We start from the raw sequence: 57531 nt of genomic DNA, 5'->3' as shown, positions 1-57531 counted from the left end.
TCAATCAGTTTAGGATTCGGGCTAGCGCAGGGGCAGTATTATGGACTTTGAGATTCGTGCAAAGTTTAAAAGAACGGTACAGATCTATTAATTGTAAAAGATTCCCTTTTCAGGTACCTGGGAGGATGTATTCTACCCAGTACACTCACGGGAGGTAACCGGATACCAATTCGCCAGAGTAACTCAAAGTTTGTGTTTAGAAGGTTACCGTCCGATCAGAATCTTAGTTAGTCCGGATTCCGATCGTACGGTCCATATCCAAACTCAAAATTTGAGTTGAGGGATCCAGACCGCCCACGTTGATGGCCCCGTTGGATGATTGAATGGAAGAAAACAGCTCGTGTCTCATGTTGGAAAACCACAAATTCTCTCTTTCTTAATTAGTTCTTGCACGCATAGAGAGCAATAGATCCCTCATGGCTACTACATGCATCTCTCGACCAAGTTCGATTCTTTACAGGAGAGAATCAAAGAAAGTTGCAGCCTTTGTTCTTAGGAACACCCACATTTGCAATTACGCCCCTGCGAATTCTCTATATTTCCTTGCACTGACAACGGTCAATCCACGGAGACAGAGCAGTAAGCTTTGTTTAGGAAATGGTAGTTCGAATCAATGGAGAAGAAGAAAGCGTACGAGATACACCTCTCCTGTCATGGAATGGCAAGATTGTAGGTACAATTTTTACTCTTAAGCATCATGTTTTGTTCTTTTGGTAAGTTGTATTGTCTGAGACTCGAGTTGGCCGATATAATTAGCTACATTTTAACCAAGTTCATTTGTTTAGATTCGAGTAAACATCACGAATTTTTGCAAGGGAAGAGCTCTCGTTCTAAATTGAAGGCGCTTCTATGATTCTATCAACTTCATGTTCTAAGCTGTGATCATTTTAATACGTCAAAATCTGATTGAATGGTTCCAAAAACACCTTTTAATTCAAAACTGGGTTACTTTATACTTCCTCAAAATCTGAGTTAGTTGATCCACTGCATACCTTTTGGATTATATTCTACTTCTGCATTTGGGCCAGGACAACAATATCTTGGTTTAGTACTAGTTACTTATAGGGAAATTTGTAATTTAGTGAATGTCTATGCATGAACTTGATGGTTTCCTTGGTAACGGATTGGGGGGGGGGGGTTCAAGCACCACTAAGTTTCGAAAAAGAAAAATGTACCAGTTGGTTGATGTTTTCTTTCCTGTAGCTGGGGACATGAATTTTTTAGGTTACATACCTTTTTATATAATTATAATTTCCCACTGAAGATGACATTTTTTTATTAAATTTCACGAAACCAATATATCCAATTTGTTTAAGGGATTTACAACACTTGTCTTTTGGAAAGGGTACTTCTAATAAGTAAAGAAAATTTTGGCAACTAGGATTCTTGTTGAAACTAAAAAGAAATCAGGGTAAATTTTGTATATTTTCGGAACTAATAAAACATGAAAATTGTGATGCAGGTCAGAGCTAGAGGTGGATGTACCATGCTCAGTGGCATACCAGTGTTATTCAGATAAAGAGCTCATCCCACAATGGATGCCTTTCATTTCCTCTGTTACCGTACCATGCTCTTATCTCACCTGTTATATTTTGCGTTTCATCCTATAATTAATTCAGGGTAGTAACGGTAGCATCCTTAACACCAGATGAAGTTGAACTTCTTAGTTTATTGCTTTCCTGGCTGGTTACATAGATTAGCAGTCAGTTGTTGGTACAGTACTATGTTGATACAAGCCTCCCAAAATATGGTTGAGCCAAGATGCAAGCTTACAATAACATAGCATGTCACTTTTTGGGTCCAAAATTACAAAAACACTCGTTAGAATTTAGCCTGCTCTGGATCTAATGCCGCTGCATTTCATAAGTTCCTTGTTATATTTGAATTGCAATTATGGTTCTTTCAGGAATTGTTAAACTTGATACATATGCAGTAATGCATATGTGACGTAAGTATGCACTAATACATATTTAGATAACATGCTAAAAATGTACTATAAATGCCAAATACAATTTGTGTAATGCTTTATTTGAATCTGGCTATTAGGTACTTAAAGATAAACCTGATTTGTCAAGATGGTCGTTAAAATATACCGTGTTTGACCGAGATTTGAAATTTTCATGGCTTGCTAGAAACTTACAGGTAGGAAAAAGTCATTTTATTTATTTTTTATTTGTTTACTTATTTATAATATCTTTTTTTCGGTGCTTTTGTTTTAAGTTTTGGACTTCTAATTACAGCCTATCCCAAATCAAAAGATTCACTGGCGGTCACTAGAAGGCCTACCAAATAGGTACTTCCATTTTATGATGTTACCATGCAAATTTAGTGTAAATACCATACTGTACCATGCAATTCAGTTGCATTGTGGGGTTAACAGCCTTGGCCACTCGTGTAAAACTGGTACTAAGGAAAACGAAATAATAGGGAAGTTAGAGAAGACCTCTTGAAAGATTTGGCCATTACCATTTTGGGTAGGTTCTTGTGTTGTATCTTTTTTTGTATAAGAAGGATGTCGGCACTGTAGCAAGAAATATTATTGGTATCCTCTTTACGAGATATGTTTGCTTCAAGTTTTCAATACACGATAAAGTTAACGCAAATGACCTCACTTTACTTTTTGTAGAGGTGCTGTTCGATTTTTCCCAAAAGGCCCTTCCTCTTGCAAAGTAGAAGTCAGTCCCTCTCTTCCCCTCCTCTCTCTCTCTCTCTTTCTCTCGCTCGCTCGCTATCTCTCTTCTTATTTTTTGGTTGCAACATGACCCTCAGTTATGCCAAATTGCACCAAAGCCCCCCACCTTTTCAAGTGTGCTAACATTGTGTGGTATAATTATGAAAAAGGTACTTTTGTAACCTGAAAAACACAGATTTGATGAAAAATCTAATAACTGGGTCTTTTGCAATTTGTGCATAGTATAGGTTAAACTGGCATTTCAATTGATTATTTGAATTCATACAAGTTCTAAGATACTTTTGTACTTAAATTGTGCTATTTTCTTGTTCTTTTAATCACTCAGCTGACGGTCTCTTATGAAGTCCCTCAAATTTTAGCTCCAGTGGCATCAGTAAGTTGAATTTTTTATTTGTAAATATAGAAAATATAACAGTTTGGTGCTTAATTGACAAAAGAGGTATAGATTAGGTGAACCTTTAGCAATGTTTAAGAGTTTAGGCATAAATAGATAAAAAGTTAGTTTATGGAAAAAAAACAGAACTTCGGGGTGTATTTCTAAATATCGGTTTTAAATTTGGAAACATGGTGCATTTTGTTTTTGCAGGCCTTGAAACCGTTTCTTGAGGGTTTGCTTTTGAATGGCTTGAAACAGTTTGCAGCTGTTGCTAAGGAGTACGAGGGAAAAAATTAAGCATTAAACTAATTTAAAATTATTTGGTTCTTGCTTCATTTTCTAATAAATGGACAATCCTTGTATAGCAAGCAAAATAAATTATTTTGAAAGTTTGATACTTCCAATTTTCAACTTTTATGCTTCGTGACAAGATTGTATTATTGGATATTTTGTTTTTGGACAAATAAAACAATATGGTCTTTTTATCTAATTCAAAATATGCACCCATGAACTCAAAAATTGATGTTGGATGATTTTGCTGCTCGATTTGATTAGACTTTTTTTTGCAGCTATAATAGCGTCTTTAGCCTTGATTGATTTATCCTTTTGTTTAATGAAAAATGAGCAATTGCCAGAACAATGTCGGGGATTCATGTCAATTGTATTACAAGAATTCAGAAGTTTTGGTGAGTGCTAAAAAAAGGAAAAAATATTCTATTAACATTGGTTACTACTAATAATAAATACCTAAAATGAAAAAAGACGAGGGTCTGACGTTCACTATATAAACAAATGAACAACAAATAAATATATATGAAAAGAGATTCTTTAAGAATAATTTGTTGACAATATTTTCTAAATTAATTTAAATAAGGTTTAATTTAAAAAGTAAATTTCATATGTATATTGATGGATCTATAGATAGTTTAAACATTGTGATACACACATAACACAATAACAGTTCTCTTCAAGGCTAGAGAACTTTTTTTTTTTTTTTGGCAAAACTGCCCGTAGGTTTTTATTCAAACAACAGTATAAAGTGCAGGTTCACATATGCAGAAAGACAAAAAGAAAAATACACACTGACAACATATGAGCTAACTAAAAGCCTTCTGACCTGCCCATATTAGCTGGTGGGCTACTTGATTATCAAGGCCAGAGAACTTTGAAACGAATCAAACTTAGCATATTTATGTTCCATTTCACCTTCCAGCTTATATTCAACCGTACTTTTCACGACTTCCATTATTTTGCTCGGGTATTTGATTCACAATTATAGTACAAATGACAAATGTAGCCAGCCCAATCTAAACAAAATAGAACTGGAAAACGAAATATTGGCATATACTTCATCTCTTATGTCAAAAGACGCTCAATCATAATGCCAAAGCAACAACATATGAGCTCAACATAAACAAAAGGTAAGAAAGAAATAATGCTCAGCCTATTGCTACAGTAATATTCAATATATTTGACAAAAAAAACATTCGAAAAATGTGACGGGAAACTATATATGTCTATGGTTGGGACTTGGGAGAGACTGGGAATTAAACGACGCTGAATGCTGTCCGAAGAGAGGAGGTAAATTGGTTTGCTAGGGTTTGTGTGGCAAATTGCTGAAACTGTTTCTTCGCATCTGTCACAAAATTCAAAAACAAAAAGTAGTACATTAACCAGGAAAGCTCTAAAAGCTTTTGATGTGCTTCTCCTAAATAAGAAATATCATTTATCTTCACAACTATTGCACATTTCCATTTTTGCAATTTTATCTTTTGGGAAAGATAACCAAACTGTTCCTACCTTATCATTTACTTTGACACAATAAAATTCCTTAAATATTTGGTAGGGAAGGATGTAGCATATTTCATGTTTTGCAACGGTATTTTATGGGCAACATTGCGTGCTTTACTGTTGCGTATCCTGGTAATGCACAAAAAATCACAAGTTGGTGATACCATCCAAATCTCATTTCTCCCCAATCACACTTTTGTTTCCTGTTGCCTTTATATTGGGTTTCGTTGGGGTTTCTAGCAGGAAACTACCACACTCAAAAGAAGTACCAAAAACTATTACTTCAAAATGATACCACTCGGGTCTAGCATAAATACTGGTGAAGTACCTTTACGGCATTTGGTGAAGCCTATGATATTAGCAACACAGAGTGTCAAACATACACCGATCACCAATACGTAATCTGCTTGGAACCTTATCAGAGAGAATATTCCCAATACTACCCATGCCCCTGCCTGAAAAAAACATACAGATTGTGTAATTATCAAAAACAAGGCACAAGTCATTATTTGAAGTTTGTTCATAGCCTACAGAAATATCATATAAAACCCTGCAACAAGTGCAAATTATTTAAATGTGAGCCTCCCCATCTCCATCCTACTCAAGTTGCTTTCCTCTGAATAAACAAGTGATGAGGGAGGAGTTACACAATTTGGTAATGAATTACTTAGGGTTTCTCATTTTGCAGAAGGAGATTTTCTAATCCCCTGTGGTGAGAATCTACCACTTAAATACCAGAACTAAGTATTCATACATATGCAACTTTAACATATCAACATTTCAATGATGAACATTTGTTTTGTCTTTGCCTCTTTTTTGTTTCTTTTTTCTTTTGCTAAACTAGCAAAATAGACATCCAACTATACCCCCCAGGCCCTCTCATTCCTAGTGTTATGGTTTATTTAATCATTAAGGAACTGACTCTAAGCTATAAACTTTAATTCAGACTCCACCATGCAACTTTCAAAATGTTCAATTATACCATACTTATCACCAACTGTGGTTAATTTCATGCGGGCAGACTTGTAAACTAAACAAGGATATACGATCCAAAATAGGTGAGAAAACAGGCAACACAACATGCAACTAGAATTGCATTGAAAGCACTTACTGTAAGATAGAGAGTCCACCAGAAAAGCCATGAGTCTTTCTTGTTCATCCGTGCGAGAGACTGCAGTTCCAAAGGGCGTGTCAAAAAAAAGCAAAACATGGCGGGGGTAACAACAATTTGCAGAACAAAGAGTGCATTTTTTAAAAGCAAAGAAATGTGTTAGTCTCTGTTGATTTACTCAAGCAATAAAAGATTGTTGGCTCACAGCTATGCATGAAACGTTTTTTTTTTCAGACTTAAGATTCAGCCGATTCATATCACCACAATTTACAAATACAACAGTAACTGCAACTGAGTTTGCAGTTCACAACTTCGAGACAAGTTTCAAAAGGGCATCTACTAATACATGTAACTGTCAGACTGAACCAATTATACTACACTGCAGACATACACACGAGCACGGAGAAATTTATGAACAAATATATACAGAAATGCAAAAATTCTCCCAGAAGACCAGAATGGTTTATAAACAAACATCAAAAACTTAAGAGGGGGTTAAAAAAAGAACATGCCTCTTGGTCAAGGGATTCAAATTTCCAGACACTCTCGCCGAGATCATTGATCTCATTCCACCAGCGCAAGCCAACCAGGATACGACCACTCACATTCTTTACGACCCAGAAATCAAGTGCTGAGAGAAATACCGTCACCACAAATATTATGACAAAGTTGTTCACAAACAGTGCCGACAGTATGTAAAATGCCACAGCAGCTCCCTATGTAATGAAAGAGTAATGTGAAGAATTCATTCAAAAAATGTTACAGCCTCCATTAAAGTCCTTGACAACCAATAAATGAACCAGACTTTTCTAAGTACCAATTAACATCATTAACACAGTAAGATGACTAATCGTCCCCAAAGCCCCCAATTCTTACAGTATATAGGATATATATCTCACGTTTAATTGAAAACACCAACAACAGAAGTGACCTATCTTTAGATCATGCCCACTTTTTCCCTTTTTTCTGTTGTCCTTTGTTTTGCTTTGTTAGTGGCAAGTCAAAATTTAAGCAAAGTGTTTCCCAGAAATAGATTAATGGTAGTCATATCATTTATAGCAGAAAATACATTTAGGGGAGTTTGTGTGAAAACTTAAAGAGTTTGCAGCTGATACATTTTGAAGAAGAATTGTTAAATATATAATTCCTATTTTCTAAGTCATGTAGAAAAAGCCAGATATGTTTGTGTACTTAAAAGTTTGTTTGCATGCATTTGTGATTGTGGTACAACACCAGTTCACTACCTAACGATCTGGTTCAGTACTGAGCAGTACTAAAGGTCATTTAGAAGAACAATATAAATAAATAAACTAATACCAGTAATAATACCAGTAAGGTCATTTACGCAGCCATCCTTGCAATAATACCAGTAAGGTGCTGATACTGATACCAGTGACACTCTTTCAATTATTTACAAACATCTATCTATTGATCTCTAGATTACATAGCAGACGATCAAGTAACACTTTCATGTTCATATATAGCCCAAAAATATTTAGCATCTATGTCAATGCTAGAACTATTGATAAATAAGCATTACCTTGAAGAGCACATGGAAGAAGCACGTCTTAGGGTTTGCATAATTTTCCTCAACAACCTAACAACAATTTCGTAGCAAAATGAGGGTTAATTTGGAATACTGTCATATAAATTAATTTGGATCTGAGGTGGAGACATCAATTCATCTCATCTCAGGGTAGTTGCTAATCTAAAAATATAAATAAGAACAAAGAAGGAGATCTAGATAAGTAAAAAATCAGGAAAAATGCAGTCAAATCCAAATCGAAACAACTATTGAGAGATCTGAAGGTTTTTGGATCTGCGCAAGCGACTGAGCGTGCAAAAGATATAAATGGAGAGAATGAGGAAAAAAGAGAGAACCTGAGTTCGATCCATGTCGAAGGAGGGAGATCTCTCTTTGCTCCAAGTTGGTTTTCGATTCAAGGAACGAGCAACAGAACCAAAATCGAAATCGAAACAAAAGAAATGTTGTTATTTGTTATTTGTTAGGCAACAATTTCATTTGTACCCTTAAGGAAACCATAATAGTAAATTTTACCCTTTCAGAACTGTTTCCGTTTCTGAAAGAGAATTGATACAATAATTTTTAGTACTTTTAATAGACATTTTTCGTTCAGATGCACCACAATAATATATACTTACTCCAAAAGGTCATGTTTGGTTGTGGACTAAAGCTAAGGAGGCCTAAGTTGGTTATTCCAACTTAGGCCACTTTAATTATTTTTATTTAAATACAAGGAGGCGTCTAATTGTCCACAGCCTTTTGTCCACTATTTGTCCACAGCTTTGACTTGCGCGAATACTGTAAAATTACTTCTACATGATGTATAATTATACAATATATCACATAAAATATATCACTTAATCACAAAACATCCAGCAACTATTTGAAGTGGTCCCATGATAGTTAGAAAAAGATTGCAACTTGCACAACAGGACAAAATAAATGTACTTTCAAACTGTACTTTCGGAAATTACAGTTATAGGAAGTTATTGGCAGTTAGAGTTAGTTATTAGCACTGGGTTGAATCTTGTATACTGTAAAATTGAATATTGTATACTGTAAAATTGAATATTGTATACTGTAAAATTGAATCTTGTATACTGTAAAATTGAATCTTGTATACTGTAAAATTGAATCTTCTAGACAGTAAAATTTACAATTGAATCTTGTATACTGTAAAATTGAATCAGCAGAACTGTAAAATTGAATCTTGTATACAGTAGAATTTTCAGTTGAATATTGTTCGGATGAGTAAGAAGCATTTCTATCATCTTTTTCTTCCAGATTTTCACAAGGTGAATACTGTAAAATTACAATATGAATACTGTAAAATTACAAGATAAATACTATAAAATTAACAAATCAATACTCCATATCGCCTTTCTATCATCTCTTTTCTCCAGATTTTCCCAAGATGAATACTATAAAATGATAAGATGAATACTGTAAAATTAACGGGGCAATACTATAAAATTAACAGATCAATACTCCATATCGCCTCTCTATCATCTCTTTCTTCCAGATTTCCACAAGATGAATACTGTAAAATTAACAAGAAAATACTGTAAAATACTGTAAAAAAAAATAGTACATGTTCTTGCATTTGGAAACAACCATTTCACTGCTTGATGCATGATTCAAATACAAAACCATATTCAATATGAGGAGGGTTAAAATGCACCCTCTTTTTGTGCTCCTAACATGCACCCTCCCCTCGTATCTTCATTTTTAAAGTTCAAATAGTTGATTCGAACATTCCAACGTGTTCTTCATATTAAAATGTGCTTGGAAACCAAATTTTACATTTTTTGAAATTTTTTTACTATTTTTTCAGAATTTTTTAAAATCATCACTTTGCTGAACTTTTTATTATTGTTTAGTTTAATCAAAAATTCTTCAAAAATAGTAAAAAATTTCTAAAAAATGTAAAATTTGGTCTCTAAGCACATTTTAATATGAAGAACACGTTGGAAGGATCGAATCAACTATTTGAACTTTGAAAATGAAGATACGAGGGGAGGGTGCACGTTAGGAGCACAAAAAGGAGGGTGCATTTTAACCCTCCTCATTCAATATATAGTAATCTAACATAAATTCAGCAAACTATATATATTTTTTCAATCTAAATGCATTATTTTTACTGTTGACCTGAAGAACAAATCTCCTCACGTTGTCACCAACTACTAGACTCCAAAATTTTTCTTTTATCAACAGGAGATACTGCAATTTTGCGCACCTTCCACAGGATTAGCGGATTAGCGGAGACCAGTCGCTCACCTTCCACAGGATTAGCGGATTAACGAGAACGCAAGTAATATCTCTCACCTTCCACAGGATTAGCGGAGACCAGTCGCTCCTGTTACATTTCGAAATTTTAAAACATGATTAAATTATTCAGATTTAAAAACAATATTGAGAAATAAATGTCCGAAATATACATACGAAATTAATTAAAAATTTACGAAACCCGATTCGGATTTTTATAACCAAAACAGATTAGGAAAACAATAAATGAAAGCCAAATTAGAATTTCAGAATTTGTTGAACCCTTGGATTTAACCCAGCACGAATCTCAAAGCAATCAATTTATTAAAACCCCTCCCTTCTCTTTCTCTCTTCTCCCTCCCTGTCCGTGAGCCCCAAACCCCCCCCCCAATTCCTTCCCTCTCTGTTACGCAAAGGCCAGAGGGGCTCCGCCCCCTCCCCGTTTCCGTCGCCGGCGAGCCCGCCAGTCCCGCCGCCCCATCTCTCTTCTCTTCTCGGTCCGACCCGCCAGACCCGTCCGCCCCCTCTCTCCCTTTTCTGCCTCCCCTCCTCTCTCATGAAACCCTAGAAATTAGGGTCGGCTCGGCGCTGCCTCGGTGTTCGATTGGTGCTGTCCCGGTGCTGTTCTGGTGATCTCTGACGGCCGTGTTGCTGTTCTCCTTCGTGCTAGCTCGATTCGGGTAATCTTTGAAGAGCTCGTTTAATTGATCGGATTTCTCTTCATTGGTCGGGTGGTTGATTTTCTAGACTCCATAGCAGCAATGGGCCAAGTGTGACTTATGTCGATCGATTTAGTTAGAGAACCGTAGAACTTGAATTGATTAATTGCCGAGTTCGGTTTGTTGATTTTTCCGACTCGGTCAAGATGGTATCACCTGATACCCCTCTGTGTAGTAGTATAGTTGTGCTTGATGACTTGTAATGTTGTTGTGATGCTTGGGTACTCCTCTGTTGAGAACTTGAGATACTGGTAATTGCAAAAACAGGGACCTTTGTGTAAAATTGATAAACTTGAGGGGTATATTGTGAAGAAATCTGGAATTTAGTAAATTAATTAAGTAGTGGTACCAAATCATAATGTTGTAGATCCTTAGTAATTTCCCTTACTATGGAGAGTGGGGTGTAAATTTTGGAGAATTTAAATTTGAGCGATCAGTTTGAGTATTGACATGAATGAAAGGAAATAAAAATGAAAATGTGTCTTCTCTGATTTGTGTTAAATTAAATAAGAATTTGAAATAGAATCTGATTTAACCTTCGGTTTAGGCCGAAAATAAAATATAAAATAATTAAAATGCCTTGTGTGATTGTTAGGAATAAATGGACCAAATTGCGTGATGTGATTTATTTTGAGATGTAGGCCGGCTATGCATATGTATAATTTTGTTATGGGCCTTTGAAATAAATTGTTGTGACATGGGCTTGAATTGAAGTATTTGTAGTAGGCCTTGAGTTGAATTGGATAAATGGGCCTATAAATTGATTTGCATATGACATGATGTGTATATGTAAATTTGGAATTGGACTTGAATTAAAATGATTATAAATGAGCCGAAAGGTATAAAAGAATTGACGAATTAAAAGACGGCTTTTGGAATTTAAGTTTTGATAATGTAACCGAACTAAACCAAGTAATCGTATAATATAGGTGTAGGCTCAGTCGAGCCAGATTTCGCGAGTCAATTCGAGACGTCTGATCTTTAAATTAAGCGGCACGCTCGTCATACTAAGGTGCGGGATTCTTGGACTTGTTTGATACTTTGTTTTCAGGAATTAAACTGTTTATTCGTTTGTCATGTTGAATGATTAATTGTTGCATATTTTGGGAATTCATGTTGTATATTGATTATTGCATAAATGAGAATGATTGAATTGTTTTAGTTAAGGTTGATTGGCATGTTGGTATGGTTATTAATTGTTTAGTTCTATGAATTGTGCTTGTTGTGAATGAATCTGCCAGGCCGACCTGTTTAGGTGGCTGGATAAGGTAACGGTGACCTATCCGTTGACCTGTGTTTACGAATTTGCCAGGCCGACCTGTTAAGGTGGCTGGATTCAGGTGACGCTGCTGACTTATGCGTCGATCTGTAGAATTTGCCAGACCGACCTGTTTAGGTGGCTGGATTCAGGTGACGCTGCTGACTTATGCGTCGATCTGTAGAATTTGCCAGACCGACCTGTTTAGGTGGCTGGATTCAGGTGACGCTGCTGACTTATGCGTCGATCTGTAGAATTTGCGAGACTGACCTATATGTGTGGCTTGAGATATATTTGCTTGAGATTTAGCAAAGTTGACCTGTATAGGTAACTTTGAGTCCGTGTGTTTGCATATGTGTCAAGTTGACCTGTATTGGTGACTTGTAACCGGACCTTAGGAAATGGTTAAGCCAAACAGCAATTGCAGATGGGTGTCCGATAAAGGGTCCAGCTTGGTTGGCCATCTGTAGGCGCTTGTAACCCTACAGATGTGGGTTTGATAACGGTTCAGCTCGAGAGAACATCTGTAATTGCTACAAGCCCTAATGAATTGAGTTAGGAATCGAGTTAAGCCAAAATATATGTTGTGTTTTGAAATCCATATTGAAATTCCGTAAACTGTGTTTCAGGTTGATTAACTGTTGTCGAGTAGTGGCATTATGTTATTTATGATTATATGTATATCTGTTTGCATTGTTATTGTTTGGGTTTCATTGTTGAATATAGAGTCTGATTGCAAGTCCAATAATCTAAACTGTGGCAAATTCGCACTGAGAATTTATTCTCACCCCCACCCTCCCGATTATTTTCAGGTTTATTTTACGGATGCAGCGAGTGAGGATATTGGCAATGCATATAAAAAGATCCACTGCCTTGCGTGTATATGTGACGCTTGATTTATACACGCGGCAGGCTGTCAGACCCGCGAGATTTGGGGTGTGACAGTTAAGATGGTATCAGAGCATGAATATGCAGTGCCAATAACTCATTTGCTGTGGAGAGAACGTCAGTGAGATCGAATCAAGTTATTAATATCGTTTAAGAAATTCTTGTGTGGTCTATTTATGATATATTGGTAATGGATTTGTATGAGTAAATTATTATTCTTATTTATTAAATGTAAAGACCAGTATGAAGATCACTGAGATTCGATCGAGTCATTATTATCGTTTACGAAATTCCCTTGTTTATTAACGACATATCTTAATGGAAGTTGAATAGGGTATTATATTTTTAATAGACTCATCTACATGTATAAAAGAAGAGTTTAGGATATAATGGTAAAACTTTGAAAATATAATCCGAACTTTGACATATAAATTTCCATGATTGTTATAGTAGCAAGACGTTATGATTGTGAATTATTTTAAGTAAACATCTATTAAGAATATCTAGTTAGATTATTTAGTGATATTTGGTACGAACATATATGGTAAACGTTGTTAGAAAAATATATGGTTTTCTAATATAGTTACGAAAAAAAATGTTTAGCGACAAAAGTAAATTGTTACATATATATTGAGGATGAATGTAAACAAAATTTAGTTTTGACGATTGCTTATAACTATCAATGACATAGGTATATTTCTATGAAAATATATTATAGGCTAGATAGCATTATGGTCTGCCGTATTAAATCTAAACAGAAGGGAAATCGATAGATTTGTATGTGCATAAGAAGTAATTGATTATCAAGGTATATTGAATATACGAGTGCACTATAATTATTAAAACTAAACATTGTATATATTGTGAATTATTTTTAAAGGTTAGACTGAATTTTCAAAGTAGCCACTGTGACACAGACTTCCGATTTTCAGAATTTATCAAAGATTTCTGTTTAGATTCCTTCCGAGAGTGTACTTGTCCTCGATTGTGTTATTCTATCTTGACATTTAGATCAGTTAATATTGGTATTGTTCTTGTTTTTCTGAAATGGATGGTAATATGAATATTATTAAATTGTGAAAAAAAAAAAAAAAAAAAAAATCAAAGTCTAGTTAGATATTATATATAGGGTTCTTTGATTAGATCTTATCGGAACAATTGTTGAAAATTTTAATAAAACAAAATTTGAGGTAGAGAAAGTTAATAAAAGTTAAGTGAACTTGGCATGTTTCAAGAAAAGAATCTTGATAATTTTGGGAATAAATAATGATAATTTTGTAGAATGAGAGTTCATCATTATTGCATGATAATATGAAAATAATTAATGTGTGCATAAGATAATGTGATTATTTAGTGATTCAAATAAATGAACGTACTTAAAACTGTAAAGATTTTTAATATTAGGAAGTTAATTGTTTCTAATTAAAATAGAAAAGCAAGGGAATGAGTAATATTAAGTTTTATATTACCTACACATCTAAAGTTTTAATTTTATTTTAGTGATACGAAATTGTATCGTGTGTATGCAATATATTCTAATTCTATAATTGAGATGAACTAGTAATAATAAAGTAACAAATAATTATTTTAGACTAATCTTAATGTTGTGGTACCAGGTAAATAAGTCTTGAATAAAATCATAATTCTTGTCGAATGACAATCAGTAGTAATTATTTTGAAAGTTCTTGATGAAATTTTCGTACAAAATATTACAATCAGAGTAGCGCAGTGGAAGCGTGGTGAATTTATATAATTAATTAAATTGGTTAAACTATGCATCTTAATTTTTGGTCTAACTATTTTAGAGCAAGAAAGATACTATTTTCTATTACGATTTTTAATTTCGAGGACGAAATCTATTTTAAGGGGGGAAGAATGTTACATTTCGAAATTTTAAAACATGATTAAATTATTCAGATTTAAAAACAATATTGAGAAATAAATGTCCGAAATATACATACGAAATTAATTAAAAATTTACGAAACCCGATTCGGATTTTTATAACCAAAACAGATTAGGAAAACAATAAATGAAAGCCAAATTAGAATTTCAGAATTTGTTGAACCCTTGGATTTAACCCAGCACGAATCTCAAAGCAATCAATTTATTAAAACCCCTCCCTTCTCTTTCTCTCTTCTCCCTCCCTGTCCGTGAGCCCCAAACCCCCCCCCAATTCCTTCCCTCTCTGTTACGCAAAGGCCAGAGGGGCTCCGCCCCCTCCCCGTTTCCGTCGCCGGCGAGCCCGCCAGTCCCGCCGCCCCATCTCTCTTCTCTTCTCGGTCCGACCCGCCAGACCCGTCCGCCCCCTCTCTCCCTTTTCTGCCTCCCCTCCTCTCTCATGAAACCCTAGAAATTAGGGTCGGCTCGGCGCTGCCTCGGTGTTCGATTGGTGCTGTCCCGGTGCTGTTCTGGTGATCTCTGACGGCCGTGTTGCTGTTCTCCTTCGTGCTAGCTCGATTCGGGTAATCTTTGAAGAGCTCGTTTAATTGATCGGATTTCTCTTCATTGGTCGGGTGGTTGATTTTCTAGACTCCATAGCAGCAATGGGCCAAGTGTGACTTATGTCGATCGATTTAGTTAGAGAACCGTAGAACTTGAATTGATTAATTGCCGAGTTCGGTTTGTTGATTTTTCCGACTCGGTCAAGATGGTATCACCTGATACCCCTCTGTGTAGTAGTATAGTTGTGCTTGATGACTTGTAATGTTGTTGTGATGCTTGGGTACTCCTCTGTTGAGAACTTGAGATACTGGTAATTGCAAAAACAGGGACCTTTGTGTAAAATTGATAAACTTGAGGGGTATATTGTGAAGAAATCTGGAATTTAGTAAATTAATTAAGTAGTGGTACCAAATCATAATGTTGTAGATCCTTAGTAATTTCCCTTACTATGGAGAGTGGGGTGTAAATTTTGGAGAATTTAAATTTGAGCGATCAGTTTGAGTATTGACATGAATGAAAGGAAATAAAAATGAAAATGTGTCTTCTCTGATTTGTGTTAAATTAAATAAGAATTTGAAATAGAATCTGATTTAACCTTCGGTTTAGGCCGAAAATAAAATATAAAATAATTAAAATGCCTTGTGTGATTGTTAGGAATAAATGGACCAAATTGCGTGATGTGATTTATTTTGAGATGTAGGCCGGCTATGCATATGTATAATTTTGTTATGGGCCTTTGAAATAAATTGTTGTGACATGGGCTTGAATTGAAGTATTTGTAGTAGGCCTTGAGTTGAATTGGATAAATGGGCCTATAAATTGATTTGCATATGACATGATGTGTATATGTAAATTTGGAATTGGACTTGAATTAAAATGATTATAAATGAGCCGAAAGGTATAAAAGAATTGACGAATTAAAAGACGGCTTTTGGAATTTAAGTTTTGATAATGTAACCGAACTAAACCAAGTAATCGTATAATATAGGTGTAGGCTCAGTCGAGCCAGATTTCGCGAGTCAATTCGAGACGCCTGATCTTTAAATTAAGCGGCACGCTCGTCATACTAAGGTGCGGGATTCTTGGACTTGTTTGATACTTTGTTTTCAGGAATTAAACTGTTTATTCGTTTGTCATGTTGAATGATTAATTGTTGCATATTTTGGGAATTCATGCTGTATATTGATTATTGCATAAATGAGAATGATTGAATTGTTTTAGTTAAGGTTGATTGGCATGTTGGTATGGTTATTAATTGTTTAGTTCTATGAATTGTGCTTGTTGTGAATGAATCTGCCAGGCCGACCTGTTTAGGTGGCTGGATAAGGTAACGGTGACCTATCCGTTGACCTGTGTTTACGAATTTGCCAGGCCGACCTGTTAAGGTGGCTGGATTCAGGTGACGCTGCTGACTTATGCGTCGATCTGTAGAATTTGCCAGACCGACCTGTTTAGGTGGCTGGATTCAGGTGACGCTGCTGACTTATGCGTCGATCTGTAGAATTTGCCAGACCGACCTGTTTAGGTGGCTGGATTCAGGTGACGCTGCTGACTTATGCGTCGATCTGTAGAATTTGCGAGACTGACCTATATGTGTGGCTTGAGATATATTTGCTTGAGATTTAGCAAAGTTGACCTGTATAGGTAACTTTGAGTCCGTGTGTTTGCATATGTGTCAAGTTGACCTGTATTGGTGACTTGTAACCGGACCTTAGGAAATGGTTAAGCCAAACAGCAATTGCAGATGGGTGTCCGATAAAGGGTCCAGCTTGGTTGGCCATCTGTAGGCGCTTGTAACCCTACAGATGTGGGTTTGATAACGGTTCAGCTCGAGAGAATATCTGTAATTTCTACAAGCCCTAATGAATTGAGTTAGGAATCGAGTTAAGCCAAAATATATGTTGTGTTTTGAAATCCATATTGAAATTCCGTAAACTGTGTTTCAGGTTGATTAACTGTTGTCGAGTAGTGGCATTATGTTATTTATGATTATATGTATATCTGTTTGCATTGTTATTGTTTGGGTTTCATTGTTGAATATAGAGTCTGATTGCAAGTCCAATAATCTAAACTGTGGCAAATTCGCACTGAGAATTTATTCTCACCCCCACCCTCCCGATTATTTTCAGGTTTATTTTACGGATGCAGCGAGTGAGGATATTGGCAATGCATATAAAAAGATCCACTGCCTTGCGTGTATATGTGACGCTTGATTTATACACGCGGCAGGCTGTCAGACCCGCGAGATTTGGGGTGTGACAGCTCCTTTTTCGCAGCGCGCCTGGAATCGATTCTCCATATTCGATTCGAGTTTTTAATAATTTTGTTACACGCAAAGGTAGGGGTGTAGATTAGAAGAGAACAAAACGAAAAGAGAGAGAGTTCATTGGATTTGATTTCTCTTATTATCAGATCAGAAGATAAATTTTGATGAACGAAAGAAAAGAGATGTAGATTTATCGGAGTAGAGAATTTGATGAAAGAGGAGATTGATCGGAAAAATTGAGAAGAGAAAAAAGAACGGAGAAAGAAAGAGATCGGAAAGTTATTAAATAAGGTAGTTTGAAAGCGTCGTTGGAAGTTTGTTGGTGGATAGTGCTGTGGACAAATGGTGGACAAAACCTAGTGGACAGAAACCTTTTCTCTAAATACAATTCAATTTTTTTTTGGGAAAATATTTATGCAGAAAATGTACTGTATTCCTTGATGGTACGTTGTATAATTAACTAGTACTTTGTCTGTGCTTTGCTACGGGTTTAAAATTCATCTTTAATAATATTTATCCTTTTATAATTTTTTTTATTTAACAATAAAATGAACTATTTTATCTTTATCTCTCGTAAAATACGAAGGATAATCAATATTTACTGAACAAGTGTGTTGATTACTTTTTTATTTTGTTGTAATCAATAACATAAATGTTATCAATTAATTGTTTTGTTGACAACATTCATATGAAGAAATTGTAAGAAGAAAATAAGTGTAGTGAGTGTTCAGAAAACTAAATACAAACTTCAACACAATAAATACCAATACATACATAAAATCATTGTTGCCGAATTTTGTTTATCTTAACTGTTTAAAATCTAACAAATTAAATCACAGCTGTTAATCAATTAGGACAAAATTTAATATAAGAGGAGAGTTATCTCCATAGTGTATACAAATAACTAAAATTTAATGTAACCGTATGATGAATTTTCACTCATATAAATTATTCCTGCCCACTGCCCAGTCATACAAATTCTTATTTAAGAAAACATGTTTTATAAATAAATTATTACGTGGCAATGAAGGGTTGCTATTTATTTATTTCTGGGCCGCACCATCGTTTATACGGGCCGTCGAATAAAAGCCCAACTGAAGTAGTTGTAGTTCCAGACTTCCAGTGGCCATTCTTTTCTTTTCTTTTCTTGAATTTACTGATCCAAAACAGATCAAAATGCTATGCATTGTGTTACTGTTACTACTACGTTCCCCCATTTTTTGGATAAGATTAAGAGTGAGTCTATGGTACTATGCATATCACGGATTGTTACCGTGTTACAGCTCTATATTCGAGTTTTCAAATCTTAACAGTCGATCCGAACCATTCATCTTGTTCTCCATATTAATATGTGTTTGGAAACCAAATTTTACATTTTTTGAAATTTTTTTACTATGTTTTTAGATATTTAGAAAATCACTTGATCTGAAAATTCTGGACCATCCAAAAACAGTGATTTTCAATAAATCTAAAAAAATAGTAAAATTTTTTTAAAAAAATGTAAAATTTGGTCTCCAAACACATATTAATATGGAGAACAAGATGAACGGTTCGGATCGACCGTTAGGATTTGAAAACTCGAATATAAAGCCGTAACACAGTGTCAAATCGTAATATGCATAGTACCATAGACTCACTCTAAGATTAATGCTTTTAATGAATCATGGACTTAGTGCAGCAGCACTTAAAAAAATGTTGAGATATACAAAAATTCTGTAATAAATAAAACATATTAATATTTTTAAGTGAAAAATAGAGCTAAGGTTGAGCATTAGTTATGGTTGCATTATAGCAACGGAGTAAAGGTTTTAAGTTTAACAGAACAGCTTTAGCTTCATGCAACACATGAACTATAAAATCAAAACAGCGTTGCGTATAGTTTATGCGCTGCATGAAGTCAAAATTACTCTGTTAAAATCTATACCCATAGCAATGCTTCAAGTCTTCAAGAGATCAAGAGTGAATTCGGATGATCTGAGTTAACTCAAATTTTGAGTTAAAATTTGAACCGTTCGATTTAAATCCACACTAATATTAAAGCCCCGTGTGTTATAGGTGTGGATCGAATTGATTTGAATTCTGATCACACAGCCGAACAAATTAACTCAAACAGTACGTTAATGCAGAGAATATGGATTCTCCAAGAATGGCCTAAATGCCCCAAAATTAATGGGGCCCATATATAGTTGTGGTCCGGTAACATACACAGGAGAAAAAAAATAAAATAATAAATAAATAAAATAATGAAAAGGCATGATTGATTCTCTGTAAAAGTTGCACGAACTATGAATGAGAAAAACAGAGGATAAGTTGCAACAAAGAGTCGGTAGTTGACAGTTGACACTGATTAAATGCCGACCACCTTTTATGTTGCATTTTATTTCCCCTTTCCAAACTAATGCATACGTATGCTTAGGAATTTGGCAAAAAGAGGCAATTATTATTTTCTGATTGCAAAATTAAGAAACTTTTTTCTTTCTTTTTTAATTATGAGTTGGGATCAAATCACTCAATACATTTTCAAACTTTTGCTTAAACCACTGGACATGTTCAGCAAATTATTGGAATAGAGAAAAAGTGAGAAAACATGAAATTTGAAATAGGCTTTAATTTCTCACTATTCCGGTCATATTCGGTTGAAGATGAAAGAGTGGAATAGTGAAATAGTGGAAGAGTATAGGTAAATGAGTCAAATTCATATCTTAAAAAATATTAATTCCTCCAATCCACCTTTCCTGTGGAATAAGGAATTGACTTATAGAGGAATAAAATAGGGACTCAAATGTAAAAGCAGGGGTTTGACTGCAAAAGTTCAAACTTAACTCCACTATTCTCAATTCTCCAATTCTACCCACTTCTTCTCTTGTTCAGTAGGAATAGAATATATTTTCCACTTTATTCTTCTATTTCACTTTTGCTGAACTAACCCCAGAGAATTTTCTCAGTTTGTTGGTTTCAAATTCACAACTTTTCACATGTGAGACATGTGTCTTTGTCATTAGATCAAATACTGATTCTCAAGAAAATTTTATTTTTATTGGTTTTGAGACGGACGTGATTCCTATGGAGCAAAAATGTTGTTATTTGATATACTTTTTCTTGTATTTTTTTCTTTATAATACACACTCCTATTAATTAAAAAATTGCTTAGTTTAAACAATTAATAGATATGTATGAACTCATTTTTATTTTTTAAAAAATTTATTTTAAGAAATTGAACTTATATAATTGTGAGAAATTGCTGTTCGACACCTGTATAGTATAACGCTTACTAATTCATTAAGAATCAGTTATTGACTTTGGTAAAATATTTTTAATTTTTTCAATAAATATTTTTAGGGATGATTTTCGAAAAACAATCCTAATTAAAAAAAAAATTTGTTAAAGTTGTACATCTGTGGTTGTTGTGTCGGAGGTTATATCATTAATTTAGTAACTAATTAAATATTAAACAGATAAGATAAGATAAGATAATAAAGTTATATTGATTGATATTATTGCGCATGGGAGAGATTTGAGTTAGGTACATAATAGAATGCTCTAAATCAATAAGATCACACAAGCTAGAAATCTTTTATTAATACCTTAGCATGCATTCGAGTTAAAATTTAGATAAATGCATTAAAATTAATTTATAAATTTTTTTTTTACTGCTTAATTTTATACTACATTAATAAAAAAAAAATATGTAAGTAGATCAGTTCTAACAATTTGGATTCTTTGCTTGAAGTTAATTCGATAATTTTTGAAGTCAAGCTCACTAAATAGTTTGGTGAGCTTAAAAACACCCTAGTTCTACTCTGACATAGCAACATATTATATATAGATACAGCTTAAAATGTAAAAGATTTATAAATTAATTTAGTATAAACTATAAAGTGAAGTGGTAAAAAAATAATAAAAAATTGAAATACTAAAGTTAACATATAAACAATATTTTTTTACTAATTGACTATATATTAAATTAATTCAAAAGTATAAAAATTTGACATGTAAATGTATTATTTGTGAAATATATTCATTTCAACAACTTGAATTCTTCATTTAAAGTCAATCTAATATATTTTGAAATCAAATTTACTGAAGAGCTTGGTGAGCTTAAGAACACCTTAATTCTACTCTAACATATTATATAGATACATAGTAAAACTAGGGTGGTCTTAAGCTCATCAAGTTTTTGGCGAACCTAATTTCAAAACCTGTCGGATTAGCTTTAAACAAGGAATCCAAATCATTGAAAACTCATATACTTCACGAGTGATGCATTTACATGTAACAAATTTTGAATTTCAAATTAATATAGAATAAAATCAAGAAGTAAAAAAAAAAAAAATACATTAAAATTATATATACCTTATTATTTTGACCGCTTGACTTTATACTAAATTAATTTCATTATTTATAAATTTGAAATAGATTGATTTGAATGGTTTGAATTTATCATTTGAAATCAGTCCAATAAATTTTGACATTAAGTTCATCAAAATGCTCGGTGAACTTGAAAACACCCTAATTCTACTATGCAGATATATTCAGCTTAAAATGTAAAAGAACATAGAAGAAAAGAAAAAGATTTTGTATGTGTTTGCAGCAATGTTTTAAAAATTGGTCTATTCGGCCAAATATTCGTATTCGGTTGGAATCTGAATAGAAAATAAGTATTCGGTCCAATATACGGTTTTGAATATTCGGCCGCATATTTGAATATTCAGTCATATATTCGGCCGAATTGAGATCATTATATGAATATTTCAGTATTTCATTTAGTATGAGATGAGGATCGATATTTTAACATTTCATCACCAGTTTAATTTGTACAGTCAATCATAAATACTTTCTTTGTATACAAATTAATATGAATTTTCATTTTAAAATCCGAATAAAAATCCGTATCTGCGGCCGCGGTATGTAGTGGCTTTCCGAAACCGAATAAGAACCGATTTTTAAAACACTGTTTACAGTGTGAGTTGTGAGGCTAGAAGAATTTTTTTTAAAACCATAAATAAAAAAAGTATTTTATCAAACCAACTTGATTGCTTTAGTTTTTACAGAAATCATAGAACCGAAATGCCATTTTGAACCAATTTTTTTTTTTGGGACCAAAATGGTATTTCGGTTCTTATGATTTATGTAAAAACTAAAACAATCCAAGTTGGTTTGGTAAAATATTATTATTTATTTATGGTCTTTAAAAAAAAATCAGGCTAAAACCAACGAGCGTGAAAAGGTGGTTTGAGCTTGTTTAAGGCCGGATTGGATTAATTATACATAAATAAACTTTGTATTAGCAAGAACCCGTGACAGACACCAACAAATTAATTCCAAGCGCGCCCTTTGTTAAATTAATTAACATCTTAATTAACTGCATGCGTAGTTTAATTAACAAAACGGGGTGGTTAAACTTAAAAGTGCTCAGATCATGTTAACTTTGTATTAGCATGGCCTGTTCTAGCAAGCACTGACAAAGACTTGACTGAAAATTGACAGCCAAAACAAATTGGTAAAATTTGGAAATTTCAAAGTTTTTTTTTTTTTTTTTTTTTTTTTTTGCAAAATAAGTTGAAATTAAAAAACTTTGCGTACAAACAAACAGGTGTATTATCTATCCTTAATTTGCATATGACACTGCCAATTAAGTGCTTCACCCAAAATTCCATCATGTAAACAACATACAGACTATATGATAATATGATTTCTTTATTAAATATATGCACTTTTTAATATTATAAAGCGGTAGGAATAAATTACAAGAAGGCCACATCTGTAAAATACCATAAAGTTGGTTCTCAAACTATACCCGTGATTGGCCGACCAGAAATAATTGTACCTTTCCTCTTTCCTCTTTCCTCTTTCCTTGTGCAACACCAACACTGCATATATATATATATATATATATCAATGGAGAGAGTCTGAGAGAAAGAGAGGTCCGATTTATAACAAAGGAATATTTGTCAGTTCCCGTGACGAAACTTTGGTAATCTCCATTGTCTTTTTTACTTTTTAGCTTTTTCAATCTGAGTCACACAACACAACACAACTAGATATAGAGAGAAGAACTGAACGAGTAACAGATCGGATCCGATTGGATCATACCACATTTTAATATTAGTATACTACTGTCGTATAAAGTTTACCCAAAAGTAGAGCACCATGCACAGCCACAGGGGTCTAATGGCCCGTCTAAGTTTTCCAAACAACTTTATTTTGTAATCTTGTAATTGAGAATTTTTTTATTTTTTTTTATTTTTTTAGAGAAAATGGAGATCACGCCTCCAAGTTTCATTAAAATGACATCAGAGATGTCCAATTTACAAAAGTTTGTCAAATCATCAAAGTAGAAATTAAAACAACTGATGACTATTCTGGCATTTTTGTCGAATTTCTGTCGGGTCACTAAAAACTAGTTACTACACTCCTCCAGAATTTCCTTTGACAACATATTTTCATCTTTATTTTCCTCTCTGAAAATCCGTTTGCATCTTTCACTCCACACTACAAAGCAAATTACTATTTGCATTCTTCTAATTTGCGTATCCCCACTGTTAATGATGTTGTGTGTAGTGTGCTTGCATATTTGTGAGCCGCACTATAAAATTCAGTGTGTGCCTAGTTCTCACAAGATTGTCAACAGTAAGAATTATATTTCTTAACAATAACCAAATAAAAATCAAGTGTAATTGAGAAGTTTAAAGAGGGCCTGGATGATAATTTGAACATCTGGAAACTTCTTAGGATTTGTCTGAGTGCGAACCCAATGGAGAGCCTAATTCTGTAAATTAAAACAGTAGCCCACTAACCAGATTACAAACCCAATGCAGATCGAGCTCCTTGTTAATGCCAAAGAATTATAAAATTTGGTAATGTTTCAGGCCCCATTGCTGTTCTTCTCCTCCATTCTGTATTCCCAATGGAGAGAACTATATATTATGCGCTTCAAAGAAAAACCAGGTTCAAATTAAATCGTTGAACTAGTTAGTTAATTCAAAACTTGTCTTAGACCTCTTACACTTGTCATCCATGCATAAATAAATAGTCTCTCTCTCTTTCTCCTCGCCATCTCTCTTCCTTCCCTTGATCACTGTTCTATTCAACCAAAAAAGAAAACTATATATACATACTAATTTGATAAACATCTTCCTCGTATATACACATTTGCAAACATGCACATGCTTCATATGCAATTCCCGTTGTTAATCACCATTATAATGATTCTCATGTCAACATTACAATCCACCAATGGTAGATACCACTATCATAACCCAACAAAGCACAGTCACTCACACTACCACCATGGCAATGGCAATGGCAATTATATCTCTCTACCTCCGGCTCTTACCCCCGAACCGGATGATCCGGACCCACCATCTTCGTCCCCTTCCCCATCACCGTTACCATCACCAAGTTATCGTAACTCTACTCCAAGCATCTCCACAGCCCCGGCGCCTTCACCGAGTTGTGATAACTCTACTCCCCCGGTTCCTTCACCAAGTTATGATAACTCTACTCCAAGCATCTCCACAGCCCCGGCGCCTTCACCGAGTTATGATAACTCTACTCCAAGCATCTCCACAGCCCCGGTGCCTTCACCGAGTTGTCATAACTCTAGTCCAAGCATCTCCATAGCCCCGGTGCCTTCACCGACTTATGATAACTCTACTCCAAGTATCTCCCCAACCCCGGTTCCTTCACCGAGTTATGATAACTCTACTCCAAGCATCTCCACAGCACCGGTTCCTTCACCGAGTTATGATAACTCTACTCCAAGCATCCCCACAGCCCCGGTGCCTTCACCGAGTTGTGATAACTCCACTACAAGCATCCCCACAGCTCCGGTGCCTTCACCGAGTTGTGAGAACTCCACTACAAGCATCCCCACAGCCCCGGTGCCTTCACCGAGTTGTGATAACTCTACTCCAAGCATCTCCACAGCACCGGTACCTTCACCGAGTCGTGATAACTCTACTTCAAGCATCTCCACAGCCCCGGTGCCTTCACCGACTTATAATAACTCTACTCCAAGCATCTCCACAGCACCGGTGCCTTCACCGAGTTGTGATAACTCTACTCCAAGCATCTCCATAGCCCCGGTGCCTTCACCGACTTATGATAACTCTACTCCAAGCATCTCCACAGCACCGGTGCCTTCACCGAGTTGTGATAACTCTAGTCCAAGCATCTCCATAGCCCCGGTGCCTTCACCGACTTATGATAACTCTACTCCAAGTATCTCCCCAACCCCGGTTCCTTCACCGAGTTATGATAACTCTACTCCAAGCATCTCCACAGCACCGGTTCCTTCACCGAGTTATGATAACTCTACTCCATGCATCTCCATAGCCCCGGTGCCTTCACCGACTTATGATAACTCTACTCCAAGTATCTCCCCAACCCCGGTTCCTTCACCGACTTATGATAACTCTACTCCAAGCATCTCCACAGCACCGGTTCCTTCACCGAGTTATGATAACTCTACTCCAAGCAACTCTAGTTCAAGTAACTCCAGTACTGGCAACTGCAATTCATCAACTTCAGTAGTGTTTGATGTGAGGTCATTCGGTGCTATTGGTAATGGATCAAGCGATGATACGAAAGCGTTTCGATCTGCTTGGAAGGCTGCATGTGTTGTGGAGTCGGCGGTACTACTCGTACCGGCTGACGGTGTGTTCATGGTGACGTCTACCATTTTCTCGGGTCCTTGCAAACCTGGTTTCGTTTTTCAAGTATAACTACAACATTTATGCCTAAAAACTTGTCTACATAAATATAAACTAGTGAACAAATTTTGTTTACAATTAGACTAGCCTGATAATGAATTGAACATGCATACAGTAATTCACAATTTAATGCATATGGGAACACAATTAAATAATAAAGAAATATTTTAGCTATATATTTTTCTAGACTAATGCTGGTATCTTTGCCCTCTACAAAAGGAAAATTTTATCTTTTCCAAATTCTAGTGATGAGGGTTCTGCAAATGTGACTGGAACTGATATAACAGGAACCTTTTTTTTTTTACTGCATTTGTAGATTGACGGGGTATTAATGCCACCAGATGGGCCCGATTGCTGGCCAGGGACAGACAGTAAAAAACAGTGGATCATTTTTTACCGGGTCGATGAAATGACATTGAAAGGAGAAGGCACCGTTGAAGGAAACGGTGAAAATTGGTGGAATCTCCCCTGTAAACCTCACAGGGTATTGATACATGATAATATTTTGTTTCATTTTGTATTTTGAAAAAAAAATAGATTATTTGGAAAGTAATCTGTTAATTTGGTGAAATTTCAGGGCCCGAATGGATCAACATTGCCGGGACCTTGTGACAGCCCTGTGGTAAGGAGAATTCAAGTTTACTATTACTTAATTCATAATTAGGTGAATATTTTTGGAATTTAAGGACACAAATTTCTAAAATTAAACATATAAGTTAGTTCGAAAAAGAAAGACAAAACAGGGCTTGATTTCGTCAAGCATCTGATATATGGTTACTGGTATTATTTTTGTTTCAGTTGATCAGGTTCTTCATGAGCAACAATGTGACGGTAAAAGGTCTACGGATCGAAAATAGCCCTCAATTTCACATCAAATTTGACGGATGTAACGGTGTCCACATCAGCGGCATGTCGATAAGCTCACCAGCTTTCAGCCCAAATACTGATGGAATTCACATACAGAACACCAAATCTGTTGAAATCTATAATTCAAAGATAAGCAATGGTACGTAGTGTCAGTATACCAATATTTTTGTAAATTTTACTTCAAAATAGTAATACCTTTGGTGAATTAAACTTGAAACAGGGGATGATTGCATATCCATTGGAACCGGATGCGCTGATGTGCACATAGAGAATGTCACATGCGGACCCGGTCATGGCATCAGGTACATGTCATTTTGTCAGTAACCTCGTAATTAAGATATAAAATTTTGTATACCAAGTATTTCAATCCAAACTATATTACATAGAGTTAAAAGATTTTGTTTTCCAACTATGCAGTATAGGTAGTCTTGGCGAACACAATTCACAAGCATGCGTCTCAAATATAACTGTACGAAATGCAGTGATACACAATTCTGACAATGGAGTCCGCATCAAGACCTGGCAGGGTGGTACGGGTTCGGTATCGAACATAAATTTCGATAGCATTTTCATGGAGAATGTGCGTAACTGCATTACAATTGATCAATTCTACTGCTTGACAAAACAATGCTCGAACCAGACATCAGCTGTCTACGTAACAGACGTGTCTTACACTAATATAAAAGGCACGTACGATGTGAAAAGCATGCCGGTGCATTTTGCGTGTAGTGACACGGTGGCATGTACCAATATTACGATGTCCGAGGTCGAATTGTTGCCGTACGAAGGGGAGATGATGGCGGAACCATACTGTTGGAATGCTTATGGAATCTTAGAAACTTTAACAATACCACCAATTTACTGTTTACAAGAAGGAAGGCCACAATCACTGCAAGAAAATCTTGTCATTGCTTGTTAAAAAAAAAAAAAAAAAATTCAAGTAGAAGTTTTAGCTCAACCTAATTACTTTGTGTTTATATTAATTAAGGCCACATTCATTTTGGCACCTTTTTATGCACATATTTGGATTGCCAAACTTGTACATGACAAACACAAACACAAATTCATAATATATAATATGATTATAGAACTTGAGCAGCAGCCATCATTTTGTTTGGCAAAAAAATATTTCAATATTTCAATTCAAAACCAAAAAAAAAAAATTACAGTGTTCAATTAATGCAAAGTATTATTAATTGTCTTATGTTAGAGTTGGTGAGCTGATGAAAAAAGCGTTTTCCTTGATAAAAGAAATTGTTGTAATTCTCAACTTTAAGCTTCAACCATTGTCAATTAAGAGATGGGCCCACGGCCCAGTAGAAGAGAAAGGCCCAGATGCTAAAGTCTAAACATTGAACTCAAAGTATTAATCTTGTTATTTTAATTTAAAATTTAAATATTGAACTCAAAGTGTTAATATCTTGTTATTAATAGTTTTATTCTACTTTTATTATCATATATGTGAATTAACTTGTAAAGTAAAACAAAAAACTTAAGTTTAATTTTTTCGTGGACAATAATTTTTACTTCATTAGAATTTCAATTTCTGCTGATAAACCAAACAACTATATATATGATCTTAATTTGAATTTTTTCGATCTTGTAAAGGTGATTTTTTTTGTGTGATTGGTGCGAAAAACACTACGAGATATCATGTTATTTATGGTAATACATATTGTAAATCGGACAGCGATACATAAGTTCTATATTTTACACAAAATAATGCTAAAAGCCAGTTTGAATGTTCCTCTTAAGTGATATACTGAAGCACATATTTTATGAATCAAAACGAGCATGATTTCTTAATTAAAACAAGCTTAATTTCTACTAAACAAAAATTAGATACAGAAAGTAGATGCGGAAATTAAGTTGGGAAATTAATTCTACACAAAAAAATCCCTTAATCATCAAAAGAGGTTGACATTGGATTAACTTTGGCAAAAGAAATCAAAATTAAGTCTTGGTTTGGAATAATCAGCACTGAGAATTTTAGATGCAACAATATGATTTGCAGCCTCGGTATAGTGTACCCCATCCCAACTAACATACTTTGAACCATCGGTACATACACTGTATCCTGTACCGAGACACATTATGCCTTGGTTATAATTGTATGGTGGTCCTCCATATCCACAGCATGCCATTAAAGGATTCTCAAACCCTGCAACACACATATATAAGAAAGATATATAAAAAAAAAGGTAGATCAAGAAGTACTATCATACAGGAATTCATATCCTCTGCATTAACTCAAAAGGTAATCATCTTAGTTAATGAATCTTATCCATCCGATATATTTATAGATTTGTGCAGACTGGATCCGCACTAATATTAAAGGGCCCCTATATCATAAACGTTTAAATCGGACGGTTGATATTCATTAACTCAAAAGATTCCTTTTTGAGTTAATGCAGAGGATACGCAGAATCGAACTTAAGCCAGTTCGAGTTCGAACCAATTTTGAACTGAACTGGATTGACATTGAAGCAGAGTTTCCAACTGAAAAGAAGAGTTCGAGTTTGATTCGATGCGATTCAAGCCAGTTTCGAACCAAACTAGTTCGAAATTGAAGCACGGTTTAAAACTAAAAAGAAGAGTTAATTTCAAATCAAGCCAAACTCAGTTCGATTTCTATTCGAACCAATTTCAAACCGAACTGGATTTGATTTGTTTAAGAACCGAGTTGGTTTGATTCATTTCTAACTGGATTTTTTTTCGAATCACGAGCTACTAGCTTTTGTGCACCCCTAGTTCACATTATGCACAGGATGGAACAATTTTCTTATAAAGAGTCTAATATTTTGTTAACAGCAAGCATTTACAAGTAATACTACCTCAACAATATTGATTGATAATTCAATACCAATTGTTTCTCTCTAAAAGTTTTTTAAACTGAAATGCATAATTGAAACTTACCATATTTGGTATAGTTAGCTATTATATCATACTTGATGGAGAAAATGTCAGTATAAACAATTGTTGCATCTTTCAGTTCAGAATTTAGAGCATCAACTAGTGTGCTGAGTTGACGATTGAATTCTCCGGCTCCCTTATTATAGGATGAGAGACAACCATATGCATCGAGATCCGTGTCATCTTTTCGGGGCAAGGCGAGCTTTTGGGGCAGACACCCTAAAGGGCCAGTGTTGTGCACCCAAAACTTTCTCGCTCCATTGTCGTACAATGTCTGTGTAAATTTTGGAGAGAGAATTGTGTAAACATGTTCATGCCCCAAAATATGAAATCTTTCAAGTGCATTTTGATGCTAACAATGACATGCAAAAACTTACTTTGATAGAAGATTTTATCTCTGCAATCACAAGAGGAATTCTTTCAAGGGCTTGTTGGTATCCCCCATTTGGCCCCGAAAAGGCACCCGATAAATCGTTCTGTCCGATATCCATGGTGTATAGTGCATTTCTAAAAGCTTCTTCTCCAAAGAGGCCAGTCACACCTAGTTAATTAACCACCAATTTAATTCTAGTGTTTCACAATTTCATGACAAGGTTGAGAGAAAGAAAGAAATTTTATAAGATTTTACCTTGATCAATGAGATCCAATGAACGGGATTTAAAGTGAAGAAACTGCTCAATTTGAATGAACAATGCAAATGGCACATTTCTTGGTAGCGTGCTTGAACCCGATATTGCAAAATTGGCTCCGTTTGAAAAATTAGAATTCAAGGCCTCCAAATATGGGCTCAGATATGTTGTGTTCAAACTCTCACCTTTTTTTTTTTTTGAATAAAAAAAAGTTTTAGACAAAGAAATATTAATAGAGTTAAAGAAAAAACTGTATAACTCAAGTACTCAACAGTGCAGTTTTGCAAATCCAGAATTTCAAAAGAAGAAAATTTTGAAATTTAAATTCATGTCTCTTCTATGCAGTGTTGTAAAAAACATCAGTTTAATCGTCCGATTAGTTGTTGGCGGTGATCAAATTATTACAGATTTTCTCAAATAATCAGCTGATCATATCTGATTATGCCCAATTATTCCCGATTATTCCCGAATAATCACTTGGCAGTACCCTGTCCATCCGACAAGCTCATACCGTTATTTACAACACTGCTTCTATGTGCCTCACCCATAAATAGATTCAAAAACCGTTAAAAAGAAAAGACTTGTAAAATCTGAATTATTTTACTTATGTGCACCTGAAAATAATGCTGAAAATCTTACAACAATTTTTCATGTTTGAACCAATAAAAATTAAAATTTTGAGCATTTGAACTCACATAGGAAGTCAATAACAAGGCGACCATCACAAAGACGTCCGGTGCCACGGTGGAAGAACACCCGACCCTCGGGGAGGGGAAATCGGTACCCCAAACCGGCCACAACACCACCCGTGTCGGAATTTGAGTCCCCAAAATTGAACACGACAGGATTTCGACCGGTGCACGTTGCTCCGACCTGGTGCAGAAAACTGAAAGGCAGCATGATTGCTATAGCAAGCATTGTTAGTGCCATGCTTGGTTGTTGGATATGAAGTTATGAACACTCCTCTTCTCTAATGCTTTTATCTCTCTCTCTCTATATATATATGGAAATGAATCATATGATATATCCTTTTATTGGTGATGATATATTCTTGTTTGTTAGCTACAGTAGGCGGTGTGGGAGTGGGACTGAACAAGTTCTGTTAGGTTGTGTTATATATGACTTGTATAGCTAGAAAGAGACACAGAGAGGGCCTCATCAGCTCAGGACATGTTCTGAAATTTAATATGAGAGAGAAAGAGTGTGTTACAACTGTTGCCTTCAGATCTCATACTATGATTAGACTATACACGCCATTCTTTGAGCATCTCACTTTTTGCATTTTGACTGATCCCTTCACATCTAATATTACTAATTTGGATTGGCAATTTAATAGTTTGCTCTTTCATCATATGTTAAAAAAACAAAATGGACTGAAATCACGGTCTAATTTATTTTTTTGTGGAGGTCAAATAATATATGGTATTCATAGGGAGTTGTAAAATGTAATGTATGTTAAAACTTATGGGAGTCGAGGCCTCCTATTAATCCCTCCTCTTCCCTCAGATGTAAGGGTGTTCAAATGGTTCGGTTTGTTTGATTTTTAACTGAACTGAAAATTTTCGGTTTAAATGGATTGGTTTTTCGGTTTAAATGGATCGGTTCGGTTAAAATTTTGAACAATTTCGGTTTAGACTTCTCAAAACAAACTAAACCGAACCGACCGGTTTATATTGGTTCGACTTTAATTTTATAGGTGTTGTAATGATTTCATTAAACCAAACCGGACCGAATCAAACCGAACTCCAATTGTTGTGTATGACAATGTATTATTTTCGTAAATAATGGTACCAATAGGTTTACTTCGGTTTGAACCGAACAAACCGAAATTTACCTTGGTTTGAACGGAACAAACTGAAATTTATTTCGGCTTGTTCGGTTCGGTTCTTAATCGGTTGATAGATTTAATCTGTTCAGTTCGTTTCTATTTTTGAAAACCGAAAAAAAATCTGATTTGGTCATTTTACTTCGATTTAAACCGAACCGACAGTTTAAACACCCCTACTCTTTTTTGAAAACTTGGTAATGACTACCAAAAATATATTAATAAAATTTGTTTAATACATCAGTTTCTACTAATATTACATCCAACTCAAACTAACTCAAACTAATTTATTACATCAGTACCAGCACCCATGGCAGCCCCTTAAATTTTTAACATCACTAGAAATTATTTTACTTTTTAAGATTTAATAAATTTAATACACTAATTTTAAATTGTCTAGACTTAAAAGTGTCTAATTATCTAATGAGAAAGGACATATATATGCCTATTCTCAATTTTGTGTCTGCGCTTGTCTGATTTTCTGGATCTGTTAGTGTCTGATTTTCTGGATAAAAGTGCTTAATTGTGTCAGTATTTTCGCATCTTGATTTCACATAAGGTACATCCAATCTTAATCAAACAAAATCAATTGATGATTTTTTTTCTTTGTTGGAACTGTTCATTTTGAACTGGACAAACAAAATAAGCAAATTAGATCCTGATTTTGTAGATGTGAATAACAGCAAAAGGCCAAAAATACAAAAGTAATTTAGTTTGCCAGAAAAATTACCATGCAGGGTTCGTCGTTTTACTGCATTTGAAGGGACGAGGGTTCTTTCTATACGGCATGCTCCAATTGTAATTAATTTCATATATTTTTTTTAATTGTAACTTTTAATTTGGTACAAGTCTTAAAGTATGCTTTATTTTGTCTCCAATATATCAATAAAATATGAAAGATTATTATTAATTTGACAGTGAGTATTAAATAAAGATTTTAATATCCCTCAATTATCACAATTCAAATTATAAAATTTATTATAGAAAAGTATATAGTTAATTATATTTTGCTATTCAATATTTTCTTTACTGTTTTTTTTAAATATGATGTAGTAAGCAAATTCAGCAAATATAATATATATTTCATCAAACCGGTTCATAATTCTCATTGGTTCAACTTGCAGAGATCATTAATTTCAATAATAAATACTAACATTAATTATATGCAATGTTATGTCTTTTTTTTTTAGTAAGGCTACGGTGTTATGGGTTGCATAGAGGGCTACGGTGCTACGGCTCAATATTCAAGTTTTCAAAATCATAACGGTCAATTCGAACCGTTCAACTTGTTCTCCATATTAATGTATTTGGAGACCAAATTTTACATTTTTTGGAAACATTTTACTATTTTTTTAGATAGGTACAAAATCACTTGATCTAAAAAATTGTGCACCATTAAGATATTTGATTTTCTACCTATTTAAAAAAATAGTAAAAAATTTTCAAAAAATGTAAAATTTGGTCTCCAAACACATATTAATATGGAGAACAAGTTGAACGGTTCGAATTGACCGTTATGATTTTGAAAACTTGAATATTGAGCCGTAGCACCGTAGCCCTCTATGCAACCCATAACACCGTAGCCTTACTCTCTTTTTTATTATTTTGAGAGAAAAAATGTGCAATATTATGTTGTATACAAGGATTAGTGTAGTAATAAGAATTGCTATAAATGGTAGTAAATTATATGTATTTGTGTATGTACTAAGTTTTGACCTTTTGAAATTTATGGACCATTGGATCAATTATCTTAATGTTTCTTGACCATTAAAAAATATGGATTTTCTACCTATCGAAAAACACAGTAAAAAATTCTTAAAAAATGTAAATTTTGTTCTCCAAGTACATTTTCATATGAAAATTACATCGGTTCGGAATTCACTGTTTGAATTTTGAAAACAGAAATATGAACCTGAAGTGAAAGAGGGGCTTTTACTTCATGAAGCCCGTAGTTCAACTCTTTAAGATAAACATATATAAACTTCTCAGTAGTTATGGCTAATAAAACCTATAGATACTTAAATGGCTGCTAAATTCATTTATTTCTAAAAGCAAGCATCAATAAAAGAACTTGAAATCTCATTATGTTATTCTTTTTGTACCCTATAAGGCATCTTATATTACATTGATACTCTATAGAGGCATAAAAGAAACAGTGCTATGTAAAATAAGTGAGGATCAACCTTTGCAAAAAAATTCAAAATTAATCCTCGGTCTCGAATATTCACCGGTTCGAAGTTTTGATGCCACAACAGAATTGGCAGCCTCGGAATAGTGTACCCCGTCCCAACTAATGTGCTTTGAACCGTCTTCGCATACTTCAAATCCAGCACCCATACAGGTTATGCTGTGATTATAATTGTATGGGGGTCCGCCATGCCCGCAACATGCCATATACCGCTTCTCAAACCCTGAAAATTTAAGCATGATAAATTAAATTTTCATAAAGAGAATAATTCAAAAATGTAAAAACCACAAATAAGATTGACAAAATTAAATTCAGCTTAATTACCATATTTACTGTGATTAGCGACCAACTCATACTTCGCTGAATAAACATCAACATAAACAATAGTGGCATCTTTCAACTCCATACTCAGCGCATCAATAAGCGTGCTGAGCTGAGAATTGAATGCTTTTGCTCCATTGTTATAGGTCTTTAGGCAACCATTTTCATCGAGGTCACTGTCGTCATTTCTCGGTATAGCAAGCTTTTGAGGAAAGCAACCCATCGGGCTCGTGTTGTGCACCCAGAATTTTCTTGCACCATTTTCATACAGTGTCTGCTTACCATAACAATACAAGTTTAGTTAATTGAAAAGGCAAACAAAGATTAAATTTTTCAACTTGGTACAGTATAAGCAATAACCCTGTTACTGGCACCGAATTGGTATTATACACTGTGAAGCCGGACTTACTGTACTGTATTATAATATCAGATGATATTGTACTGGTATGAAATCTGTTCCCATTCTATTCTATTTCTAAGGTACTTTGGCTGAGTTATGTTTTCGTGGGACCTGATTGACCGATCTAACAAAACCTGCACTGTCCAGAAGTACCAATACTCCAGTACAAACCAAAATCTTAATTGCAATGCCTTTACAACAGGAAATTTTCTATTAAAGAAAATTTAAAATCTATACATGCTCCCAAAACAACCTAAAAGAAGTTACCCTCACAACACATGACAGCACTACAGATATGTTTTACTAAATGTACAATATTAATATATTCTGATAGTAGGGTTTTCTGGTATCATATCCATATATGTGCATTAATTTGTGCTTGTACAATATTAATCTAATCTGATAGTAGGGTTTTCCAGCTGAGTTATGTTATCAGCTCCTATAAAAAACAAGTTACTTGCCTTGATAGCAGTTTTTATCTCTGCAATCACCGGAGGAATTCTAGCCAGAACTTGGTGAAAATTGCCCCCCGACTCTGTTAATGCCGCATCCATATCATTCTGCCCTATATCGATCATGTATAGTGCATGTCTGAAATCTTGCTCTTCATGCAATCCAGTAAAACCTAATATATCCAATGCATGTCAAGTCAACATTTTTGTAAATTTTGAATTGCCTTAATAAAAAATAAACAATGCAATAGGCAATTCCACTGGTATGCTTGATAAGGTAGCACAGTCTAATAAAAGGTCATACATGAATAGAAATCCACTTTTGATTGACCTGGTGGGCAAGGTATCATCTTTTTCCAAATATTTCAAGAAGAACAAATAATTCAGGAGTGGTATTACCGTACCGGTACTTTACAAGAAGCACTTAAACTAATAGTAACTCCGATTTAGAATGCAAAAAAGGCGCAGTTCATTCTTAAGGTTCAAATTTCATCTTGAATTAAAAATGTATTTCTCGATATTTTAATAATAAAAAAGGATGGGGATTAGTTGACAATACATCAAAATACACCCTTTAAAATGTGATCTATATTATATTTATATGATGCACATGAAAATGATAGAATTTGATGCAAGTTTTACTGTTCATCAAATGTCTTAAAACTTGCAAGATGACACTAAAATAGCATGAAATAATACACAAGCAATGTCCAGCAATAGTCGATAATTATTTTTCTATTTTTTTAAATTATTTTAGAAATACATTGTCAAGGCTCAAGATTTTCAAAAAAAATATTCTCCGTCAAGGGATTTCAACCCATAAATAAACCATATGGTCACTGGATCTATTAGCATATAGTATTAAAGATAACACCATTTGGTCACTGGTATGCAATCTAATATTCATGAGGGTGCGAATTTTTATAGAAAACTTTGCATGAATCAATATAATACATATGTTGAAAAAAAATTTAAACCTCATTTGCATGCAAATATCTAAGATGCAATTGCAAAAAAAAAAAAAAAAAAACAGAGAGAGAATCACTTTTAATTCTCATATGGCCCACATGACAGTCCTTGATAAACTTGTTGCTCAAAAGTCTGAAAATTGAACTTGTTTGGAATATTGTGGGTAACATTTCCTATACGCCTTGAAGTAATAGCAATTTATCTGCTTCTACATCTTTAGAGCGCATAGCATAAAAACTAATTAATGGAAGTTTGAACATGATGGCCTAAGTCAACACACCTAAATTAAAAGGAGGAATATTTAACTTCAGTTTACTAAGCTATCCATGTCAACCTGATCTGAAAAATCCAATTTTATATCAAACAGCACATGATCCTCCTTATCCACATATATTACCAAGCAGCTTCCCCTGGTGTACCACTTTCAACACTATAACAATAGAACCACACTACAATTCTACCTAAAATTTGAGGTGTTGTAATTTTCATTATACAAAAGCAGAGTTGAATGGTACGAGCACTACATACCTTGAGTTGCAAGATACAAAGACCGAGACCGGAAGTGGAGGAACTGTAGTGTTTGTATGTATAAGGCAAATGCTTGCATTTGTGGCAAAGTTCTCGAGCCGCATATCGCAAAATTGGCTCCGTTGCTAAAATTCGACCCCAGTGCCTCCAGATAAGGGCTTAAATAGTGTGTGTTCAAACTCTCACCTAATGGAATGTAAATGAAGTAAAAAAAAAAAGAGGAGTCAAGCAAGTTGTAATTTCTATATATCAGTCTTCATTTATTTTACAATCCATTTCCATTTTTTATTTTATTTCATCATAAGAGAATTCTCAGTTAGCAAGTTAAGACAAATGATTAGATGAATATTCAATGAAATTTAAACTATTTTTGTTTCCTAAGACTATAACTTATTGATTTTGACCCCATGCTCAAAATGTCCTTACCAGAAACAAAATTATCAGAAGTTAGCAAAAAATGAGGTGGGAATTAAATGAATGGTCCGGCCCCCCCAACTGTACTTATTTTCTTTTTTAGTCCCTGAAGTTTTGGATTCTACTTTGGAGATAGATATTTCTGTTAGTTATGTTTTTAATCATTGGAGTTGCCTTTTCAGTGAAAAATTAACAGTATCCTTCCTATCCTAGCTGTGTCAATGCGGTTGTGAGGACCAACTTTTACTAAAAATACCCATAAAAGACTGACCCACTCCACATGGCAGCTCGTGACTTTTCAACATGGTTTAAAAAAAAAAAAAAAACCCAATGATGCTTACAGAAAACTAATGATGCTACAGGACTAATATAGTAAAATATGAGTTAGAGCCCTGAGTGGGACTTTCACACTTCAAAAATAGAAATTGTAGAATATATTTGTATTTTGCTTTGCTGAATATTCATCGGATTAGGTTTTAAAATGTCAGCTACTACCTAAAAAAATATCTTGCTTAGGTAACCTTAGAAAGCTATTGTTTTCTTAAAGCTTAAACTTGAACAGAAATTGCTGATCAAACAGTCAATTTAAGTAGGCAATTGTTTTGGAACCATTCAAAAAAGTCAGAATAGAGATTGAAAACTATGTTTGAACATACTAAACAATGTGAGATTTGGCATTTTTTTCTTTAACTTTAAATACCAGCAAGCAATTGTCAAGATAACAATTATACTTTCTATTACAACAAGTTGCTACTGGACCTGAACCTGAATAGACCTTTTTATTTGTCCCCACTCCCCAGGCCCAGCCTAGCTGTCCCAATTACCCATTCACATTTAGAAAATCAATCATTAAAACCCAATTATTGCATAAAACAAGCACCAAATTGAATTGTGATTTGTGAATTGTGAATTGTGCTTACAGAGGAAATCAATGATGAGGCGGCCGTCGCAGAGGCGGCCGGTGGAGCGGTGAAAATGGACTCGGCCTTCGGGAAGAGGGATAGGATAGCCCATGCCAGCCATAATGCCACCGGTGTCGGAATTGGAATCACCGAAATTGAAGATGATCGGAGATCCACCGATACAAACGGCTTTAGTCTCTCGCACGAATCTAAAAGAAACCATGTTTTGAAATATGAGCAGCACCGCAAGGGATTGAAGCACCAAAATCACAGTTACCCATGATGATGGCTGGAACTGAACCTTCCTCATCTTTCTTCTCTTCCCTTCCCTTCTCTTCTCTTCTCTTCTCCTTTTAATTTCTCTCTTTCTCTCAGTGGGTAGGTGGAGGTATCTGGTTAAGTAAACAGTTTAAATAGTTTAATGCATGCATAGAGAGATACAGTAAAGAGGTGTCTTTGTCAGTTTGTTGTCACTTGTTTAGAGCTGTGACAATGAGTATGGGTTCTCTGTGGCGCAATCTCTGTTACATTCCTGTTTCATATCACTGACATGTAGATACCATTGAAACTACTTGGTGGGACCTTGCGAGTGATTTGTAACAGGAAGATGCTAAGGAATCTGTAGCGGATGATTTGGATTGTTTGTTAGTGGGTTTCGTTTAGGAATTCGTGTCCTCTGAGATATCTCAAACTTTGCGTGACTTTATGGAAAATCCCAACCGTTTAAATACGATCTGCACGAATCTCGAAGCACACATAATACTGACCCCCTACATCACCTCCGAATAGGCACCGGACACGTCGGTCACGCAAAAGTTGAGATATCTCAGAGGATACGCACTCTTTGGTTTAGGCCCACAGAGAGAAAAGGTTGAAAAAAATTAGAAAGAAGTATCAACTAAGCAAAGGTGGAAAGTACAAATGTTTTCTAGACCTCCGAGTTCCGAGTAAATAAATTGCAAATTCACCCCTGGAAAAAGTAAATTTCATACCTAGGGCGTCAAGAAGCGGATTGAATCCACAGTAATTCAGTGGAGCTGGTATACGATAGACCCAGAGACGGATTCACCATTTTTGTCAAAAGAGAAAAAAATATTAAATTGAATTTAAGTACCTAATTAAATTTATATCCATTAACTAATTAGATACTTGATACAAAAAAATACTTTAACTAATACTTTTTTGATTCTCTAACCTATAATTCTAATTGTTATAATTCAAAAAAATTATTTTAATTTTAACTTTAAATTTAATTCCAATTACAAATTAAGCATCCAGAGAGACAAAAAAAATTCAGTAAAAGCACAATCAATCAGAACTTCCAGATATCTACTAAAACTTAAAATCCAAAAAAAAAAAAAAAAACCCTAAGACTACGTGGATCCGCCCCTGATTTATAGACTAGTATGTTGTTTGGAACTTTGAATACTAGGTATTGAATTTTGTAATCTCTTTGTAATCCAGCTGACAGACTCTGTCGACCTTTTAAAAAAAAAAAAATAGTGGAGGAGCATTTGAAGTTGACTTGGATAAATTTAATAAAATGTATACATCTACTTGAATTTTTTTAATGTTCTCTTTGAAATAATATGCATTGCCCCACTTATACAAATATCTCCCTTTTTCATCATCAGAAAATATGACTTTCTTAAATACAAGACGAAGGAGGACTGAGACGGATCTACATTTTATTCATTAGAATGTTAAGTCATCCTTATAAATTAAAATTATATATATATAGAGAGAGAGGAGAGATTCACTTACACTACTTTTTGGTAATAACATATTATACTCTACATTTTCAAAGTTTAAACAGTTGATCCAAATCGTTCAACATAATAGATATATTAAAATGTACTTGCAGATCAAATTTTATATTATTTTTTTACTATTTATTAAGATGGGTACAAAAATTCAATAGTTTGAAAATAACGATTTTGTAAAATACTTAATAAATAGTAAAAAAAATTAAGAAAGTTATTTATGAGTAAATAAATAAATTGTAGTTCTTCTCGTACATTAAAATTCTAAAATATTGTATCACTTTTGCAAAAAAAATTGATATGAAATCACTTTGTGTTACAGCAAATTCTTATTTCTTTTCAAAAATAGAAAGACTATGATATTTACCCAGAAGTGACTTTTGAATCGGAATCAACTACTCAAATTCAAAACATTTTTATTTTTTTTAATAACACACAAAGAAATATTTTAATTTTTCTTACAACTGTAAAAAATCTAGACTGAAAAATGTTGACCCGAATTATTTGTCATAGTCTTTTTAATAAATCAAATTATATATTATTCCATCTATTTTTAAAGAAATATATAAAATATTCATAATATTTCAATACAAAAAATAAATAAATCATAATATTTTCTGTTTAATTGAAAAAAACTCAAGTCCGGAGAATAATTCTCCAAAAATAGAACATTTGAATCCGGAGAATTATTTTCCAAATTAGACAAAATTGATTTTTTTTTTTAATTTGATGCAAAATGTTAAATTTTATATTTTTTTTAATATTAATAAAAATTTCGAGATAATTCCCTTATATTAATACATCAACAATAATGTTGATGGTCACAACAACGACGGCCACGATGTTAACGACAATAATAATAATAGTGGCGGTACTTTTTTTTTTGGAGGGGAAAAAATAATAATTTACAAAAATAGTGGTAGTACTTTTTATGGAAATTTTTTAATGGCAGATAGTGGTAGTACTTTTTAATTTACAAATATAGTGAGGAAACGTAAATTTGAGTAAAAAAAATTAACAATCAAATAACACGACAAAAAATTAATTAATTTATTTTAAAATACTTTTTAACACTTTCACAAAATGAAACGTGTCTGCAAAATAACTAGCAGTTGAGCTGTTGAGGGACCACATTTAAACTTAGAAATTACATAACAAAATAAAAAAATTGGTGATGCTTATTTTTGGGATCACTTGTATTGTCATGATTTTTTTTTATCCTTAAGAAATTAGTCTGACTCAATAATTCAGATCCATATCTTTTTTATTTTTTTAGATTGGATCCGAAACTATCCGATCAGAAAAAAAAAAAAAAAAATCAAACTCTGGTCCACAATTATCTCAGAAAAACATATTATTTGAATCTGAACCATTGAGTCAGATCAATATATTTTAGATCAGTCTCAATAAATGAAATATTTCTATATTTGTTGAATACAAGACACTCTTTTTATCTCGTAAGTATGAATTTAATAATTTCTATGAATAGAAAAATTTATAGTTTACAAGTGGAGCAACTGGAGTCTACATATATGCGGCCTGATCCATGAGCAATGAATAAAACCAAATTTAGTTATGATTAATCGGAATAAAAAATATTATATATTTAGACTCGATTAGACCGCTGATTTAAAAATCAAGACAAGGATTTGCACATGATCAACTCAGTCGACAGGCAGATACAACTGAATAGACTCGGTTTTCAAATCAACTGTGGACCGTACTCCATCAGGTTGATATGAATAGCTCCTCGGTTTACCCACTCAAGTAAAGAACTAGTACAGGAGAGAATCTAATGATCTCTAAAGATGCTTTTAGCAAGGAATAATGAATAATCGCTACAACTTGTCCTTTTGTTAACAGTATTGTAGGAATGGAGTTGTCCGGTGCTTGGATTTGTCGTCACGTGAGCTAAATGTGAGAAGGAAGGATAGCCACACCTGAACTTTGGAAACAAGTATGTGGGAACGCTTTGACAGAGGCAGGCCAACCAAACAATAATGTGACTCCTCTGTTTCCGTTGACACTGAGACGCCAGCTTATTATTACAAGCAACAATTCCCTTACACTGTTTTCTTGTCACATTCCATTATACTTTTTATTTTTTAAATTTATAGTCTAATTAACATGATCAAATTTTATATTTTTTTTGAACTTTTTTACTATTTATTAAGTATTTTACAAAATCCTTATTGAAAACTATTGAATTTTTGTATCAATTTTAATAAATAGTAAAAAAATTCAAAAAAATATAAAATTTGATATGTAAGTACATTTTAATATATTCATTATGTTGAATTGTTTGAATTGACTGTATGGACTTTGAAAATGTAGAGAATGTAATCTAGTGTCACTAAAAAACGGTTAAGTAGATCCCTCTTCTATTATATATACATGAGCCAAACTTTTGAACTACGGGGCTTAATTTATATAAAATTTTCTTTGAAGAGAATAAGGTCAATTTTACATTAACATAACATTTTATTCTAAATTATATATAATTTTTTTAGAAAAATAGAGGTCAATAAATCTTATTACAGAATGAGAATAATAATTGGAGAGAGCAACTAATTAACTGTATGTGTTGAATTATTCTCTGAAAAGTAAGGTTAATTTGTGCTTCATACGCTGCCATTTTGGCAATATATTAGTCTTAAATCCTTACAAAGTTATGTTCCGTTTTGAAGCTTAACCTGTGTTACTTAATTTGTCAATAAAACTGTGAGTAGCTCAGTAGCCTAGATTTTACTCAAATTAGGAGGGATTTTGGTTTTCCAGTGCAAAGTTGGAACTAACACATCAACATGAAAGTTTTGCTTGCTTAGGCAACAAAATTTCTAAATCATTCATGATGTTTTTTTTTTTGTCAAACTGTATTGATACTTGTATATAAAATTAAAATTTTATGTAAGCAAAAAAATAATATCTACTTGACTAAATTTTAACTTAATATAAAAATCTCATGCATGCATGAACTTGAGAATTACCGGATCCTGAAATCTAAAATTAAAAAAAATGCTCCTTATGTTCATTCAAATTAACATATGTACATAGGAACTGGATCACCTGCCTCCATATTCGCTTCATTCCCGTTAGAAAAGCATATATAGTACTAATGGGTTGTTTAAATCAAAACCAGCAGGGAAAGGTAGTGGTGCACTAACATGTCTACATGTCTTGTCAAAGGGTAAAGATGGAAATGATTGATAGGATATTAGGATATTAGGATGGCCTAATCAATCAATCTGTTACGACTTGTTGACTCTTGCCTTAGGCCCTTAGCTAATCAAGAATTTCTGAGACGCATATAGATGTTTACTCCGTGTGGCGGGCGGTCACTGCAAAACACACTTCACAGTTTATAATGGGTTATGAGATAATTAATGCACTCAAACCTCTAATTTTCCCAATTACGCCGACGTAGCACTATGTATTAATTATTAGTCTAGTACTAAAATAATAATTCATGTTGTATTATGTCACAGTCATATGTTTGTGTTGCGAATTATGAAATGGTATGTCAGCAGGTAGTACGCACACAACACAACACAAGTGAGAGTGAAACCATCATACTCATACCGACACTTGTTAGAACATTCACATCTCCACTTCCACTCTTTCAGGAAGGGGGAAACCATCATACACACCTTTTCTTTTTTTTACTCTCTTTTTTTTTTTTGTTTAGGCAGTGATGCCCGTAGCCTAACAGCCATCTTTTGCCTGTTAGGCTAAGCTCCAGATCGGACTGCTGTTAGCCTGTTAAGAGAGAATTCTTGAGATTTTTTTTTTTTTTTGGGTATTGAGCAAAGGTTGGAGATCAATATTCACAAGATATTTTTCATTTAAATTTCAAAGCAGATGACGAAAATCAGACGCTCCAACTGCGGTGCTGTGCAACCATGACTTTTAGTAATCCAGTTGTTATCAATATCGTGCATAGGATTTACCAACCTTTGTCGTCTAACGATTTCGAAAATCAAATATTTTTATTAATCGCATTGGTATTATTGTTCATAAAAAAAAAGTAATATCACTTGGCCTCACGGTGATATATATATCCCAACCTAAAAATAAACTGATGATCCGAACTCGCATGTTCATGATAAGAAAAGATTTGGCACATATTGTTTAACTTCTGATATTTTGTTTTTACGTCGCTATCAGTTTTTTTTTATCTATTTTTAGACAAAGATTGACGAAATTGATAAAATACCAACCACATCCAGATCCATATCCGTGCAGATACAAATACAAATATCCATACAGATAAAGATACATATATGATTTTGAATTTTAATTATACATATCCGAATAGTAGATGTATACAATATAATTTAATATATATTATGAAAATATTTATGTATATCTAATCCGTATCCATACATATTAGTTTACTATTCAATCCGTATCTAAAAAAAAAAAAGCAGATACGGATACAAATATGGTTTTACCACTATCCAATCCGTATCCGATCCGTTTGCACCCCTAGCATGTGATATCTCTCGTCTTCAAACCTTTAACCGAATTAAAAGAAGAAGACAAAAAACATGGTGTTCAAAAGAGATGCAAACACAGATGAACACAATCACAAAGACCAAGTAAGAGGGGGATTATGTCACAACTCACAAACCAACCGCACAAATTAGAAAGTAAACAAGAAAACTGCATCAATCATCAACCAGCAATGACATGGGAAATCGCATCTAATTTTTTTTTTCTTCAGAATTAATTTTTTTTTTTTCCAATAGCCCAAAAGAGAGAAGCGAACAAAAGCAATAATAATGAAAAAGGAACAAAAAGCTATACCCAACCCAAATTCACTACACCATAAACCATAACCTATTTTCTTTTTTCTTTTTTTTTCTTTTCAACAATCAGTCGGCCTATATCAAAACAAAAAACATAAACTAGAAATAAAGATTGATAGACCATAACAAAGACCCAAAATTAATATAGAACCAATGAAAACCAAGAAGGAAGAAACACGGTTAATCAATCAGATACGCCCCTCTATGCAAAACCGCCATCTATCATCCATCCAACCGCAAATAAATCCCACTTAGGCCCCGGGTCATATAGCTGAACAAAAAGAGGTCTACTTTTCATTAAAGCTATTAACCCGCACATGCATTGACCCGATGGTGACTACATCCCCCCCATCACTGGACCGGCCATTCTCATCATTAGCCTCAGAAGATTTGATGCTTAGAGACCCGACTTTTTCAGCCACATTCTCAATTTGATCCAATGGCTTTGATTGATATTTACCATTCTCAACAGGCTTATACTTTGTTTTAGTAATAACTGGGCTGCTGGTTTGCTTAATAGAATTTTCTAGCTGAAATATTGGGTTTACATTCTCACAGGCCTTACTGCTTTCTTTCAGAACAGTGCAGATCTCTGGCTTTTCAGCCTCTTTCTTCATTGCAACTGTCTTTTCAACTGATGATTCTCTCACTGCCAGATTAGGGTAATTCACACTAATCTCTCGAGGCATCTCAACAGGTACATTTTTTTTGCTGTCCTCAGACTTCACCACAGTAATTGTTGCTTCTGTCATGCTGTTCAAATCGGCTGATAATTTTTCATCTTGTTTTTCCTCAGTTGCAGTTTGGGACTCCTTTAAGCCAACTGCCTGTTTTCTGACAAAAGCTGGTACAAAGAGAGGTGCATCAGAGCTAAGAAGCTTGGGGTACTTCCTGTGTTTGTTTCTCTCCTGCTCCTCAAACTTTAAGAATCCATCCATTATTGAGTTAAGAAAGGCATGGCTTTTGAAAATCTTAAGAATTGGAATGCCTGAGGTGAAGGGTACCTGATACAAAAGCAAGCAGTTTTTACATTTCAGTATTAAGTACGGAATTAAATTATTGAGGCATATTTAAATAAGAATGGTTGTTTCCTTTACTGTGAAATCTTTCACAGAAATGTGAAACGAAACTGAAAATTAAAGGTTCTAGACATAATACATATACTGAGTACCTGCTGGAAGGCACAAATTTAGTTAAATTCTTGTAACAACCCCAAACTAAAACTATCCAAATGGAAAAAACGAAGAAGAAAAACATTATTCATTCCTAACAATAATGAACTGGTTTCAGACATAATAAGCCAAATGAAAACCAGATCAAACATGAGACTGCAATTCTGCCAAATCCAACATACCCAACAAATACAAAATACGAACAAAAAAAAAATTGGTTCATGAATATAGCGAACAGATAACTATGCTATCACCTCACCCTTTACCTAAGACTGATGCGTCGAGAAAACACTCAAGACATTTTCAGATGTAAATCATTTTTCTTAAAAGGGGTGATGTTCATAGCCAAGGGATTGGATTGCCCACCAATGGGCTTGCGCCACATTGCCAAGAACATGCATAATCCTATGTGTTAAATGTGAACCACATACAAACATACTTGACACAAGCAGGATTGGCACTTGTGGGTGACAAGGGATGCCCATTGGTGCGCAATCCGGAGAAAAGGTGTCACACTTTAAGTTAATACAACTATTGAAATGAAACAACTTAAAAGAATGATATACCTCTTGGGTGTCACGGCTGTGAGTGACAGGCTTATATTCGTTGTTTTCCAACAGAATGTGCCGCAGAGTGTTGTTGGCCACATCTTTTATAATGTGCCACTTAACAGGGAAGCAACCTGGCCACTTATCTTGCTGCCATATATCCATATTCTTATCAAAATCAACAGGCCCCACCATCTCTGCCACCCCACAGAAATGACCGCTTGTATTCACCTGCAGTGTTAAGATTCAGCATCATTATGACAATCAAGAAAATAAACCAGAACTGCCCCTTCTTTACTCCATTTTTTGCATTAAGAGAAAGAGCTCACGAATGGTACTATGTTGTTCATTAAATTAGGCAGACAATATTACCTAATTTTTTATTACCTTATTAGTTTCGATAGAGAGTCGCTGATGTCAAGTGATATAATGATCACAATTACTTATAACTACAATATTAATTTATTTAATTAGCACTAATGCAAAATAGAAGGTACAATCTAATGCATAGTATGTGAAATACAAGTATAACACAGCAAGAAATGTCATGGATTGCATCAAAAGACTAGTTGCAACATACAAGAAACTTAACATCTCCAATGACATGCACATGACATTTCCAACGAATTACTCGATTATAAAAGGCAGAGAAGAAGATGAGAAAGAAATCCTACCGAGAAAAAGAGGAAAATGGGGCACTTAACCCCATTATTGACTGAGATCCTCTGTGCCTCTTCATAGGCCGAGCTAAGCTTCTTATTCCCATTGGGCGTGCTCGACCACACCCCATATTTAATGCTCTTGTGCACGTCATCTTCGCTGTACGACTTTATCACAAAAAATCTTGCACAAGTGTAGTCAGTTACAAACTCGGCCTTGTTGTAATTGTTGACGTCAATTATTATGTTGCCTTGCGAGTCTCCAACTGAGAGTTTGGAGGAGTAAGATTTCACTGTCATGGTGGTGTTATCCCAGAAGGCCCTCGCATGGCCCCAGTTGCGGGTCTCAGGTTCCACATAGCTCGGTCTGTTCGACTTGTCCTGAGATGGAGGCTTCACTAAGGCAGAATGATTTGTCACCTGAATGTAAAAAAATAATAAAATTAATAGAAACTTAATTTACCAGCTAATGAGAACTTTCAGAAATATAGTGCAACAAGAGTATAGTACATTCACATGCTATGATGGTCAATATGCCAAAAATATAAAAGAGTATGACAACAGGCAACAAATAGGTTACAATTTCACTGTTACAGGTACTAGCACAATGCTAGTGAGTACAGAACTGGCTCAGGCAGTTCCTTGACTTGCTAATACTGTACCATTCACTACCAACCAACCAAAGACTAATGGCTGAATTTGGCCTATGATTGAGATAACAATTTGAAAAAAAAAAAAAAAAAAAAGAATGTGATAACATCACTGTACCTGTGGAACATGAGGCGCTGTGTTTGTTTTAACAGTCCTTTGAGGACTTTGTTTCAGAGAAGACAGGCCAAGTAATGGTGTTTTTGGAGCCTTCACCACAGATTGAAACTCAAGAGAGGAACTTGAAATTGGTGTGCCAGTAACTGCAATGGTACCAGTGCTGGTCCTTTGTGAAGGCACAACTGAAGGAGCATGGGTGGCAGCAGGACTCATATAGTTGCCAAAGTTTAGTGTATCAATGGATCCATGCTGATAGGGAGAGGTAGCAACTGAGCCAATGTCCATACTGCTGGGATGGACTAGAGAGGAGTAGCCCGGGGACGGTATTGGCTGGGGGTGCTGGTACTGGGCATTTGTAAGGTACTGTTGCGAGACTTGAGTGCCTACGAGAGAATTTTCAGGACCCACCACTGAACCAAGCTGGTAAGAATTTGCCAGATATGGGTCATACGCCGCCGGTTGTTGGTAACCATACTCAGGTGAGTAATACAAATATCTGGAACTATCTGCTTGTGCACTCTGCTGCTAATGAAAATATAGAAATATAATCAGTACAGAAGTTCAATCATAACATAGCATCAGAAGAGTACAAAAATTGACAACGGTATCAAATATAATCTGACCAATCATCATAAGCATGTCCTACCTTGCTAGCAAAACTAAAATGTTTTTAGGTTATATTTGAATATTGTTTTGCTATAAATGTGAACAACAAGTAGGTACCGACAAGTAAAGAGACAAATGGATAGAGGATTTGATGTAATCAATAACAACATACCGAGTACTGGAGATCTTGACCTTCAAAAGTTACCATGGGCTGACCGTCGTCCCATTTAGGAGTAGCTTGTACACCAGTCAGACCAGTGGTGGGGTCGTACCAGTTGTAGTTTGTACCATTCTGGTAGTACAATCCCCCACCATACAGATAATCATGGTTACCTTCACTGCCCATGTATCTATAATCTTCAAATAAATCTGCATTCGTTCCCAACAAATATAATATTAGAGCTGTTGAAATTGACAAACTACCATTTTTTCCCTCTGTATCAATTTCCAGGATAATGGTTTAAGCATGTTTCTAACATGTAAGATTTTGAGGTTCACAAATGAATCATCCAGTTGACTTTTTCCCCTTGAAAGACCATATGCATGCTAAAACCAACTAATAGAATGCAGACCTAGTTAAAGAAATTATCAAGAAATGCAACAAAACACTTTATACTAACAGACCATGTGCATCAGAAAGACCATATGCATGCTAAAACCAACTAAAAGAAAACAGACCTGGTTAAAGAAATTATCAAGAAATAAAACAAAACGAAATTATCAAGAAATAAAACAAAACACAAATACTAATGGATCATGTGTATCAGAAATCCTCACGAATAAAATAAACCTCATAGGAGAATTTCAAGAAATAAATCAAAGGATAAAAATGAAGGTACCATATGCTTATCTGAAAACTTTTTTTTTTGTAAATCATGTTATTCAAGAAATGAAACAAAGCAGTAAATATGAAGGGACCGTTATCCACATCTAAAATCAAGAGTATGGAATACAACTTTTAGTGGAGACTTTCAAGAATTGAAATAAGATATCTAATTGTGAAGTGACCATCCACACATAAAAATAAAATAAAAATCAAATAAGCCGTGCAGTAAAAGTTTTCATGAAATGAAAAAAAAGATTAAATAAACAATGTAATAAAACTCTCTTCCCTATATAATATTTCACTTAGCTGCCTTTTTCTTAATATGTTCAATAAACAAGGTGCATAAATCTTCTGTGAAGAATCAATGTAACCAGCACAAAACCTTAGAATATGCCCAAATTAAACGTGTTCTGAATGAGATGCATAAGTACTAATAACAAAAGGTAGATCAAATCAAATCTACAAGGCAACGAATAAATAACACAGATAGGATTATGCAAGAGAATAAATTTGTTCCATATACCCAATTTTCTTTAAAGAAGAAAAGAATAGGATGCCCCAAATTTTAAATCCCAATCCAGAAACCCTAATTTCACCAGAAAGATAAGGGAGGGTAGAGAAACCCTAATTAGACTTAAAAAATAGGCCACAATTTAATCTGGCGGTATGATTTCTAACATCTGCTAGTGAAGATACCAAGAACGATTAAACAAAGATGCAACAAAATATAATAATAGCCAGCGGATCCAATAATAAACCCAAAATATAAAGAGAATAAATTTGTTCAATATACCCAATTTTTTTTAAAGAAGAATAGAATGCCCCAAATTTTAAATCCCAATCCAGAAACCCTAATTTCACTAGAAAGATAAGGGAGGGGAGAGAAACCCTAATTAGACTTTAAAAAAAGTAGGCCACAATTTGATCTGGCGGTATGATTTCTAACATCTTCTAATGAAGATACCAAGAACGATTAAACAAAGATGCAGCCAGCGGATCCAAGAATAAACCCAAAATATAAAGATCACATCAAACAACCAACCAACCAAACCCTAGAAACCACCAGCGAGGCGGCGACACATAGAGACATAAGCACCAACCCCGATCACAAAATCACAAAATAGGATCTAGTAAAAAGACGAGTTCTTACCCGAAGATTGATGGAAGGCTGCGAGCCGAGAAGAAAAGGATAAGGTCTAATTTCTGCGCAAATCTGATGCCTGGATTTGAAGCTTGGAAGCAGAAACCCTAATTTTGGCGATTTACAAGTAGAGAAAGACAGAGGAGCGAGAAAGATATAAAAGAGGGAAAGAAAGAAAGAAAGACTCGCTCTATTTTGGGTCGACGGGTTTTTGTGCTCCTTTGTCCTTTGCCCTTTTTCAATGGTTTTTCATATTCCAGTAATACCCTCGCATGGCAAGCCTTATGCCCAAAATGCCATAGAACCGCCAAATTTGAAAATTACTATATTGAGCAAATTTAATGCCTTTTCTCTTCAAAACTAAAAACCAATTTGCATCATCTTGTACAACTGTTAACACGAGTAGAGTAGTGTTTCTAGAAACCAAGGATCAATGCCACGTTTCTTGCAAAATTTTCATTTTATGAAACAAAATGAAAATACCAAATTCAGGGAGAACATGAGAAAATAATTGATCCGGCCTTAACTCCTTCGGAGAGATTAAGTCAATCTGTATGAGTTCGGTTAGTCTTAAATGTGTCTCGGTAAATCATAGTGTGGATTTTATAGGTACACAACTTTATCCTTTATGTATCTTGTATTGTTGAAAATAAATCGGCTGTAATTCTTTGGGAATTACAGGACCATGTAATTCTAATCCGAACTGTTGGTTTTTCTTGAGATTTGTGCATGAAAACTTTTTTTTTTTTGAGATATGTGCAGAAAATATTTGAACGGTTGATATTGGAATTTTAGGGCCCTATAATCCCTTCCGGGATTACAGCAGATTCGGATTCTGTATTGTTGGATCGTGGATCTTGTGCTCAGTGAACTCGGAGGTATTTATAGAGTTATAGGTCGGTTGTTGTCTCGTACGGACGACCCGAATGGACTTATCACACAGGTCAGTAAGTCAGTTGCGATCTCGTACAGACGTCCCAAATATACTTGTCACGCAGACCGATAAGTCGGTTGTGATCTCATACGGACGTCCCGAATGAGTTTGATACTAAGCCCATAGTAGTTTTATATAGTCAATAATTAATGCAAGTCTTTTGTGTGCATGATATTATTATTAAATATTAGGATTCACTAATAATTAATTTACTTGTTAATATCGTCGGTCTATAAAAAAATGCTTTTTGGTTCTAAAATTTGATAGGTATTCACGTTATATTTATATTGTGCATGTGAAAAATGATGAAATTTTATGTAAAATTTTATCTTTTTATAAACTTCTACGGATTTGAAGGAATGTCGAATTAACTGAAATCTTAATCAATTTGATAAGATGGTAATCTGCAATACGCACCACATATTTATAAATTTATTTTATTTTTATAATTGTGAAGCTTAATTTGGAAACGGTATTATTAAATTGTCAAAATAAAAAATTCTCCTAAAGAAGTCAACAAGGAATTTTGTAAATAGTAATAGAGGAACATAATATTCAAAAGAGGTATATATGTAAATATATCATTCAACAGTTTAAAAGAGGTACATATATATTATTCAACAAGGATTAATATACAAATCTCATCGGGCGGTTTAGATGCGTTTTTCTTCACTTAAACAGTGACAAAAATAAATAAATAAATAAATGCATACATATTACCTCTTTAAATTTGTTACAGTTATTAATTTGAAATAAAAGGAAGAAATAATTTACTTTATGGTCCTTTAGTACGTCCATTTTCTCATTGGTTGTTAAATTACTTAGGCGTTAAGTATCTTAATGAAGAATCCACTTTGAATATTGTAAATGATTCCTTTCTCTTTAGATTAACTCTCAGACGCTTTGAGATGCGAGCTCAGTTTTGTTGGACTTTATGATTCGTACCAAGTAAAAATAAACAATCCAAATCCAGTAATTATATAAAAAAAAAAAATTGTCTCTGTTACGGTGCCAGGGAGGATGTGAATGAATTAAGGGGAGGGGGGATTCACATCCTCTCTGTTAATCCATAAAAAAAAAAAAATTACAATTAATAATTCATACCTTTTTATTAACTTGACACGAATCTCAGAGTCTAATAATGTTGTCTCTGCGTTAGTCCAAATTCCAAAACGGCTGTATTTAATCTCAAACTGTAAAATAAGAGAAATCATTCAAGATATATGAGAGGATACGGATCCAAAAAAAGAAGAGACAATTATGAGAATTATTAAATAATGATAACAACATTATCGATGCGTCGTGAGGAATAAACTGCATTCTCTTATCTACATCTTACATATATTTTCAAGATGTATTTATATTTTTTTCTGAAAAGAGTCTATACCTTTTATTATTAGCAATAAAAAAATATGAAAGTTATTTTTATTTATTCAATGAAATTATTTTTTTTTTGAAAAAGTGGAGTTATCCATCTGTTTCATTAGAAACATGATATTGTTCTTACAAACATAGTGATTCAGAATCACTTAAGCATACCTACATACTAGAATTAGCTACTTAACTAATACAATATATCATCAAAAGCATTAATTAGAGTTAACCACGAGCACGGAGTAGTTTGAGACTAAGGATTAAAACGATACAAAACAACTTTAAACTATGGTAGACTAAAGACACAAAACAGTAAGACTATATAAAGGTGCAGAGGCAACTGGCTCTTCAGAGGACAGAAGAAGAGGAACTGGCATGATTTGTGTTTGGAGAATTGAAATATGCTGCATCAGCTGCATCAAGGTCGTCTCTGTCTCGGAGGTATTCCGACAGGTCCGATCCCTCTAATTCAAGCCATGTTTCGTCCTCGGAATCCCAACTGCTGCTGTCCCTGGGAGACGTATCGGTCCCCGAGAGGATTATAATATTGCCTATTCAATGAAATTATTAATTTATTTTTTTCCCGATCATTCAAAAAAATTAATGGCTTTAAATACAACCCATAAATATTTACAGAGATACATAAATATTTACTGTTTAAGTATATATAGTTTTTAAAGTGTAAAATACGTGGAGGCAGATAATTCATCTTTCAGGCCCACAAGTCCGTAAAATACTGAAATTTTTATTAATATCACTGTAAAAAAATAAAATTGCGGAGAATTCTAAAAATATCAGGGCCTCCAATTTAATATGCGGCTCCATTATTTGAGAGCCACATGCCCGCATATTGAATTGGAGATCCCTGAAAACTCAAAAATATATTGATATTTAGATTTTTGGGGGCTCCGATTCAATTTACTGTCTCTCAAGAATAGAGCCATAGATTGAATTGGAAGCCATGTATTTTTCGAATTCTCTAATTCAGTGGTGTATTGGTTTTTTTTTTTTTAAATGGTATTAATAAAAATTTCGGCATAAAATGATAATCTAAATCCCAACTTTTCATTTTTGAGCTTAATTTTTGTAAATTTCTCACAATGTTGGGTCTGGAAAAGGTCAGATCAACATGAGAAACTTGGGAATTTTAGTTCCTGGTCCTTTATTTCAAGTTGGAATTTGTTTTTTCAGTTCCTATTCAAATTCACGACTACTTTATTCCCGAGGATTTTTCATAGTGGTCTTTTTTCTCCTCTTTTTTAGTTCCTATTGTTGCAATTTTTTATCCTGGCAAGATTTTCTGCGACAGTCGGCACGGGAGAGAATGTGTTGCGAGCTGAAAATTCATAGAGAATTCATAAGTCAAAAAGTTCTCACGCGGGATGGCACAACCGTGTCCCCTAGCTGACAGACAATTAAAAAAAAATGGACGGCCCTGATAGATTCCAGCCGAGTCAAACTGAATCCGGTACCTTTGTGACTGTAGGGAGTGTGCTTCAAGATTTGTGTCAAGTTAAAAGAATGGTTTAGATTTGCTACTTGCATCTCAAGTAACTGGGATGACACAGATTCAGTCCTACCACTGCATAGCTTAATGAAGGATCGATATGTCGCATTGTATTTCGTTTACGGCGACCTTATACAACCAGGGTGTCAATGCACTATTTTATTCGTTTACTTGATTTGTATCGTATTTGATAAGACAGGTACGGATAAGATTTTTTTTTTTTTTTTTTTTTTAATTTTGACTATAGATAAAGATTCTTTTTCGTTATTTAAATTGGTAAGGGTACGGATAAAGCATATTTCGTATTTGTTAGAGTAATTATAATAAAATTTATATAAATTATATATATTAAGAGGAGGGATCCATTTACGCTCTCTTTTGGTGATACTGTATTACACTCTACATTTTCAAAGTCCAACAGTTAAACATAATGGATATATTAAAATGGAGTAAGGCTACGGCGCTATGGGTTGCATAGAGGGCTACGGTGCTACAACTCAATATTCGAGTTTTCAAAATTCTAACGGTCGATCCGAACCATTCATCTTGTTCTCCATATTAATATGTGTTTGGAGACCAAATTTTACATTTTTTGGAAATTTTTTACTATTTTTTTAGATAGGTAGAAAATCACTTAATCTAAAAAATCCTGCACCATTCAGATATTTGATTTTCTACCTATAAAAAAAAATAGTAAAAAATTTCCAAAAAATGTAAAATTTGGTCTCCAAACACATATTAATATGGAGAACAAGATGAATGGTTCGGATCGACCGTTAAGATTTTGAAAACTTGAATATTGAGCCGTAGCATCGTAGCCCTCTATGCAACCCATAGCACTGTAGCCTTACTCATTAAAATGAGCTTGCAGATCAAATTTTAGATTTTTTTTTAAATTTGTTACTATTTCTTAAGATGGGTATAAAAATTCAATGGTCTGAAAACATTGATTTTGTAAAATAATTAAATAGTAAAAAAATTCAAAAAAATGTAAAATTTGATGTACAAGCACATTTTAATATATTTATTATGTTGTACGGTTTGGATCAATTGTTTGGACTTTGAAAACTTTAAAAACGTAGGGTGTAATTCGATGTCACAAAAAAAATGGTGTAAGTGGATCCCTCCTCATATATTAATAAGTGAAAAGAGTGTTTAATTAATTAGTTTACCTGTGATTAGCATAATCAGAATATTTTTTTTTAATAAGTATTATACATGTGTGAAATAAATATATATGTTTTAATGCTTTATTTAATAAATAATAAATATAATTATTATAATAGTATTACCCGTTATTTATCCACTACCGTTTTGTTATCCAACAATCATATATAACAGATAATAATAGAATACGGATAAAATAATTTATAACAAATAAGAATAGAGTTCGGATAAAAACAATTAATAATAAATACGGGTATGAAAATGCTTTCATCCAATCTTTACCGTATCCATTAACATCCTTATATACAACCTCTAACTTATTATTTATTTTTTTTTTTGAGTGAACTAATTTAATCACTTACCCAGCCACTTTATCTCATTCTCTTCACAAGAGAGAAATAGAAAATTGGAGAGCACCCGCTGCTATTCCAGCAGCTTCATGGAATAGCAGCAGATTCATATCCGACTTGGAGTTGAAATGCTATGGTACATTGCATTTTGCCCCCCGAATTTATTTAAATGCAACTTGTGGTTGTAAATAATTATTTCTTCAATGTATATAATTTTGAGCCCCACTGGAGAGTGCAGCCTAATCTTCGTGTGTGTGGTATATGTAACCTCGTTTCTTGTGTTTAGAGGGAAAATCAAAATATATAATAAGGTGTAAAAAAAATTTAAGAGGAAGAATCATATTATAATTATATTAAATCTCAAATGTAAAGTAGAATTAGAGTGTTCTTAAGCACATCAAATTTAGCTTAATTCAAAAGCCTATCGTATTAATTTCAAAATATAGTTTTAAACCGTTGAAATTAATCTATGTTAAATTATAAATTAATAAATTAATTTAGTGCAAATTTCTTAGAATTTAATAGAATAGAAAATTACAAAATATACTCCATAAAAATGGTAGGAAGTCAAATCTTGTTGGTCAATGCCAACCATTTGATCTGCGTGTCTTTTCTAAATTTCTTTCTTTCTTATCGATCTTTTCTTGTTTAAAAATGTGTTAATGTGGCAAAAGGTGTTATAAAATTCTTAAAATGATACAACTTTATTGTATTACTTTGTAAATTTTTTTAACACAACTAATTGTGTCGTTAACTTAATTATATAGAGTATTGACATTTGAAAAGGAAAAAAAAAAAAAAAAAATCAAACTTGCCACAAATAAAAATACTTATAGACGTAGATGCAAGATACCAATTTCCTGTCACACCTGACACTTCGGAAAAAAAAGCATAAATGTAAACAAAATTTAGTTCAATAAAAACTATATCAATTTACAAGTAAAATCTAACTCTCATTGATCAGAGAAATTCTCTTATTTATACCTTTAATTAGGATAGGAATTCTATAAATCAAAAGTTTAAATAACGTTTATTGCGTCATAGTGGAACGGTTAAAAAATAGCACTATGCTCATATAGCGCACTATAACGTGCTGTAGCATCAATAGCGCCATAGTTTTTATGGTCGAAAAACACTATAACATTGCTATAGTACGCTATTTAGAACCCTGCTATAAATTAATAAGGTATGCAGTAGTACTAAGAATTAGACTACATTAATCAGAGTAAATCTGTCTCTAATTGAGATCATACTCTCTTTCTATAATTGTAACTTGTGTTCAATTTTATCAAAGAGGAACCTCCAATAATTTCTTCTAAGCAATTTTGGTTTGGTGCAATGGGACCTCAAGATATTTAAGAGAGAATTTAACATAATCACATTTGAAAATGCTAGCCAATTTTTGTGTGAGAGAATCATTTATGTTGATCGGGAAGAGTTATGTCTTATTAA

The 57531-nt window shown here is 34.0% G+C and overlaps 6 protein-coding genes across 9 annotated transcripts; 2 read left to right on the top strand and 4 right to left on the bottom strand.

Moving 5' to 3' along the window:
• The first annotated feature begins 320 nt into the window (after window positions 1–320).
• LOC144556782 (uncharacterized) lies at window positions 321–3558 on the top strand. Of its 2 annotated transcripts, XM_078305235.1 has the most exons (8): window positions 533–673; window positions 786–878; window positions 1463–1562; window positions 2047–2142; window positions 2241–2293; window positions 2627–2675; window positions 3018–3065; window positions 3279–3558. In XM_078305235.1, the coding sequence occupies exons 2-8, from the start codon at window positions 850–852 to the stop codon at window positions 3363–3365; spliced, it is 462 nt and encodes a 153-aa protein (XP_078161361.1). In that variant the 5' UTR covers window positions 533–673; window positions 786–849; the 3' UTR covers window positions 3366–3558. The 2 variants fall into 2 exon arrangements, with proteins under 2 accessions (XP_078161353.1, XP_078161361.1); XM_078305227.1 differs by lacking the exon at window positions 786–878 and having other exon boundaries at window positions 321–673.
• Window positions 3559–4298: 740 nt separating this feature from the next.
• LOC144556796 (golgi apparatus membrane protein-like protein ECHIDNA protein) lies at window positions 4299–8003 on the bottom strand. Its single transcript, XM_078305246.1, has 6 exons — window positions 7852–8003; window positions 7511–7567; window positions 6483–6686; window positions 5971–6030; window positions 5188–5314; window positions 4299–4704 (listed from the first exon to the last, which is right to left on the bottom strand). Exons 1-6 carry the CDS (start codon window positions 7864–7866, stop codon window positions 4616–4618), a joined length of 552 nt encoding a protein of 183 aa, XP_078161372.1. The 5' UTR covers window positions 7867–8003; the 3' UTR covers window positions 4299–4615.
• Window positions 8004–24494: 16491 nt separating this feature from the next.
• On the top strand, window positions 24495–27892 carry LOC144555554 (uncharacterized). Its single transcript, XM_078303973.1, has 6 exons — window positions 24495–26054; window positions 26365–26532; window positions 26626–26670; window positions 26847–27054; window positions 27136–27217; window positions 27333–27892. The coding sequence occupies exons 1-6, from the start codon at window positions 24495–24497 to the stop codon at window positions 27832–27834; spliced, it is 2565 nt and encodes an 854-aa protein (XP_078160099.1). The 3' UTR covers window positions 27835–27892.
• Window positions 27893–28811: 919 nt separating this feature from the next.
• Window positions 28812–31544, bottom strand: LOC144565864 (GDSL esterase/lipase LIP-4-like). Its single transcript, XM_078315710.1, has 5 exons — window positions 31153–31544; window positions 30457–30642; window positions 30206–30369; window positions 29832–30102; window positions 28812–29076 (listed from the first exon to the last, which is right to left on the bottom strand). The coding sequence occupies exons 1-5, from the start codon at window positions 31385–31387 to the stop codon at window positions 28844–28846; spliced, it is 1089 nt and encodes a 362-aa protein (XP_078171836.1). The 5' UTR covers window positions 31388–31544; the 3' UTR covers window positions 28812–28843.
• A 2805-nt stretch (window positions 31545–34349) lies between these two features.
• LOC144556775 (GDSL esterase/lipase LIP-4-like) lies at window positions 34350–38899 on the bottom strand. The gene is made up of 5 exons (XM_078305215.1): window positions 38475–38899; window positions 37141–37326; window positions 35653–35816; window positions 34795–35065; window positions 34350–34693 (listed from the first exon to the last, which is right to left on the bottom strand). The coding sequence occupies exons 1-5, from the start codon at window positions 38764–38766 to the stop codon at window positions 34461–34463; spliced, it is 1146 nt and encodes a 381-aa protein (XP_078161341.1). The 5' UTR covers window positions 38767–38899; the 3' UTR covers window positions 34350–34460.
• Window positions 38900–44904: 6005 nt separating this feature from the next.
• LOC144556760 (uncharacterized) lies at window positions 44905–50955 on the bottom strand. 3 transcript variants are annotated; one of them, XM_078305187.1, is made up of 6 exons: window positions 50757–50955; window positions 48953–49149; window positions 48175–48699; window positions 47422–47826; window positions 46766–46978; window positions 44905–46031 (listed from the first exon to the last, which is right to left on the bottom strand). In XM_078305187.1, the coding sequence occupies exons 2-6, from the start codon at window positions 49124–49126 to the stop codon at window positions 45315–45317; spliced, it is 2034 nt and encodes a 677-aa protein (XP_078161313.1). In that variant the 5' UTR covers window positions 49127–49149; window positions 50757–50955; the 3' UTR covers window positions 44905–45314. The 3 variants fall into 3 exon arrangements, with proteins under 3 accessions (XP_078161313.1, XP_078161322.1, XP_078161330.1); XM_078305196.1 differs by having other exon boundaries at window positions 48175–48696; window positions 50757–50954; XM_078305204.1 differs by having other exon boundaries at window positions 48175–48693; window positions 50757–50947.
• Window positions 50956–57531: the final 6576 nt, after the last annotated feature.

The sequence above is a fragment of the Carex rostrata genome, chromosome 1, assembly GCF_964058835.1.
Source record: "Carex rostrata chromosome 1, lpCarRost1.2, whole genome shotgun sequence".
NCBI classification, from domain to species: domain Eukaryota; kingdom Viridiplantae; phylum Streptophyta; class Magnoliopsida; order Poales; family Cyperaceae; genus Carex; species Carex rostrata.
Note: the sequence above shows the minus strand (reverse complement) of the source record. Positions and strands in the feature narration are given on the sequence as shown.

Bases quoted from the DNA above. Each gene is read 5' to 3' on its own strand.
- LOC144556782 (XM_078305227.1), top strand. From the start codon at position 417: ATGGCTACTACATGCATCTCTCGACCAAGTTCGATTCTTTACAGGAGA. The intron at 674-1,462 runs GTACAATTTTTA...ATTGTGATGCAG, and splicing joins ATGGAATGGCAAGATTGTAG to GTCAGAGCTAGAGGTGGATG. The intron at 2,676-3,017 runs GTCAGTCCCTCT...TTAATCACTCAG, and splicing joins CTTCCTCTTGCAAAGTAGAA to CTGACGGTCTCTTATGAAGT.
- LOC144556796 (XM_078305246.1), bottom strand. The intron at 6,687-7,510 runs GTAATGCTTATT...TTCATTACATAG, and splicing joins TCTTCCATGTGCTCTTCAAG to GGAGCTGCTGTGGCATTTTA. The intron at 5,315-5,970 runs GTAAGTGCTTTC...TGTTTTTTTCAG, and splicing joins GGTGGACTCTCTATCTTACA to GCAGGGGCATGGGTAGTATT.
- LOC144555554 (XM_078303973.1), top strand. From the start codon at position 24,495: ATGCACATGCTTCATATGCAATTCCCGTTGTTAATCACCATTATAATG. The intron at 26,533-26,625 runs GTATTGATACAT...GTGAAATTTCAG, and splicing joins TCCCCTGTAAACCTCACAGG to GGCCCGAATGGATCAACATT. The intron at 27,055-27,135 runs GTACGTAGTGTC...AACTTGAAACAG, and splicing joins TAATTCAAAGATAAGCAATG to GGGATGATTGCATATCCATT.
- LOC144565864 (XM_078315710.1), bottom strand. From the start codon at position 31,387: ATGGCACTAACAATGCTTGCTATAGCAATCATGCTGCCTTTCAGTTTT. The intron at 30,370-30,456 runs GTAAAATCTTAT...TTAATTAACTAG, and splicing joins ATTGGATCTCATTGATCAAG to GTGTGACTGGCCTCTTTGGA. The intron at 29,077-29,831 runs GTAAGTTTCAAT...TGTGTGTTGCAG, and splicing joins AGCTAACTATACCAAATATG to GGTTTGAGAATCCTTTAATG.
- LOC144556775 (XM_078305215.1), bottom strand. From the start codon at position 38,766: ATGAGGAAGGTTCAGTTCCAGCCATCATCATGGGTAACTGTGATTTTG. The intron at 35,817-37,140 runs GTATGTAGTGCT...TGGATATATTAG, and splicing joins TTTGTATCTTGCAACTCAAG to GTTTTACTGGATTGCATGAA. The intron at 35,066-35,652 runs GCAAGTAACTTG...TATGGTAAGCAG, and splicing joins AGATAAAAACTGCTATCAAG to ACACTGTATGAAAATGGTGC.
- LOC144556760 (XM_078305187.1), bottom strand. From the start codon at position 49,126: ATGGGCAGTGAAGGTAACCATGATTATCTGTATGGTGGGGGATTGTAC. The intron at 47,827-48,174 runs GTACAGTGATGT...TTTTACATTCAG, and splicing joins CAGCGCCTCATGTTCCACAG to GTGACAAATCATTCTGCCTT. The intron at 46,979-47,421 runs GTAGGATTTCTT...TTAACACTGCAG, and splicing joins CCATTTTCCTCTTTTTCTCG to GTGAATACAAGCGGTCATTT.